The following is a 72,089-nucleotide window of genomic DNA, read 5'->3' as shown; positions in this document are numbered from 1 at the left end:
CCTAGATGTCTTTCGAGGTTACAATATCTATTAGTTTACCTGATGTTCACTTTCTTTCCATTAATTTCACCAACACTAACTTTCAATCATTCAGGTTTTCATGTATTTATATATTATGTATATATCTATATATCTTATGAGGAGTGGCTGAGGGAACTGGAGTTGTTTAGCCTGGAGAAAAGGAGGCTGAGGGGAGACCTTATTGCTCTCTACAGCTACCTGAAAGGAGGTTGTAGCCAGGTGGGCGTTGGTCTCTTCTCCCAAGTAACAAGCAATAGGACGAGAGGAAATGGCCTCAAGTTGTGCCAGGGGAGGGTTAGATTGGATATTAGGAAAAATTCCTTCACCGAAAGGGTTATCAAGCACTGGAACAAGCTGCCCAGGGAAGTGGTTGAGTCATCCCTGGAGGTATTTAAAAAACATGTAGATGTGGCATTCAGGGACATGGTTTAGTGGTGGACTTGGCAGTGCTAGGTTAACAGTTGGACTTGATGATCTTAAAGGTCTTTTCCAACCTAAATGATTCTATGATTCAATATACACAGTCTTCTGTGTAATTATGTCTTAAATATGGGTAAATATGATTTTTAAAAAATAGATAAAAAATAAAAAGCCAGGCAATGACTGAAACAGAACATTTGGAAAACTTGAGTTTATAGGTGCATTGACTTGTAAACTTCGATAGTCACTGCCTAAGTAACTTTAAAGGTTATATTTTAAAATTTTTATGTTCAAAACCATATTATAAGAAAGATAAAAATGTGAATATTGTTCTACACAGTAATAATTCAAGGGCAGGATAGGGCAGAGTTTAGGCTACTAAGGTTACCTAGCCATTTTCATTTCATTCTTTGCTGTGCAACTGTATAATTTTCTCACAGAATTACAGAACAGCTGAGATGGGAAGTTATCTCTGGAGATCATCTCAGCCAAATCCCCTATTTAGAACATGATCAACTGAAGAGAGTTACTCCAGGTTGTGTCCATTCAGGTTTTGAGTATCTCCAAGGATGGACACTCCACAGCCTCTCTGGGCAACTTGTGCCAGTGCTTGGTCACTCTCGCAGTAAAAAAGGTGTTTCCCAAAGTTCAGATGGCACCTCCTGTGTTTCAGCTTGTGCCCATGGCCTCTGGTGCTGTCACTGGGCACTACTGAAAAGAGCCTGGCTCTGTCTTTGCACTCTCTCTTCATGTATTTAAATGCATTGATGAGATCCTTCCCAGAGTCTTCTCTTCTCCAGGCTGAACAGTCACAGCTCCCTCAGTCTCTTCTCATAGGACAAACACTCACATAAGCATCTTCATGAACCTTTCCTGGTTGGACTCACTGGATGTGCATGTCTTTCCAGGGAGCCCAGATCTGGAAAGAGTACTCCAGGTGTGGCCTCACTAGAGCTGAGTAGAGCTGGTTTACTTTTTTAAAGGAGTTTTGACTTGAATTTGAAACTTACATGTTTGTTGGATACTTACTTTACCTTCAGCAACACAATCTTCACAGAGCAGTGGACTGTGTAAATCCTATGAACCACAGACAATGGATAGTGGATATATGGGAGCCTGTGTAAAAAATGAAACCATAAGAAAACACCTCAGTGAAAAAGCAATTTTATCTGGACTGCATGACAGATGACTTGTAAAATATTTTTTTCCCCTCAATTTTACAATGCTCTGGGAAAGAACATAAAAGAAACCATAAAAATTACCACAGGAGTTATATATTTTTCAAAATAAAGTACTATTGAAGAATGACAAACACTTAAATGATCTTATTATTTTTTCTATTTTATAAAACATAATGATTTTTAAAACAGCTGTTTTATACCTATATTGTATCTTCTGTCATTTTAATATATTTACACACATTAATATAGATTTAGTGAAATATTTAGGCAGCTAAAAATCTATCTTTTAAGTGCCATCCTTCTGGGACTTTATTCGTTTGCCCAGACAAAGGAATGCAATGCTATCTGAGATCCTTAAGGCATTCAGGACATCCACATGAACCTCACAAATGGGACAATGGACCAATAAGACCTGATGTATTTCATTCTATATAATGTTGGATGCTGACTTCTGTGCAGTTCTAGGACCTGGGAAATATTAACTTTATATACACATTCAAAGTTCATGCAACTCTGGGGTAAACAACAGACAAACAGGAGTTGTATCACTTCATGACTTTGGATTCAGATGCCTTGTTTCAACCAAAAGCTCACTTTGCACTCTATTATTTATTTGTTTGTTTGCTTGCTTGCTTGCTTGCTTGCTTATGGGTTCCAGTCACATTCTTCCACTAGTTTAGGAACTGAAGGTTTAGATGCAGTTGAGCTTTGTCAATTAAAAATAAAAACCCAACAAAACCAACAACCAAACCCACACATCGTGTTGTTTTCTAAGACTTTTGATATGTTTGTGTGTCTTCATGAATGGTCAGGTTTTGCCCAGGAAGTAGTTGTGGTCTGTGACTTAACATGTTACTTCATAACATTTCTGTGGTTGTTAATATTAGTGGTATTAATGAGAAACCTTAAACAATTAGACTGTATATATGATTTTTTTTGGTAAGACTACATAGTGAATTGCCGCGGTTTAAACTGGCAGGCAGCTAAAACCACACAGCCATTCGCTCACTCCCCCTGGCCCCCAGTAGGATGGGTGAGAGAATCGAAAAAGGTAAAACTCGTGGCTTGAGATAAAGATTGTTTAATAGGACAGAGAAGGAAGATAATGATGATGATAATAATAGAATATACAAAACAATTGATGCACAGCACAATTGCTCACCACTCAGAGTCAATGCTCAGCTAGTTCCTGAGCTGCATTGCCTCCTGGCCAACTCCCTCAGTTATATACTGAGCATGACATCACTGTGTATGGACTATCCCTTTGGCCAGTTTGGATCAGCTGTCCTGGCTGTGCCACTGTGGTGGGTTGACCCTGGCTGGAGGCCAGGTGCCCACCAGAGCCGCTCTCTCACTCCCCTCATTCACTAAACAGGGGAGAAAAGGCATAACGAAATGCTTGTAGGTTGAGATAAGGACAGGGAGAGATCACTCACTAATTATCGTCACGAGCAAAACAGACCAAACTTAGAGAGGGAATTCATCTAATTTATTACTAGGCAAAACAGAGTAGAGGAATGAGAAAATAAAATCAACTCTTAAAACACTTCCCCCCACCCCTCCCATCTTCCCAGGCTCAACTTCACTCTCGGCTTCAACCTTCCCCCCCTCAGCGGCACAGGGGGACGGGGAATGGGGGTTACAGTCAGTTCATCTCACGGTGTTTCTGCCGCTTCTTCATCCTCAGGGGGAGGACTCCTCTCATCGTTCCCCTGCTCCAGCATGGAGTCCCTCTCACGGGGTGCAGACCTTCAGGAGCAAACTGCTCCAGCGTGGGGTCCCCCACGGGGTCACAAGTCCTGCCAGCAAACCTGCCCTGGCGTGGGCTCCCCTCTTCACGGGTCCACCGGTCCGGCCTGGAACTTGCTCCAGCGTGGGCTTCCCACGGGCCGCAGCTTCCTTCAGGTGTCTCCACCTGCTCCGGTGTGGGGTCCTCCACGGGCTGCAGGTGGAATCTCTACACCCCCTCATCCTTCCTCCATGGGCTGCAGGGGGACAGCCTGCTTCACCATGGCCTTCACCACGGGCTGCAGGGGGATCTCTGCTCTGGACCCTGGAGCACCTCCTCCCCCTCCATCTGCACTGACCTTGGTGTCTGCAGAGTTTCTTACATCTTCTCACTCCTCTCTCTGGCTGCAAAAGCTCTCCCTCTCTAAGTGTTTTTCTACTTCTTAAATATGTTATCACAGAGGCGCTGATTGGCTTGGCCTTGGCCAGCGGCGGGCCCGTCTTGGAGCCGGCTGGCATTGGCTCTATCAGACACAGGGGGAGCTTCTAGCAGCTTCTCACAGAAGCCACCCCTGTAGCCCCCCCGCTACCAAAACCCTGCCACGCAAACCCAACACAGCCTCCTCCCAGCTTCTTCCCCACCCCCACCTTCTCATTTGCAAGGTAGTATGAGAAGCTGAAAAGTCCTTGACTGCTTGGTAACAACTACAATATTAGTGTGCTATCAATGTTATTCTCATCCTAAATCCAAAACACAGCACTATACACCATGTGGCTAGGAAGAAAATTTACTCTATTCCAGCTGAAACCAAGACACATATGCCTGTATTGTTTATGTGGTAAGGTTTTGGAACTAGGGAGGTAGGTTGCACAGGAGGCTTCTTTGAGGACCTATTCCCATATCAGACAGAGCCAGTTTCAGCTGTCTCCTAGATGAACATGCCTCTGGTCAAAGCTGAGCCAACCAGTAATGCTGTTGGTGTCTCTGTGATAACACATTTAAGAAAGGGTAAAAACTTCTGAGCAGCAGCCGAGAGAAAGAGGAACAACTCTGCAGACACCAAGGTCAGTGCAGATGGAGGGGGAGGAGGTGCTCCAGGGTCCAGAGCAGAGATCCCCCTGCAGCCCGTGGTGAAGGCCATGGTGAAGCAGGCTGTCCCCCTGCAGCCCATGGAGGAAGGATGAGGGGGTGTAGAGATTCCACCTGCAGCCCGTGGAGGACCCCACGCCAGAGCAGGTGGAGGCACCTGAAGGAGGCTGTGGCCCGTGGGAAGCCCACGCTGGAGCAAGTTCCAGGCCGGACCTGTGGACCCGTGAAGAGGGGAGCCCACGCCAGGGCAGGTTTGCTGGCAGGACTTGTGACCCCGTGGGGGACCCCACGCTGGAGCAGTTTGCTCCTGAAGGTCTGCACCCTGTGAGAGGGACTCCATGCTGGAGCAGGGGAACAATGAGAGGAGTCCTCCCCCTGAGGATGAAGAAGCGGCAGAAACACCGTGAGATGAACTGACCATAACCCCCATTCCCCGTCCCCCTGTGCCGCTGAGGGGGGGAAGGTTGAAGCCGGGAGTGAAGTTGAGCCCGGGAAGATGGGAGGGGTGGGGGGAAGTGTTTTGAGAGTTGATTTTATTTTCTCATTCATCTACTCTGTTTTGCCTAGTAATAAATCAGATGAATTCCCTCTCTAAGTTCAGTCTGTTTTGCTCGTGACGATAATTAGTGAGTGATCTCTCCCTGTCCTTATCTCGACCTACAAGCATTTCGTTATGCCTTTTCTCCCCTGTTTAGTGAATGAGGGGAGTGTGAGAGCGGCTCTGGTGGGCACCTGGCCCCCAGCCAGGCTCAACCCACCACATCTGCACATGCCTTCATAACCACAAAGTGTTTCTCAATGGTTCTTCCTTTTATGCAATACCTGTCTTTGTCAGAACCTTTCAGTAAGGCTGACCTGACTGTATGCAGACACCTGTGGTGCAATGGAGTTAGTTCCCTGTCCTCCTCTTGTAATCACCAGAATTGCTAGGTCATAGTTTGTCTCATTCTGAAGTATACATAGGCCAGAAAAAAAACCCTATTTTTCTGATATGACAGTTACAGTCATATTGGGGGAGTGGAGCTGGTTGGTTTTTTGTTTGTTTTTAACTGCATTATGTGGAAAATCTGAATAAAAAAAAATAAGAAAATGCAAATAAAAATTGTGATTCTGGGGCTGAGTGACTCCATTTTATTTTTATATTTTAATTTTAAAAATGGCCATTTGATTTCTTGGTCTATTGCACTCCCTAAACATCATAAGAATACATTTTTTAGCATCTAATATTATTTCTGTATTTCTATAGCTATAAATCAGGTCAGAAAACAGCAACATCAAAACCTTAAATCCTGTGCTGCACTTTATCAGAAAACCTTTTTTTCCAAGTAACCTTTAGATTGTACACGCATTTGTAACCATGTCAGGAGGAAAGAAACAGACATGACTTCTAACCTATTTTAGGAATGACAAATTGCAACATTACTTGATATCTTCATATCAAAGTCCAATATAGAGTCACTTAATGTATATTTTAACTCCAAGAAGTACATTGAAACACCCCATCTCAATACCATATAATGCACTGAATCTACCAAATTATGAATTTTAGATGTAGATTTCTTTGGACAGTGAAATTTTTCACTGAAGACATGATTCAAAACACACTGAAGGAAATGGGAAGTCTGGTCATTTGTTAAAATAGGGTTTGGATCATTCCCTCAGTCTGAAGAATAAAATAATCAATCCCAAAACAAAGTAATATTTCTGAAACAGGATGATATTTATTTTATAATATTGACTGCTGCCATCTACTCAGGGATTATAAACTGTTGTGCTTATCCAGTGAAACTAACTCTCCAACTTCTCTTTTAAGACTGTGATAGAAAGGAGGAAATTTATTCAGATAGATCTTTCTCAGCTATTATTCAAAAATTCATTTGAGGATATTACTTCTTCTACCCTTTGCAAAGTTATTCTTGGAATTCTACAGTAATTTAGGGACAAATGTTGATGCTGAGTTTTATAGTAATAGAGACATCTATAGTGTATCTATAGTGTGGGGAACATGATCATTAGTAGCAAGTTCTTGGAAAGAATGCAAAAATTTCTGCACAGATTTTGTGACTGCTGAATAGATGTCATAGTTCAAGGCAATGAATGAACTATGATTGAGAGTAGGAAGATCATTAGCCAGAGTTCAAGTTTCTGCTTCTCCTGCCATTGACTTGCTCCCTTAAGGATGATTCTTAAAGCAGGACTACCCTAAATTCTGGGAGACCTGAAACACTGAATGTGAACTTGCAAAGATTATAGACTATATAAAATCAGAGTGGAATCTGTTTTTAATTAATTGTCTGTACAGTTACTGCGTGTATAAACTACTGGAAAGTAACTATGTAGGCAATCCACAGTATTAAGCCTCTTAGGTCCTCCTTAACCAACACAGTGTCCTTCTGTTAAAAAGATCTCTGTCTTCCTGCCATCAAAAATAAAAAGGAAGAAATATGGCCCTGTGCTTCCTTGTATGCCAATAGCTCATTAAATGGGCATAAACCTTTGAACTGAACGGCCTATTTAAAGACATTAAGTCTTACATCTTTCACAAAACAAACTGAAAAGGCTCGACAAGTAGATAAAACCTTCCCAGTGAGATTCTGTGGACTGGCCAGCTACAGCACCATCAGGGAAGGAAACCACAGTGAGACCTACTGTCCTAAATTGCTTACAATTTTTCAAAGGCTTTACTGAGAGGCTGTGTTTTAAAGAGGAAGTATAGATCTGGTTCACATTTAGAATCTGTGTATCATCTCATACCTCGCCTTTTAGAGTACCATCAAGATTTCTAATCCACCAAACTTTAGGATGTCAATGGCATGTCAGTGAGACATGTTTATGTAGATAAATTCAATGAAGTAGTATCAGTTCTGTCTATACAGTGTGATAGCAGGAAACGATAAGAGGGGTTTCACTGTTCTTCTACTCGTCTCTCTCTTGTTTGCGTTCCTGAATTCTGTTTTTTTCTATTTTTTAGAGAAAGTGGTATCAACTAATAAACTAGTTATCATGGTACCTTGAAGAACAGTGAATAATCAATCATACATATATATGACTGCTATGTATAGACATGCATGTGAATAAAGGTAAAAAAAGAAAAAAATAGATATAGGGTATCAATATTCAAAGGAGAGGAAATACTGGTCTTAAAATTCCTGAGAAACTTTTGAGCTGATAGTGTATATGCATTTTGATGCAAAATTTAAATATATATGCAGATTATTTTCACAAAAAGTATTTCCCTATCTGCTGACACTTTTGTCATCTTCAACCACTATCTCCACAAATACTTTTTTTCTCCATCCATGCACTTAATCATAGACCTCTTAAAACTTCCAGTCTCTGTCAGACTTTATTAATTGGACTTGCCCTTCTTCTATTTTTTTTGTCCAAATCCTCCCTCAGTCTCTTGGTTTACACAGTTGATATATCTATATTAATGTATTTTCTTTCAGAATAGATGACAGAACTTTTTTTTTTAAGATTTCTTTTAATTTCTCACTGAATTTTACCAGTCTCTAGACAGATAAACATATACTTCAAATTCCATTTCATCTCAGTGTGCAGTTTCTCCAGTTTTGCATTCGCATCTTTGATTCTGCATGGTTAGGATTATTCTTTTGTTCCAACTCATGATCTCTACACAAATCTTATCTGCCCATCCAAATAATTTTTACTTTTTTCACTTTGAAAATCTTGAAAAACAAACATACCCATTTTCATATACGGCTGAAATGAAATCCTTGTAACAATTCTCATAGCTATGATTATATTTTTTTTTTCTCTTCTGACTAAATATCTGGTGCATAGGTATCCCATCCATTCTCCACCTTATATGAAAAATCCCGGACATAAAGAGAGATGCTTGGAGACTGAAAAGACATACAGAGCACATCATTCAGAAAGGAATGAAGGAGGACTCAGGATGCTATAAGCTGTGCAAACTCTCCTTAGACCGTGGAAAGAATATGGAGCATGTCCTCTTGGAATATTCTTTTAAATATGGAAAGAAGGTAGTGGTCATCAGGAGCAATCAGCAGGAATTTACCAAAGCAAAATCACACCTGACCAAGAGCAATGCCTTTGACGATGAACTGATTGCCTCTTTGGATGAGCTGAGAGCAGCAGGTGCAATAGTTAAATCCAGTTACCAGTAACAAGTGGTCTTCCCCAGGACTCAGTACTGAGGCCAGTTCTCTTGAATATCTTGATTAACTGTCTGGTTGTGGGGATTGAGTGCACCCTCAGTAAGTTTGCAGATGGCACCAAGTTGTGCAGGAGTGTTGATCTGCTGGAGGGTAGGAAGGCTCTGCAGAGGGAACTGGACAGGCTGGATCGATGGGCCAAGGCCAACTGTATAAGGTTCAACAAGGCTCAGTGCCGGGTCCTGCACTTGGGTCACAACAACCCCAGGCAACACTGCTACAGGCTTGGGGAAGAGTGGCTGGAAAGCTGGCCAGTGGAAAAGGACCTGGGGGTGTTGGTCAACAGCTGTCTGAACATGAGCCAGCAGTGTGCCCAGGTGGCCAAGAAGGCCAACAGCGTCCTGGCTTGTATCAGCAATAACGTGGCCAGCAGGACTAGGGAACTGATGGTGCCCCTGTACTTGGCACTGGTGAGGCTGCACCATGAGTACTGTGTAAGTTTTGGGCCCCTCACTGCAAGAAGGACATTGAGGTGCTGGAGTGTGTCCAAAGAAGGGCAACAAAGCTGGTGAAGGGTCTAGAGCACAAGTCTTATGAGGAGCGGCTGAGGGAACTGGGGTTGTTTAATTTGGAGAAAGGGAGGCTGAGGGGAGACCTTATTGCTCTCTATACCTACCTGAAAGGAGGTTGTAGCCAGGTGGGTGTTGGTTTCTTCTCCCAAGTAACAAGCAATAGGACAAGAAGAAATGGCCTCAAGTTGTGCCAGGGGAGGCTTAGGTTGGATATTAGGGAAAATTTCTTCACCAAAAGAGTTATCAAGCACTGGAACAGGCTGTCCAGGAAAGTGGTTGAGTCACCACCCCTGGAGGTACTTTAAAGATGCATAGATGTGGTGCTTAGGGACATGGTTTAGTGGTTGGACTTGGCAGTGCTAGGTTAATGGTTGAACTTGATGATCTTAAATGTCTTTTCCAATCTAAATGGTTCTATGATTCTATATTTCTATATACCATGACTTTTCCAAAGCTTTTTAGATGGACTCTCAGTGTAGTGCCATGAAGCTGAGGAACATGGCCTGGGAGAGCAAACTCTGAAGGCAGCTGAATTGGCTTATGTAAAGAGCAGCAATTACTAGCAAATCACCTGGGCTGAAGTTTGCTTTGTCAAAAAAAAAAAAAAAAAAGAGTTTTGGCTAAATTATTTTTCATGTTTTAGTGCAGTTATACAACCAGCAGATAAAGTCCTTCAGACAGCAAATGCTATATCTCTACTGATGGGTTCATACTTATAATGTTAGATGTTCTTTAGTGTAAACAAGGTCTAAATAATGTTAGCAACCAGTCCTGTTATACTCATATTTCAGGAGCAGAAAGTAACCTTTCTAAACAGGTACAACCTTTGAATATTTTGGTTTTGCTTTACAAATAACTGCTCCAGAAATCCATCAGGGTGGTAAAGCTAATGATGATTTGCCACTTGAGATTTTTGAACTTTAGTAGAGAATTGTTGAATAAGGACACCACTTGAAATGGCCATATGTTGGGTTGTGTATGCTAAAAACTTCCTCAGGCCTTTTCAACCTCTGGATAGAAGATAATCAGGCAAGATGATTAATCTCTTCAACAACAATACCTAATGCATACCACCATTTGTGACAGAAATTCTATTAACTGAGCTCACTCCTTTGGAAATCAAAATTCTTTTAAATAACCAGGAGTTGTTTCCAAAATTTCCCAGTATGGCAAGGTACAGAAAAAGCTCAAAAGAGAACTTTTTTCTTTTTTTTTTTTTTCCTTCATGCTGTACTAATGCCTAAATCAGGGCATTACATTTATATGGGAAATGGATGGATAAAATTTACCTCTGTCATTTGCATCATCTAGTTTCCTAGTTAGTTTCTTAATGGTGATGGGGAAGATGAATTCCATGCTAGAAAAAGAATACTTTTGCAAATGATGATAGAAGCTGGTGACCCGGCTTTAATCTTAACAGAATCACACTGTAAATAACTCTGTCAGAATTCATTCCAGGTCATAGAGAAAAACTAGTCAATAAAAGCTTGGGTTTGCATTTTTTTTTTCTCCCAATGCAAGCTATTTCAAATACATAAGATTTTATACAGTAAAAATAGAGTAAATCCTGCCAGTCAACTGTTGGAGCTTTTTCATGATTGAAGACATAATAAAGCAAGAAACTGTCAAGCTATTTTATGAATAGGTTATTTAATGAAGTAAGCCATTTTTATTGTAATAGATTATTTGTGAACCAGTACAGGTTTCTACAAATGTATAATTTAGCTGTGAATGGTTCCCATGAAAAAATTAAATGAAATGCAGTCTGTAAGTGTTCTTAGACTTCTGTGGTTATTCTCTATTGCCATTTTTCATTCCAGTGTAGGACTGCTCACCTCAGTGACACATAATCTTTTTTAGTATTGCATAACTGAAACTCTTAAAATGACAAAATAAGCAAATGAGTGATGAATAACAAATGAACACAGAATGCAGCTGTACACAAGAAAAATGAATATTTTTAATGAGAATATTAATTCCCTGAATATTGGTAAGAACAGCCTGTTTGTATATAATTATTCAGAAAATGAACAATTAAATGTACAAAAATGTCTAAGTGGAAGTTGAATGCATCTGTCTAAAGGTGACTTCTGTATTATTCAGACAGTTCCAATCCTTAATGTTTATACTTCATTGAACATGTTATTTTTTTTGCATTTGACTTTGAGCAGTAGGTAGGAGAGTTCCCCTCTTTATGAACTAGAATACAGCGAGAATACTCATTTCACAGTGACAAATAAGGCAGTTAGTTGTGACATAAATAGCTGCTAGCTGCTAGCACTGTTTTGTTAGATAGCTATGAAGGAACCACTACAAACTGTTATGCTTTTACAAAGTTGCCAGCTACACTTTTTATGAGCCCGGATTGCTCTTTATGAGTATAATAAAAGCAGACTAGCATTCATGTGTGTCTTTGATCGTGTTCGGTGCAGGCAGTGTAATACTGGAAACATAATGAGGTCTGCAAGAGTTCCCTTTGTACAGCTGAGTGGCTGTACTCTTTTTAATTGTTACTTTTTCTCATTATAACTTTAAATAAACAAAAAATACATAGAAATACTAAGTATGTGAATTTTTGATATTTTATTAATTTTAAGCAAGGTAACGCCAATGACCTCAGAAATTATTGATTAACTGGGGGCTTTTGTTGATGTTTTAACCTCACCACTTGAAATGTATTGCATACTGCTATCATACAAAATATTTCTCAGGAAAAGTTGTCAGTGAACCCATTTTATTTTATGAGGTCTTTTTTTCTCCCCCATTATCTCAGTCAAGAAAAGGAAAACCAAGCTTGTACATCTTGAATTGTTTTACCTGTAGATGTTTGTACTTCATATTTGGTCCTAGAGCAAGCTGCTTCAGAGCTTTAAATTAAAGCACTAGTATATGAGGCCTCACAAGATGATTGCCAAGTAAGTTCAGTTGGGTTCACTTTTTGTGTCTTCAAACCACAAATTCTCCCTTAGGCATCCTACAAGAGGGAAGACATACTGCAATATTAATATCAGGCTAAATAAATTCATATTGCTTCTAATTACAGCAGTGATTTACAATATAAAATAATATTCACAACAAGACCATAACTATGAATGCCTGATTTCCATTTATACTATTTTTCTAATAATGTGTGAGGTGAATCTAATTATTGACTGCAAATGTCCCTTTAAGGAAAATGGGTCCACCTGAGAGTAAACACCTTGCAGAGATAGCCCACGACTGCATTCTGGATCTCCATTGACTGCAGAAGGCATATAAAGCAGTCAGCCTCCTAGCTTTAGTGACTCTGGTAGGTGACCTAAATTAAATGTAATGAATGCCCCACTACTGGTTCACAAGCTACCAAGTCTTCATGATTCTGAATTACTTTGTATTATAAGTAAAAAATAAATTTAATTTGAAGCAGATTTATACTACTGATGCAGATTAAAAATTATACCCGTGTAATTTTGTTTTTACTTATTTCCTATAAAGTGCTCTTACCTCCCACTAAGTCTGATAAATACTCAGTTATATGAAGCACTTCAGAGATCTTGCAAAGATTGACCTCTCTTCAAACCTCTTTGCAGAATATCCAAACTTCTTAATACTTAGTGGTATGTGGTCAGAATTACAGTTTTTATTACACTAATTACATGTTGCAGAAGAATATGTTATGAGCGACTTACTGAAAAGGAGATGTGGATGTGACAGTCGGTTCAATATATCACTTCAATTATTACAACAGTCAAAGCAAATGTATAGTAAACACAACTATGTGGTCATTTTGGCACAAGCAAAAGCCACTGAAAAAGGTGTTAATTCAATTTCATGAGATTAGTATAGCTGGATCAATAGAGTCTGACAGTGCTGTCTCTAGACTTGGAGAGTAACTAAAATTTTCACTTTTATGTATACCACCTCATCAATTTTTCTTACTGATGAATTAAAAAAGGCAAACAGATAATCCTTCATACTTCATATTTTGTAAAATTTTTATTCCTCTCTCCTAGATAGTCCTTAATCTGCTTTGTGCTTAAACTTGGACATAGTATCTTCTGAAAGGCACATAATAGCTAACTGTGTGAGGAGATCATGTATTTTTATGCATGCATGACAATCATTATGATTGTAAAGAAGAATATACTGATACAATTTATGAAGAAAGTATCTTAAAAATAATAATTGTAATTCAAAATGTAATGTGATTATTTGAATAATTGGTAACATGTTAGTGGAAGAGTTTTATAGAACATGTGATGGGTTGAGCCTGGCTGGGGGCCAGGTGCCCACCAGAGCCGCTCTATCACTCCCCTCATTCACTAGACAGGGGAGAAAAGGCATAACGAAATGCTTGTAGGTCGAGATAAGGACAGGGAGAGATCACTCACTAATTATCGTCACGAGCAAAACAGACCAAACTTAGAGAGGGAATTCATCTAATTTATTACTAGGCAAAACAGAGTAGAGGAATGAGAAAATAAAATCAACTCTTAAAACACTTCCCCCCACCCCTCCCATCTTCCCGGGCTCAACTTCACTCCCGGCTTCAACCTTCCCCCCCTCAGCGGCACAGGGGGACGGGGAATGGGGGTTATGGTCAGTTCATCTCACGGTGTTTCTGCCGCTTCTTCATCCTCAGGGGGAGGACTCCTCTCATCGTTCCCCTGCTCCAGCATGGAGTCCCTCTCACGGGGTGCAGACCTTCAGGAGCAAACTGCTCCAGCGTGGGGTCCCCCACGGGGTCACAAGTCCTGCCAGCAAACCTGCCCTGGCGTGGGCTCCCCTCTTCACGGGTCCACAGGTCCGGCCTGGAACTTGCTCCAGCGTGGGCTTCCCACGGGCCACAGCCTCCTTCAGGTGCCTCCACCTGCTCTGGTGTGGGGTCCTCCACGGGCTGCAGGTGGAATCTCTACACCCCCTCATCCTTCCTCCATGGGCTGCAGGGGGACAGCCTGCTTCACCATGGCCTTCACCACGGGCTGCAGGGGGATCTCTGCTCCGGCGCCTGGAGCTCCTCCTCCCCCTCCATCTGCACTGACCTTGGTGTCTGCAGAGTTTCTTACATCTTCTCACTCCTCTCTCTGGCTGCAAAAGCTCTCTCTCTCTAAGTGTTTTTCTTCTTCTTAAATATGTTATCACAGAGGCGCTGATTGGCTTGGCCTTGGCCAGCGGCGGGCCCGTCTTAGAGCCGGCTGGCATTGGCTCTGTCAGACACAGGGGGAGCTTCTAGCAGCTTCTCACAGAAGCCACCCCTGTAGCCCCCCCGCTACCAAAACCTTGCCACGCAAACCCAACACAAACATCATCACCTATATTTTGGAAGTGAAAATTTTGAATAAGAAAATTTGAGCATATTCAACTCTTTTCAAAAGGTATTTAAACTGTTTCATGCTATGTGAACCATTAATTACTAGGCATTGTTGATAGTGACTATTAGTGTGCACTAGTGAATAAATATATTGGTAATTAGAATACTACATAGAACAAAGTGGTGAAACATATTTGTTTTGGAGATAATAGCATCTTAGCCTGAAAGTCCTGTAAAATAAAGAGCATTTCAATACATATGTGAAAAAAGTGTATTTTCTTATATACAAAATTTATACTGATTTATTTGAATATACGGTGATCTGTTATATTTCTGGAAAATAAAGTCTTCATGAAAATGGTGTCTTTGAAAGCATTATTTTTCTTCCCAACTTGTTAATTTATTAGAATAATACTCTTCTGCCAATTAAGTTTATTTTTTTAAATGATTGTGCACTTAATATTGGTATTTGAATGTCCATGTTGTTATTGAGAGAGAAAAGAAAATAACCTGCATAAGGCCATAGAGTTCCCAAAGGATGCTCTCATTAGGTGAGACACAAGTGTCTGGACCATGTTCAAAAAAGCCAAACCAAACTAACTAAAAAGCCAAACCAACCAACCAAAGAAACAAACAAAACAAACAACAACAACAAACCCCGCCTCCCAAAACACTGATAAAAAACTTAAAAGTTGTTGTATTAAAACAGAAAAAAAATTACATAGAAAATAATTTCAAAATTGGCTGTTAAAATGTAATAGTTACAAAATGTGTATTTCTTAAGGCTGCTGTTTCATTATTCACTTCTCAGAGACATGATTTGCAAACTTAACTCTCCATTAAAGTCACTATGTAGCCCTCTCCCACTCTCCCATTCACCCATGGCCACAGTAACACACACACCTACTTCACTATTGAGAGAAATCTTTAATAAAAAAACCCTCCCTTTTTTCACACATACTTCTGCATATTTTTCCTCAGTTTCCACATTAGAGGCATATACCACAGACTGCTTCAACAGTGATTTTTAATATACTATATTTATACTAGTTCATTTTATGTGATATCTTTATTGCTTATTGAATGCATATTCTTTCCAAGATACAACTCTAAGATAAAATTTTTACCAATATATTTTCAATTGTTTCTAATTTTGAATGTTCGTAAGTATATTTGAAATATTTCCACTAACTTTTAAAGTCATAATTTTAGTTGGTTTAATAATGTTCTTCACTGTAAGGGGCTGCATCATATATCATTGCCATGAAAGTCTCTACATTCAAATTACTAAACACGCCTTGTAAGCCTGCTGGTGGCAAAGATACCTGATGACATGAAAAGCATTTATTAGAGCCTTTCATATTGTATCTGTACTAATATTAAATTGGTTTAGAGTGATTTGTAGCAGAAGCGGCCTGTTGTTTTGCCAGCAGAGAGGAACAACAGGCAGATATTGAGTCTGCAGTTGTCAAACACACAGGCTATCTTTTTGATCTATATGTAGAACTAATACTAATCAAAAGAATTTCTTTTTTTTTCATTTCTAGAATATTCATAAATCACAGTCTTATCTCTTTGGTTATATGACGTGTTTTGAAAAAATATCTTAATGCTATGAATTCAACTACTTTAATTTGGTTTTGTTTCTTAGGGTTTTTTTAAAATACTTATAACTGCTATTAGTGAAATTTGCACCTTATAAAGTTATTTATTTCTCTTATGTTCTACATATTTGACAATTTCCCAGTCATGCCATGAAGCAAAACACCTAAACTAGTTTAGTAATCTTTCAATTGAAAAAGGAACTTCCCCATTTGCAAATTTTCCTCCAAAGAGATATCATCCTTGTGCCTTTGAAGCAATGTTAGGGCAGCTGCTTCCCTCCTACTTTGTTATAGTTGTACAGTTATCTCATTTTTCAAAATTTAAGATAAGTAGCTTTAAGGCCATCAAGAAAACAGAAAGGTAGCTGTTGGCTTTTCCATGTATACTGACAACGTCCATTAGAAAATCTAGTTTTCCTAAAGCATTCACTGATACAGTTAAAATCAGAACAAATACCAATGTTAATTATTGCACTGATTTTTAACTGCTTCATACAGAACAGCAAAACTAGAGTCCAATTTAGAGACAGAAAGAGCCTGTAAGATTATGTTCATTTGAAGGAACTTAGAAATTCAACACACTTAAGTAGAGACTTAGGAGCTCAGTTCAGTTGCTTAAACATGGCCATCTGGCACCATTTGAGATGCACAAAATATTAAAAAAAACTGCAGGGCACAGGTAAGTAAGAAAGAATATATGGGAAACCTGCCCTTTTGGAGAGGCAGCTGGAGGCCAGGCAGGATGATCTAAGGAGTCCCAAATGATACTAAAACCCACCTACAACTTGAAAAATATACTGTGTCCCCTATTGTCTACTAAGGAAGCTTGGATATCTTCCTCATTTGCAGACTCCTACAATAGAAGCCTAATCTGAGCTGACTTAATCTTGAGGCGAATACCTCATAAAGCTCATAGTATTATTTAACTCCTGTTAACTGCTATTTAACTCCTCAGCTTTGTCATGTCTGCCAACATTTCTTCTCTCCTGTAATGATAGTTACATGTCATCTTGTTAGCCATATTCTTAAATCTTGGAGGAAGATCAAAATATGCTGCAATACTCCTGAGGAATAAAAAAGAATTATTCTAGACAGTATCTAGTACAGCTGTCATGCCTAACGATAAGAAATTACTTAAAATTGGCTGTATCCTGCAGAGCACCTATATCTTACATTAAAAAAGTTAGAACAGATATTTTTGTGTTGTCCTTTCCAGGACCCTGTGTGCAAAATATTTAATCTGCAGATGAGGGGACAGGGTTAGGGGGAAACATAGCGAATTAAATAGTACATTCAGTCTTCATGCAGGATTCTTGTTCCAGGGCCAGATTCAGTTCACTAAATGTAGATATATGTATCAGACCCAAACACCCTGTTTAGTTAACAGAGGAAGCAGGCAGGCTTAGAGAGACAATAATCACACTCCAAAAAAAGATATGATATGATATGATATGATATGATATGATATGATATGATATATCTGAACAACCTCTCTAAAGTGTTATTTTCTCTCTGTTGTCAATTAAGGAGACAAGTAATTATCTCAGATGTGGAAATCATAGAATCACAGAATTGTTTAGGTTAGGAAGGACCCATAAGATCATAGAGTTCAATCACTAACTTAACACTGCCAAGTCCAACCACTAAACCACATCCTTAAAAGTGCCACATCTACACATCTTTTAAATACCTCCAGGGATGGTGACACAACCACTCCCCTGGGCAGCCTGTTCCAATGATTAACAACCCTTTCAGTGAAGAAATTTTCCTTAATATCCAACCTAAACCTCCCCTGGTGCAACTTGAGGCCATTTCCTCTTGTCCTATCACTTGTTACTTGGGAGAAGGAACCAACACCCACCTGGCTACAACCTCCTTTCAAGTAGTTGTAGAGAGCGATAAGGTCTCCCCTTAGCCTCCCTTTCTCCAGACTAAACAACCCCAGTTCCCTCAGCCGCTCCTCATAAGACTTGTGCTCTAGACCCTTCACCAGCTTTGTTGCCCTTCTTTGGACACACTCCAGCACCTCAATGGCTTTCTTATAGTGAGGGGCCCAAAACTAAACACAGGGCTCAAGGTGTGGCCTCACCAGTGCCAAGTACAGGGGGTACAATCGCTTCCCTAGTCCTGCTGGCCACACTATTTCTGATACAAGCCAGGATGCTGTTGGCCTTGTTGGCCACCTGGGCACACTGCTGGCTTATGTTCAGACAGCTGTTGACCAACACCCCCAGGTCCTTTTCTGCCAGGCAGCTTTCCAGCCACTCTTCCCCAAGCCTGTAGCAGTGTTGCCTGGGGTTGTTGTGACCCAAGTACAGGACCCGACACTGAGCCTTGTTGAACCTTATACAGTTGGCCTTGGCCCATCGATCCAGCCTGTCCAGATCCCTCTGCAGAGCCTTCCTACCCTCCAGCAGATCAACGTTCCTGCACAACTTGGTGTCATCTTACTGAGGGTGCACTCGATCCCCACAACCAGACAGTTAATCAAGATATTCAAGAGAACTGGCCTCAGTACTGAGCCCTGGGAAACACCTCTTGTGACTGGCCACCAACTGGATTTAACTCCATTCACCACAACTCTTTGGGTTCAATCATCCAGCCCATTTTTTACTCAGGAAATATTATGCCCATCCAAGACATGAGCAGCCAGGTTCTCCAGGAGAATGCTGTAGGAAATGGTGTCAAAAGATTTACTAAAGTCCAGGCAGACACATCCACAGCCTTCCCTCCTCCACTAAGTGGGTCACCTTGTCATAGAAGGAGATCAGATTAGTTAAGGAGGTCCTGTCTTTCATAAACCCATGCTGACTGGGCCTGATCACCTGGTTGTCCTGTATATGCTGCGTGATGGCACTCAAGAAGATCTGCTCCATAACCTTCCTCATCACTGAGGTCAGACTGAGAGGCCTGTAGTTCCCTGCATCCACCTTCCATCCCTTCTTGTAGATGGCCATCACATTTTCTAACAAATTCTAGTCAACTGGGACCTCCCTGGTTAACCAGGACTGCTGATAAATGATGGAAAGTGGCTTTGTGAGCACTTCAGCCAGCTCTCTCAGTACCCTTGGGTGGCTCTTATCCAGCCCCATAGACTTGTGTGTGTCTAAGTGGTGTAGCAGGTCAGTAACCATTTCCCCTTGGGTTCTGGGGGCTTCATCCTGCTCTGAGGATACAGAAAAATAAAACAATTGTTATTGTGGCTACATATACATTTCTGTATCAAGATAGAAGTGGAAATATGGTTACATTTATTTTTGTATGTATGTGTGTATTCTTGTACATAGGCACCCGCACACATTTACACATGTGTAGAAGCAGACTTCGCATACATGAGAAGTAGTAGTCTGAGACAATAACTCGGGCTGGGGACAGACTTGCTAAATCACGTGTATCAACATGGACAACTGAAGCTAAGACCTTTGTGTCTCATTCTTCCAAATGATGTGGAAATGCATCAACAGTGAGGCATAAGGGGGGAGGAGGGGCAGAGGAAAGGGGCTAATAGAGAAAATTCAGATATTTAGAAGTGCCTTTGGGCACACTAAGTGAGTAGTATATTAATGGTTCTCATTAATTTGTGATTTAATTACCTTTGGCAAATATATGGTGAAACCAGTAGGTAGACCAAATAATGGACTTAGTTTATGAGGATGTTAGCTTTATTGGAAATAGCAAATAATAGTTCTGGAGTTCAATGAGAAAATACTGAAATTTTTTCCCTGTTACATCTTAATGTAAATAATTCAAACCATCCAAACCAAAATGGGTAATTTCCAAATGAAATTTCCAAAAATGTAAATAAAGCCTTATCAGTTGAACGGACAGAAGGATACTGTTGATGACTTTTTTAAAGAATTTGGCAAGTGTTTGTTGCTTCTCTGAGGCAATGGTTCTTGCTTGCAGCATAGGGACATTATGATGTTAATCCTTCAACCCTGACTGCACTGTACTTAGGAAGAGCAATGGGACACACAGTGGCCCTCTACAACTAATCATGCTTCCTGCTTAAATAAAGCCATTTGGCCATCCCCGTGATGTCTCATAATCCATCATGTAATCTATTTCATAATCCCATATGTAGATACTGTAATTGCACATGTTGCTCTGTATTGTATCTTTCCTTACTATTTTTATCACACTAATCTGGAAACAATATTTAATAACATCATTAGGAATAAATTGTTCTTGTCACATTGCCTTAAGTGAATACATATTTTGCTCTTGATCCTGCATTGATTTAATTTCAATGGCTGCAGCTCTTCGTTCATGATTTGATATTTATTTTGGACTCTATTGCTTTAGTTAACTAGTAGTGGTTAGGATTTAAATACAAAAGTATTGACACAAAAAGAGAAATTGTAATGGTGGGAAACATATTTTAAAGAAGAATAGGGATAGGAAAAAGAATGGATAGAAGAGACAAAACAAAATGAAAATATCTTAAATCACAAGAAAAAGAAGTTACAGACAGAAAGCATGCACATCAGATAAGGCATTTTAATGAGTAAACTGAGATTATAATGAAGAAAACAGCCAACTTTAAAACAAACAAAAAAAACCCATAAAAAGTCAATCTAAATATCTCATAAAACCAGGTATAATCACTTTATATACGCCTTAATTTCAACCCTGAAATATATACCCTAAAGCACTTACATTTCATATTGGATATATTAAATTCTGTGTTCAAGAATTATTAGAAAGCTTCTTAGGCAATGCTTCCACTGAATTCTACATCAAAAAAAATGTATAGAACTAGGTATTTCATCTATCCTACTTTATAGTATCAGGGTTTGGGTTTTTCTTGCATTATTATAATATGCTTACATAAATGAATTTAAATATAGCACATTTTAAAGAAAATATCTTCCTTTCCTACGGTGGTGGGTTGACTCTGGCCAGAAGCTAAGCCTCCACCCAGTTGTTCACTTGCTCCCCCATCAGCGGGATGGGGTAGAGAATTGGAAGAGTAAAAGATGAAAACACAAGTCAGGGGGAAAAAAACCCAAAAGTTTAATAAGTGAAACAAAGTTGCACACACAAGCAAATTAAAGAAGGAATTAATTCACTACTTCCTATCAGCAGGCAGATGTCCAGCCACTTCCTGGGAAGCAGGACTTCAGCATGCATAATAGTTAATGTGAGAACACAAATGCCATAATCACAAACACGCCCCCTTCCTCCTGAGCTTTTACTGCTGAGCACATCATATGCTACAGGTCATTTGCAGTCATCTGTCCTGGCTGTGTTCCCACCCAGCCTCTCATGCACCCCTAGACTACTCGCTGGTGGTGCAGAGTGAGAAAGTCCCTGATGCTGTGTAAGCACTCTTCAGAAATAGCTAAAACATTGGTGTACTGTCAACACTATTTCGGTTACAAATCCAAAACACAACAGCACACTGCCTGCTGTGAAGAAAGTTGACTCCATCCCAGGCCAACCCAGTACACCTACTGTGAATTTAAGGAGAAAGTTTTAATCAAGCAATAATTAGTGCTTTGTTTTGTGCTCATTAATATCTTTCTGGCCAGTGTCCAAAATATATGTCAATTACAAGACATTATTTCTCTTATTTGAGCATGTAAGAGTTAAAAGCAGATGAATCTATTTTTCCAAAGAGTTTACTGTAGTTTTCACTATGTACTGAAGTTCAAATTTCCAAAGAACCATCTGTTCCCTGGTTCTGTTTTTCAAATGAATTGGCCTACTTTTCAGCAGTTTCTAAAAAGATATTTCAAAGTGCTGTGAAGAAAATAAATCTTAAATTCCAAGGAGACATTACTGCGTGGAACCTATGAGAAATGTTAACACCTATCTGCTCTACAACTACTCTCACATCTTGTAGCTTCATGGCTTTAAATAGATAGATGAGAAGGGAACTATAAGAGGAGGATTTTCATTTTACAGGAATGCCTGGGGAAAATAAACAGCATTTATTGCATTGTTTCTTGTTGTCAAGGATATAAGAAGCAGTAGATACTCTTTCCATAACACACAATTTGACAAAAATCAAAAAGGCCAATGAAACAGCATAAACATTGTGGCAATGATGAAAGATAATGATAATAAGGAACATAAAATAAGACTGAATCTTAAAATCACTGATCTTGTCTGCAGACACACATGATCCAGAGCCTTATCTTCTGATTACCTCATGGGCTTCTGGTCAGCAAGAGTTTGTAGGTCATACTTACTTTCAGTTCTTCAGTCCTGCTTCAGTACTTCTGGCAGATCTTCTTCACTCTGCTTTGATGTCTATATAAACACCCTTCCTGATGACTGTATAAATGTGTTGGGTTTGTGTGGCAAGGTTTTGGTAGCGTGGCAGGGGAGGGGGGGATACAGGGGTGGCTTCTGTGAGAAGCTGCTAGAAGCTTCCCCTGTATCTGACAGAGCCAATGCCAGCCGGCTCCAAGACGGACCCACCGCTGGCCAAGGCCAAGCCCATCAGCGCCTCTGTGATAACATATTTAAGAAGAAAAAAAAAAACAGTTAGGGAGAGCTTTTGCAGCCAGAGAGAGGAGTGAGAAGATGTAAGAAACTCTGCAGACACCAAGGTCAGTGCAGAAGGAGGGGCAGGAGGTGCTCCAGGCACCGGAGCAGAGATCCCCCTGCAGCCCGTGGTGAAGGCCATGGTGAAGCAGGCTGTCCCCCTGCAGCCCATGGAGGAAGGATGAGGGGGTGTAGAGATTCCACCTGCAGCCCGTGGAGGACCCCACGCCGGAGCAGGTGGAGGCACCTGAAGGAGGCTGTGGCCCTGTGGGAAGCCCACGCTGGAGCAAGTTCCTGGCAGGACCTGTGGACCCATGGAGAGAGGAGCCCACTCCAGAGCAGGTTTGCTGGCAGGACTTGTGACCCTGTGGGGGACCCCACGTTGGAGCAGTCTGGTCCTGAAGGTCTGCACCCTGTGGGAGAGACCACGCTGGAGCAGTTCGTGAAGGACTGTAGCCCGTGGGAGAGACTCCATGCTGGAGCAGGGGAACGATGAGAGGAGTCCTCCCCCTGAGGATGAAGAAGCGGCAGAAACAACGTGTGATGAACTGACCGTAACCCCCATTCCCTGTCCCCCTGTGCAGCTGAGGGGGGGCGGAGGTTGAAGCCGGGAGTGAAGTTGAGCCCGGGAAGATGGGAGGGGTGGGGGGAGGTGTTTTAAGATTTGATTTTATTTCTCATTCCTCCACTCTGTTTTGCCTAGTAATAAATCAGATGAATTCCCTCTCTCAGTTCAGTCTGTTTTGCTCGTGACGATAATTAGTGAGTGATCTCTCCCTGTCCTTATCTCGACCCATAAGCGTTTCGTTATACCTTTTCTCCCCTGTCTAGTGAATGAGGGGAGTGAGAGAGCGGCTCTGGTGGGCACCTGGCCCCAGCCAGGGTCAACCCACCACAATAAAGAAAGAGCAGGTATTGGCTGTAGGCTAGAGAGGTTTATTACCCATTGTGCTAAAAATATCAAGAAATTTATGTTGGGTTAGGAATTTCCAATTTCTCTATACAGTGAGCTTGGCCCTGAATCCACTCACCCTAACATTAGGAATTTTAGGTTAAGATCTTGAGTTTGGAGCATCAAATACTAATAATCAATAGCTTAGCTGCCCATAGGCAGGCTGCAGATAGCAGACTACCTCATTTTCATCAACATGAGGAGACAGAATGCACCCTCAGCAAATGTGAGAACAATAACAAATGTGAGGGAAGCAAAAGGCCTGATATTCCATATAGCAGACTCACATCCCAGAGAGACTGTGATAAATTCAAACATTGGGCCAATAGAAACCTCATGAAGTTCAATAAGCAGAAATGCAAAGATCTGCACCTGAGAGGGAATACCAACACATACCAACAGAGGAATCTGGGAAGCACCTGGATGAACAGCAGTCCTACTGGAAAGGTGTCGTGGTTTAGCCCCAGCCAGCATGCAACTGCTTGCTCACTCCCCCCATGGTGGGGTGGGGGAGAGAATCAGAAGGGTAAAAGTGAGAAAACTGATGGGTTGAGATAAAGACACTTTAAAATTTAAAGCAAAAGCCGCACACACAAGCAAAGCAAGACAAGGAATTCATTCACCACTTCCCATGGGCAGGCAGGTGTTCAGCCATCTCCAGGAAAGCAGGGCTCCATCACACATAACCATTACTTGGCAATACAAACGCCATCACTCCGAACATGTCTCCCATTCCCCTCCCCCTTCCTTCTTCTTCCCCCAGCCCCTTATATTCTAAGCACGACATCATAGGGTATGGAATATCCCTTTAGTCAGTTTGGGTCAGCTGTGTCCCCTCCCCAGCTTCTTGTGCACCCCCAGCCTACTCACTAGTGGAGTGGTGCGAGAAGCAGAAAAGACCTTGGCTCTGTGTAAACACTGCTCAACAACAACAAAAACATCTCTATATAACAAAAACATCTCTATGTTATCAACACTGTTTTCAGCACAAATCCAAAACATAGCCCCGTACTAGCTACTATGAAGAAAATTAACTCTATCCAAGCTGAAACCAGGACAAAAGGACAAAGGAGACACAGTGGACACTAGGCTGAATATGAGCTAACAGTGTGCTTCTATCTCAAATAAAGCAAATTTTGCTCTGCTATGCTACATCAGGGGAAATATCAGCAGAATGAACAAAGTTGTTATTCCTCTCTACTCAGCCGTGGTGAGGCTGCACTTGGAATACTGTGTCCAGTTTTGGGTTCCCCTGCTCACAAGGAATGTGGAGAAACTGGAGAAGGCTATCAAGTTGGCCTGGAGCCTACAGGACATAAATACAAACAGAGATTGAGAGAGCTGGTCTTCTTGAATCTTGCATAGTGGAGGCTAAGACATGATCTAACAACAGCCCACAACTACCTGAAGGGCAGTTACCAAGACAGACGTTTGGTTTTAATTATATTAGAATATAAATTACTGAATGATAATTAATGTGCTAACTAGCATAGTAACATTATTTTAATGCATGATAATTGTAGTATACAGTAAGACTCTTTCAATGTTTCAATCTGTTTGCATTACAGTCAAGGACAATTACATTAGTTACAAAAATTTCAAGAACTGTTAAGAGCAATTAGTGTTTCAGAAAGCAGATTCATGCCTTGCTCATACTTATTAATATTTTTCAAACCTTGAAAACAGAATTATATGACAAAAAATGGTAAAAATAAGTACTCCGGAAGATGCCCTAAAAAAATTCCTATGTTTTCTTCCATCTGATATAACTTATTTTGGTTTATTTGTAAGAAAGATGATTTATAGGTAAGGTTAACAGTTTCCTTGGATATTGTCTCTCATTCTTACCCTTTTGGGGATATTAACAACCATTATTTTGGGGGTTTATGATAAAAATCACAATCTCTATTATGATAAAAATAATTTTACTTATTTTACAGTGATTGTGAATGATAGAGCTTTCAGGTATTTATGGCTTTAATAACCATTTAGTAGAAATTCTTTCATTTAACATTGCATTTTTAATATAATTTCAATTTAAATAGGTATTGAGGCTTTCACCTTAGGTGATTGCTTGTCCTACAAATAATTGCTTGGCCAGGTACTTATTCTTTATATTCAGCTTAAATGTTATTTTTATAACTGTCAGGATATTATTTTGCATTATATTATCTTATTCCATCCTGGATAATATATTTTTGCATGCAGTATTTTTTTCCAGATATTTCTTCAAATAGCTATAGAATACCAGTAGCATTAAAAAGATCTGAATTCTATATTCAGAACTGATTTAGGCTCCAAAGAAAATATATCTATTAAATTGCCTGCCTTTTATTATAATTTCACCTATCATTAGGATCTTAAAAGTTTAGGATGGTATTCTAGGTTGTATTTCAGGATGGAAAGATAACTACCTTGGGAACCCTGCAGGTTTGTGCTCTCCCTCTTTCTTTCTCTCCCTCTATAACTACAGAGAGAACTTCGATTAACTCAGCTTTGGGATCATACTGACAAAAACATTTCATTGACTGCAGATAAGATAAACACCAGCTGGGATTTACTAAAACTGTTCAGTAAATGAAAACTAGATTTTGCACAAGTTAGCAATATTTCTCAGTCTGATTCTGTCCCAAATTATAACGTAAATTAAAATGTGAAATATAAATGACCCCTCCCTACAGTTAGACAATCTTCCAATATTCTGAATTAACCCAAGGTAGAGAACATACCTTTGGCACTCTCATACATTATATGCATTCTAAATAAAGTAACATAGATTCATCTTTAATTACATGGAAGGAAGGAAGAAAGGGAAGAAGGGTGGGAGGAAAGGATTGAGTAAAAGAGGGAGAGAGGGACACAAGCATGCAGGCCAGCATGTTTGCTTATTCTATGGTAATGGCGATATAGTAAAAAATTATTAACTCAAAAAACCCAATCTGCAACAAGTACTCCTAATTGGTTAATGTGTTGTTTTCGAGTTTACTTTCCTCTAAACACATGAAAGGGATGTACGACCTTAAAATGCCAAAGTGAAACTTCCCAAATTACATGCTGGTTAGTGGCAGACTTATGATGTAGTTAAAACCTGTGAAAAACATAAAAGAGTGGGTAATAAAAAAATACTAAACATCTGAAAAGGTACTTATGGAATATACTTAAACAAGGGTGATAGTGATAGACTAAAAGTTTTGTAGATGCTGATGACAGAAAATTAATATTTCCTTTGCCTTTACTCCCTGACATCTATCCCTTAGTAGAAAAAAAAATACTTAAGTGAAACATGGAGACTTTCTTTACTGTTAGAAAATAAACTTCCTTCTACAAAATGCATAAGTGAGCCTAATCATCACAGTGAAATGTATTACTCAAAACTAATATGTTGATAAGAATATGCCAGCTTACCAGTTACCATCACAGGCAGAAAAGACTCAACTTGGGGGAAATTAAATTATTACCGATTAAAATAAACTCGGGTAGTGAGAAACAGAAATACAAGCATTAAAACACCTTTCCTCCACTCTTTCCCACACTCAATTTTGCTCCTTCATTCCAGAGTTCTCTAACTCCAGAGTTCTCTACCTCCCTCCCAAATAGTACAAGGAGGCTGGTGGGTGAGTGGGTATGGTCAGTGCATGTAAGTTCCTCTCTGCTGCTCCTTTCTTCTAAGATCTTTCCTCTGTTCCAGTGTGTGCTTTCCACAGGCTGTGTTTCCTTCAGGAATACCCAGCTGCTCCAGCATGTGGTCCTCTATGAATTGAAGTGTAGGTACCTACCACAACCTGGTCTCTTCCATGGTCTGCATGAGGAGTACCTGCTGTGGCATCATGGACCACCCCTTCCCCCTCTGAACTTGGCGTTCCCTCTGCTGTTTTCACTCTTCCCCGACCTCCTCGCCTGTCTGTTGCTTTCTGGCCTTTCCTAAATACACTTCCCCAGAGGTGACACCATCTTGGCTGAGGGGCTCAGCCGTGCCCTGCAGTGGGTTCATTTTGGAACCATCTGGAAGTGGCTTTGTCTGGCACAGGGCAGCCCTTGCCCTCCTCTCACAAAGGCCACCCCTGCAACCCCACACTACCAAAACTTTGACACCTACAGCCAATACAATGGTGTAAACGTTGGAAAAAAGGAGGCAAAAAAAAGAAAAAAAAGAAAAAAAAGCAACTCAAACTTTTACAATGGGTAAATAGAAGATAAGATTATATAAAACAAAAGTTTAATATAGCCAATTCTTATCTATAATCAACATTTATCTTAATAACTAAAGCAAGAAAAAACACCACTCTGGGGAAATCTATGTGATACATGCAGCATATGAAACATATTTTCTTTATATAACTGAATAGCTGGAGACTACGTATAAAAGATTTATCTCTTTATCCAAACTGAGTAGTATTTCATTCCATGGATAGTTGGAAGATTTATTGAAACACTTGTGGCTTTTAGAACTATGCTGCAATTAAAAAGAATATTTGAATATGGACCAAAATGTATGATAAATGATTCACAGTGATTGGTTGTTACTGAAGGCACCCAGTTGAAGAAAAAAGGACACCTGTAAGTTCCTTAACTTTCTTCTTTATAAAAATTCTATGATTAATGGAAAATATTTCAAGCCCTGGGCTTTGGGAAGAATGCCGTTATATACCAGTTTGACTACCTATCTGTAGCAAGGCTAGGTTGTCCTGATGTAGAAGGTGAAACACAGACACTGAAGAAAAGAGATTACATTATTGGCTAGCTCATTATTGCAGCTGCAGAAATAAAGTCCTCCTGTTTAACCCAAAGCAGAAATATAAAGTGAGATTAGCAGATATTTTTATTGCAGCAAAAACCAGAAGTTGGTGAATGACCAAAACACAGGTAACTTCTGTGTCACTAAAGTCTTTTAGTAATTTCCCCAAGCATATTGCACTGGGTTTATTACAATGATCAAAATCATAAAGCCATCATCTACATATGCATTCATAGCCATAAACACTTAATGAAATTATTGATTTAATTTACTAACATTAGTAAAACTTTGATGAATCTGAATGCTCAGAATTTTCCAATAATGAGTTAAAAAATTACAGTATGCTTTGTGGTATGCTAACCTATATAATACTGTATCAGGTTCACACATAAAACTAGATTCTTCCAACAAAGCAATAACAGTGAGGAAGGTTTCCTGCACCAGATTATGGAATCTGCTGTATGACTTCAGCTGCACGAAAGCAGCAGAAAAGCCAACAGAAGTTGTCTACAGAAATTTCTGCTCAGAAATTCTGAGTTCATGAACAGTCAAAACAAATTTTTCGAAAGTAATCTTGGAACATTCCTACAGGACAATTCAATTGCTCTTAGGTATCTATCCCGAATTGTCTGTGCCTGACAACCTCCAAAAACACAGCAGTTTTTTTCAACTGAAAGCTCATTTATTATCTCAAACTGTATTTTTTGGTCCAATAAAATATTTTATGTCTATAAACAGACAGTGCATAATTTAGACAAGATATCATGTTTTTAAGCAGTTAGGCTGATAAATCCCAATAGAATTCAATGTATATACACATTTATGTAGACTTTTAATCTCTAGTTCTCCAAACAGCCCCTTGGCATCAGGAATCACTGGTATAAGTTGGTCCTACCAGTATTTTATAAAATTTATAGCTATTCTTTAGCTGATGCAAAAAGCTCTTACCCTTTCATTAGCTCTTCATTTGTTCTCAAAACTACCAAGAAAATATATAATTTAGCACTAAAATATCCAAACTATTTTAAATAATTCTTCATTTGAAAATGCAGTGAATGAATACAGGCACTGAAATACCATCATTTTTTACTTCCACTAAAATTAAACTTTAATGTAATAGAACATTTTACGGCTTTATAGGAAAAAGTGTGCATTTCAATCTATTCTCTACAGTCAGGAATTTTAACAGAGCTTTTTAATGTTCCTGCAGATATAAGAAATGAGCAACATTACATGACCTCAGTCAAGACATGTTTTAACTGCTGTAAGTTGATGTAGTACAATCTGAGCTTAGATTCACAGAATTTTGACTTAGTAGACACATCTTCCCCTCATGTAGTTTTTGAGCAGTTAAAACATGTCTTAACTTTCTTAATGGTTTATATTTGTTTGGGGCTATAAAACCAGATATAAATCTTTGAAATGCCTAAGCAGGGACACCTACAGAATTAGCCATTTAGATTATCATACAGAATACTGCATTCTCAGAAATAAAATCCTCTAGCAAAAAAAACCCAAAAACCCAAAACCAAAATAAACACAAACAAAAAAACCCAACCCAAAAACCACAGCAAGCCAAAAAAACCCTGAAAACAAAACAACAAAACCACCCAAACTTAATGAAGTCATTACATTTTAAAAAATTCTTTATGATAGTGATAATTAATTCTTTATGTTATTACTACTGTTCCTAAGCCTTTACCTTCAACTTAACCTCTGTATTGCGTTTACATGGCAAGGTTTTGGTAGCAGGGGGCCTACAGGGGTGGTTTCTGTGAGAAGGCACCAGGAGCTGCCCCCATGTTGGACAGAGCCAGTTCCAGTGGCTCCAAGATGGAGCTGGCCTAATCTGAGCCCATCGATGATGTTGGTAGCACCTCTGTGATAACATATTTAAGAAAGAGTAAAAAAACACTGCACGGGAACTGTGAGAGAGGAGTGAGAAAATGTGAGAGAACATATATGCAGACATCCAGGTCAGTGAAGAAGGAGGAGGGGGTGCTCCAGGCACTGAAGCAGAGATTCCTCTGCAGCTTGTGGTAAAGACCATGGTGAAACAGGTTTTCCCCTTGAAGCGCATGGAGGACCACGCTGGTAAAGATATCCACACTACAGCCTGTGGAGGACCCCATACTGGAGCAGGTGGATGTGCCCTGAAGGAAGCTGTAGCCCTGGAAAAGCCCACGCTGAAGCAGGCTCCTGGCAGGAGTCATGGCCTATGGAGATAAGCCCACACTGGATCAGGTTTTCTGGCAAAAACTGTGACCCGTGGGGGACCCCAGCTGGCAACAGTCCCTTACTGAAGGACTGCACCCCGTGGAAAGCAACCACGCTGGAGCAGTTCTCGAAGAACTGCAGCCTGTGGAAAAGGCCCACATTGGAGCATATTGTGAAGGACTGTATCTCATGGGAGCGACTCCATGCTGGAGCAGGGGAACAGCATGAGGAGGCAGGAGCAGCAGAGACAAAGCCTTCTGGAGTGACCACAACCCCCATTCCCCATCACCCAGTGCTGCTCATGCAGAAGGAGGTAGGAGAGTCAGAAGTTGAGCTGGGGAAGAAGGGAGGGGTTGGGGAAAGATGATTTTAGTTTTGTTTTTATTTCTCCCTAGCCTACTCTGTTATTAACTGAGAATATATTTCCCCAAGTCAAGTCTGTTTGACATGTGACGGGATGGTAATTGGTGAGTGATCTCCCTGTCCTTATCTTGGTCCATGAGCTTTTTAATCATATTTTCTCCCCCTGTCCTGTTGAGGAGGGGAGTGACAGAGCAGCTTGGTGAGCACCTGGCGGCCAGTCAAGGCCAACCCATCATACCCTCGTATTTCATTTCCTTCGCCTGCTACTATCCAGCAAGACTTATCATCACTGTCCAGAGGGCTACTCTCTTTATGTCTTATTTAAATGAATTGATAACCCAGAGATAACTGCAACGTGCAGTAAAATGTGTAAGTTCCTTGATTGTATGAGAAGGAATTACTTTTCCATTTAATATCTTATCAGGAGTACAATGGAAAAATCCTTTGGCTTACAGCACTAAATGGGATAGCTTTTATGGAGGCGAATGTAGAAAACTGCAGCAAATTTTGACTACAAGAAACACAAAAAAGACATATTTGGTTTGTGTTAAGAAGCTAATGACACCATGTTTCAAATGACATAAAACTTAGTAGGGTATTTGTGGTGCATAACATAAGGTACCTAAATCAGAAACTCATGTTAAGAACTTAATTAAATTTTAGGCATCTTTTTTGTCACTTCATATAATCTAGAGAGAGGGAAGGAAAGGCTGATGCAAAGGGTGATGAAAAGCAGAATACCTTACAATATTAATTTATACAGTTCATGGACTTTAACATCTGATATAATTAAAACAGTATAGTTCCTATTTTAGATTCATCAGTCTGCCAGATAAATGAATGAGAAACTTCCTATAGCCAGTTAAAAGAAACTCAACATTTTTTTCCTCATTTGAGTAACAGTAATTCCCAATTCATTATGTTAGTCTTGCACTATACTATTCACACTCTTCAATAGCACCAATTAGTTCTATAAGTCTCTGATACTCATATTCTCAAAATCCTGTAAAAATTATATTTACTTTACGTGTACATGTAAAAATTGTATGAATGGGAAAATCTGAAGTATGAACACTGGGATAAAAGTTCTTTGTATGCACATCAAGCCTAAGTATCATGGCTGCAAAACAGCAGTATCAACCTTATTCCCAAGAAATAAAGCTATTCACACACACAGAGATATATACATATGTGACAGATCAAAAAAACCCTACAGTGAAAGAAGGCTCAGAGGACACGAGCACAGACAATGCACAGGGTAGAATATGGGGAATGATCACAGCTGCTGTAAAGAAAGATGAACTTGTCTCAATACAAAGGGGACCAAAGGATGGCCATAAGACCATTGCTTTAGAGAAATGGATCAGCTGTCTCTTTATCAGTTGGGTGGATCAGCTGATTGTGTAAACCTCCTTCCCTGAGTTAATCCCTTCCCCTCCACTGAGGAAAGCTCTTGAGTGCTCCTCCTGAGAGAGTCTCAGAGCACTTTTCTGCATTTTAAAGCTCCAACTGCTAGGACTATCACTAGTCTGAGGCTTTCTCATCCTGAAGGGGTTCACAAGTATGAATTAAATCCTGAATGTTTTGCATGAGAACCTAATGGAGAACAGAAATTCAATTAATAAGTTCCTGTGACTGGGTCTGTATTCTTAAATAAAATAGAGTGATCCTTTGGCACCGTAGACAGCTGATATGTCGCAATTCTTGTCTGTAAAATTAAATTCTCCTTCCCTGCCCTTCCCTAATATGGTTACCTTGGCTGTGTTGTCTACTAGATGGGGTTTCTGGTCTGTGGTATACTTTGAATCATGCTCTGCTATTGTCAGTGAGACTGTTAGTTTGCATTGGTCAAATATACTTTACAGATCTTTTTAAGAGCATTCCAGTCCTACTGTTTGGTTGTTGTCCTGTTTAATTTGCCAGTGTACAAGTAATCTTCTGTTTATAAAGTCCATATGATTTTCATTCTATCAGTATGCAGAAAGTTATTTCCTAGCAGTTTGTACTTTTTTTTTTTTCCCAAAAAAAATTCTTTCCTTCATATAGATTCCATTGCTTTAAAACTTTGTACTTCCCTAGATTTTCTTACATCATGACAGGCTAGATTTTATTTGGGGTTTTTTTGATTGGTTGGTTGATTTTGATTTGTTTGCCATTCAAAAAGGCTTTTTATGTATTCATTTTGCTTGATATGGTTTGTCTGCTGAGTGAATCATCAGTTTTAATGTCCAAAGTAAATGTGGAATATTTTTTACCACATTGAGGAAAGTACAATTAGATGAAGAGTGAGATATACATCACAGGAAGGTGAGTATCACAGTTGCCATCAACTATGAAATCTTAAACTGAGTAAAGCTAACAGAAAACATGTGTTTCCTGCTAAGGGAATGAGTTAAACAAGTTATAGATATCAAAAATGTTCTGAAAAATTAAAGTTGCCTGTAAATTCTCTTATATATTTATGGTATGATGTACATGAAGATGAAGACAGTATTGGATATAGAACAATATGTTTTATCACATAAAGCATGTATGTCATTTTACCATATTTGGATCTTTAGATTCCAGTGGTGCTCGCAGTGTCATGGCACACCTCTCAGAACATCCCTTTCTTGTGCTCAGTCTCCTTCAAACTGTCCTGGCAGTATTCATACTAATTTTACCTCCTGAATTAAGATTTAATCTCATCTAAGAAATTAATCTTAAAAAAAAAAAAGTCTACTTCAAGCTTCACATACCACACTCTGCTGCCTCCGCAGTAGCCAGCGGAAATAAATAAGTACTTTTAATAATAATTCATTTTGCTGATAAAAACTAATCCAGATGGCAAAAACTGGATGGATGAACTCTGAATTTAGGATTTTTATTGGGAAAATCTTGGGTTTTTACAATTTTTGATCCAGGCTTAAATGAAGATTGGTTCTTTTTTTTCTCTTTTCTCTTTTTTTTCCTTTTTCTCTTGTTTTCCTCTTTTCTCTCCTCTCTCTCTCTCACTTTCCCTCCCTTCTCCCCCTTATCACCCTTTTCCATATTATTCTTGTTATACATTGGTAATCTAATTCAGGGAACTTCCTTGTAAAGAAATTCTCTTTATCTTGGAAGTTTTTGTTATTAGACCCTTCCATTGTAATCAGTGATAACACATTGTATTTATTCAGTAGAAGCAGGCATCTACCATTATTTTTCCTTTTGATTTTTTTTTTATTTTACAGATATTTTATTTTGTGCATTGGAGTATATATTGATATAACCCTGAGAACTGATTACTAGCGAGTGAATTTTGAAGCTATCATCTATGCTATTAACTGATGGTCATGGACCCTATACAGTCTGAAATACAAGCTATTAATCTACTGATTTCTATGTACAAATCATGATATATGATTACTGTAGTCTACCGAAGTTACAAGAAAACAATTAGCAGTAACAGCCTGCCAGGAAAAGACCTGCAAATTAAAGAATAAAGTGGTCATGTAAATTGAAAATCATTAACAAGGACAAAGAGGAAGCACCTCATTCTCCTGCCTCAGCGTAAATGTCCTTCTGGCCCAATTCTGGAAAGCAAGAAAGCATGCACTTGTGATGAATCAATAAACAGAAATAGATCAAACCAAACAAGTTGAGAAACAAACTGGTTGCAAGCCTAGGGAGAAACAAAACTAAAAAAAAAACTTTACCCAGGAGAAGCTGCCCTAGGTGTACCCGCTTGTTCTATGAGAAAACAAAAACAGGAGGGTTACAAGTTCAGGGACTAGCCCAGTGGTGAGATCGATGTCAATTACAGAGGGAGATGGCTTGGCTAAGAGGCTCACATCCCGTGCTAAGACACCAAGACAGCAAAAAAAGAATCTGTTAAATACAAATCAATAACTGCATTTTCATTTCTTACTTTTCTTAGTGGCTTTTTACAGTTGAAAATGCCCATGGGCCCAGGACCCCGTTTCAGTCCAGCCCAGGCCTGCCAGTTCCCATACCAGAGACACTGCAGCAATGCTGATCTCCAGCTCCACTGCAGCCCTGGAGGGCTCTCACCAGATCAGGGTCTGACCCACAGGCTGACATCCCAGCTCGTTCCCATCTCCATGGCCCTGTTGTCCTGGAGCTGTGTCTGACCCTGTTTCCCCTCCTCCAGTCTGAACCTGACCCCAGCCATGGGCTGACATCCTGGCCTGGCCTTGGCTTGGCCCCATCCCCTCTTCAGCAGGCAACAAGAGAGATTTAGAAACTAATGGTCTTCTCATAGTGTTAAAATTACAAACAAAACAAAGCAAAGAAATAGAAATTAGTAAAATACAAGAAATAATTTATAACACCACATGACCCCCTCTACCACTTTATAATATTACACTGAACTAACAGTATAGTGTTTCAATTTGCACAGTGAAAAACAGCAAAGCTAGGAGATCAATTTCAAATGGATATTTTGGAAGCTTCTTACTGTACTGATATGCAAAGATTAAATTTTAGACTTTGTAATAAATCTTAAACTCAAAGCAAAACACTTCCTTGTATTAATAATGCTCTAATAACAATAATTAAAACTTACGGTTATTTTCCTCTTCAGTAGATTAGTAAAACATACAAGAGAGGACATTAATATATTCTATTAGTGCAATAAATGCTTGCATAATTCAAATTAAGTATTTAATAATTACAGTCTAAATTTATATGAAAAACATGTTATGGTTGCAAATTCAAAAGGTAGAAAATGCCCAGAGTTGGTCTACTCAATAGTATTACTTCAGCTCCTTTGTACAAATGCTGTTACAATACAGCCTTTAGTTATTTTTAACATAGCATCTTTATCCCACACCAGTAATTCAATGAGTAAATGTGTGTAACCAGGTTTTTAGAAAAGATCAACTATGTTTTAAATCAGTTACTGTTGGTAGAATAGTTGTAGATATCAGAAGCTGAATAAAAGGAACAGGAGTAAAACGATTTGGTCTTGTGACTGTGGAAGCTGATCATTGCTGTAGAGGACAGAAGTCTGCTCTCTCCTTTGCCACTGAACTTTTATAGAGAAATATGGAGCAATTCAGTCTTGCGTGTTGGCTTTCTATGTTTGTTTATTTTCCTTCTTTTGCTTCTTTCTTATGCCTAGGAATAATATGCAAGAAATAACTACTGCATATCTTAGACCGTTAACTTTTCAGCTTTGTTGAAAGTATTGTGCTTTTGCATTAAAGATCTTTGGGGCTTCTTTGGTTAAAACAGTGGATAATTATCATTGCTACCCTTCATTTAAGGTAGCTGGGAAAAAATCAGTTTGAAATAAAGACAAATTTGATGAGAAATTAAACAGATAAACGATTTCACATTTATCCCACCTAATTCCAGGCACTAAACTAAGTTGGCTAAGTTTTGAATTTTGTTGACCAAATTTTCCTCTATGGTCAATCAAGAGAGATGGGCATCCTCAGCATGGAATCCTTATATGACCATTGACAGGTACTTTGCTGTCACCATTGGTGACCATTTTGGTGAGTATTGTTTTCAGCTACAGTACATGTGGGATGGAATCATTTTAAATGGAGGAGCCTGAAGAATCCTGAGATCATGAGAGAACAATTTAGTCTGAACCAGTAGTGAAAGCTGGTGGAAAAAAGTTTAATACTCTATTTGTCACATCCTGCCTCTGCTCGGGTAGGATTTTGTAAATGGAACAGCCTACTACTCTCCAACGTGGATTAGAATTTGAATGAGAATGGGAACCATGTGTTAGAAGAAAATTGTTGACCTTTCTGAGGATTTTGATTGTCAGGAATGTCTCCTTTGGAGTTTTTGATGTTATGCTAATTAATTTTGTCACAATGAATCCAAAGGAATATAAAATTAATAACTACTTTATTAAATCATAGAATCATAGAATGGTTTGGGTTGGAAGGGACCTTAAAAATCATCTAGTTCCACCTCCCCTGCCACAGGCAGGGATACCCTCCACTAGACCAGGTTGCCCAAAGCCCCATCCAGCCTGGCCTTGAACACTTCCAGGGATGGGGCATCCACAACCTCTCTGGGCAACCTGTTCCAGTGCCTCACTACCCTCACAGTGAAGAGTTTCTTCCTAATATCTAATCTAAATCTACCTTCCTTCAGCTTAAACCCATTACTCCTTGTCCTGATAAACAGTCCCTCCCCAGCCTTCCTGTAGGCCTCCTTCAGGTACTGGAAGGCTGCAATAAGGTCTCCCTGGAGCCTTCTCTTCTCCAGGCTGAATAATCCCAACTGTCTCAGCCTGTCTTCATAGGTGTTGTGGTTTAGCCCCAGCTGGCAGCTGAGCACCACGCGGCTGCTCACTCACCCCTCCCCCGATGGGATGGAGAGGAGAATGGGAAGACAAAGGCAAACCCCATGGGTTGGGATAAGGACAGTTTACTGGGACAGAAAGGGAGAGGAAATTACAACAGCATTTATAACAATATATACAACAACTGATGGGATGCTCAGCCAACACTCAGACTGTCCCGGAGCTGCGCCAAGCTGCCCCTCCCTGACTAGCCCCTTTTTATGGTGAGCATGACATCACATGCTATGGAATAGCTCTTTGGCCAGCTTGGCTCACCTCACCTGGCTCCTTGTGAAAATTAACTCTATCCTAGCCGAAACCAGGACAATAGGAGAGGTGTTCCAGACCTCTGATCATCTTCATAGCCCTCCTCTGGACTCGCTCGAACAGCTCCATGTCTTTCTTGTACTGGGGATCCCAGAGCTGGACACAGTACTCCAGGTGGGGTCTCACAAGAGCAGAGTGGAGAGGCAGAATCACCCTGCATGACCTAGTGTAATTGCAACATTAGGATTACATATTGGTAATAAATTAATTTGAGAATTAGTAGTAGGAATTTTATTTTGAAACTGTTAATCTCTAGCGTATGTAACATTTTGAACCTTTTTTTTTTCCTGAGGAGTAAATGGTTTCTATATACCATTTATACTTATTCTGACTTGAGACCATGTCCTGCTCCTTTTTTGTCCATAGATATTTGTTTGTATTTGCAATAGTTTGACTCAGCTTTAGGGCTTTAACAGCCTTTTAAAAGTATATCCACAAAAAAACCCCCAAAAAACCCAGAAAAACCAAATCACCCTCCCTGTCTTTTTCTTTGTGTTAAATGCTCTGCTGCCATTTGCTCAAAAATCTCTTTTGATTATGATGATGAACAACATGACTGTTAATTGTGTTCTCAGCTTTTTCAGTCATGACCTCAAAGATGAGAAATATTTCTCCCAGATAAAAACAAACACACAGACAAAGCCAACCATACTTAGAACATAGTATTTCTGATGTGAAGAAAAATAGATCTAACTTCTTTATCTTCCTAGAACCAATAACTAAATATATTTCACAGAAATGTATTCTTCATGTTCACTGTTGCAAGAATAATGATTTAATGACTTTCTACTTTGAGGTGAAGGAATTCCAGGGACGATAGTAAAAGACCACGGCCAGGAAGAGGAGGAAAGGAGACAAACATAGAATCATAGAACCATTTAGATTGGAAAAGACATTTAAGATCATCAAGTTCAACCAGTTTAACCTAGCACTGCCAAGTCCAACCACTAAACCACATCCCTAAGTGCCACATCTACACATCTTTTAAATACCTCCAGGAATGATGACACAACCATTTCCCTGGGCAGCCTGTGCCAATGATTGACAACCCTTTCAGTGAAGAAATTTTCCTTAATATCCAATCTAAACCTCCCCTGGCACAAAGTGAGGCCATTTCTTCTTGTCCTGTTGCTTGTTACTTGGGAGAAGAGACCAACACCCACCTGGCTACAACCTCCTTTCAGGTAGGTGTAGAGAGCGATAAGGTCTCCCCTTAGCCTCCCTTTCTCCAGGCTAAACAACCCCAGTTCCCTCAGCTGCTCCTCATAAGACTTGTGCTCTACACCCTTCACCAGCTTTGTTGCCCTTCTTTGGACACACTCCAGCACCTCAATGGCTTTCTTGCAGTGAGGGGCCCAAAACTAAACACAGTACTCATGGTGCAGCCTCACCAGTGCCAAGTACAGGGGCACAATCACTTCCCTAGTCCTCCTGGCCACACTATTGCTGATACAAACCAGGATGCTGTTGGCCTTCTTGGCCACCCAGGCATACTGCTGCCTCATGTTCAGACAGCTGTTGACCAACACCCCCAGGTCCTTTTCTGCCAGGCAGCTTTCCAGCCACTCTTCCCCAAGCCTGTAGCAGTGTTGCCTGGGGTTGTTGTGACCCAAGTGCAGGACCCGGCACTGAGCCTTGTTGAACCTTGTACAGTTGGCCTCAGCCCATCGATCCAGCCTGTCCAGATCGCTCTGTAGAGCCTTCCTACCCGCCAGCAGATCAACACTCCTCCCCAACTTGGTGTCATCTGCAAACGTACTGAGAGTGCACTTGATCCCCTCTTCCAGATCATTGATAAAGATATTCAAGAGAACTGGCCTCAGTACTGAGCCCTGGAGAACACCACTTGCGACCGGCCACAAACTGGATTTACCTCCATTCACCACAACTCTTTGGACCCGGCCATCCAGCCAGTTTTTTAACCAGAGAAGAGTACACCTGTCCAAGCCATGAGCAGCCAGTTTCTCCAAGAGAATGCTGTAGGAAATGGTGTCAAAAGCTTTACTGAAGACTAGGTAGACAACATCCACAGCCTTTCCCTCCTCCACTAAGTGGGTCACCTTGTCATAGAAGGAGATCAGATTAGTTAAAGAGGACCTGTCTTTCATGAACCCATGCTGACTGGGCCCAATCACCTGGTTATCCTGTACATGACATGTGATGGCACTCAGGAAGATCTGCTCCATAACCTTCCTCATCACCAAGGTCAGACTGACAGGCCTGTAGTTCCCTGCATCCTCCTTCCAGCCCTTCTTGTAGATGGGCGTCGCATGAAGTTCAACAAGGCCAAGTGCAAGGTCCTGCACGTGGGTCGGCACAATCCCCAGCTATAGGCTGGGTGAGGAATGGATCGAAAGCAGCCCCGAGGAGAAGGACTTGGGGGTATTGATTGATGAGAAGCTCAACATGAGCCAGCAGTGTGCGCTTGCAGCCCACAAAGCCAACTGTGTCCTGGGCTGCATCAAAAGAGGTGTGACCAGCAGGTCGAGGGAGGTGATCCTGCCCCTCTACTCCGCTCTTGTGAGACCCCACCTGGAGTACTGCATCCAGCTCTGGGGGCCCCAGTACTGGAGAGACATGGAGCTGTTGGAGCGAGTCCAGAGGAGGGCCATGAAGCTGATGGAGCACCTCTCCTATGAGGACAGGCTGAGAGAGTTGGGGTTGTTCAGCCTGGAGAAGAGAAGGCTCTGGGGAGACCTTATAGCAGCCTTCCAGTGCCTGAAGGAGCGTACAGGAAAGATGGTGAGGGACTGTTTATGAGGGAGTGTAGTGACAGGACGAGGGGTAATGGGTTTAAGCTGAAGGAGGGTCGATTTAGATTAGATGTTAGAAAGAAATTCTTTACTGTGAGGGTGGTGAGGTACTGGAAGCGGTTGCCCAGAGAGGTTGTGGATGCCCCATCCCTGGAAGTGTTTAAGACCAGGTTGGATGAGGCTTTGGGCAACATGGTCTAGTGATGGGTGTCCCTGCCCATAGCAGGGGGGTTGGAACTAGATGATCTTTAAGGTCCCTTCCAAACCAAACCATTCTATGATTCTATGATTTTCCAACTTCCAGTCAACTGGGACCTCCCCAGTTAGCCAGGACTGCTGATAAATGATGGAAGGTGGCTTTGTGAGCACTTCAGCCAGCTCCCTCAGTACCCTTGGGTGGATGCCATCTGGCCCCATAGACTTGTGTGTGTCTAAGTGGTGTAGCAGGTCAGTAACCATTTCCCCTTGGGTTCTGAGGGCTTCATTCTGCTCCCCATCCCTATCTTCTAGCTCAGGGGGCTGGGTACCCACAGAACAACTGGTCTTACTGCTAAAGACTGAGGCAAAGAAGGCATTAAGTACCTCAGCCTTTTTCTCATCCTTTGTCATTCTGTTTGCCCCTACATCCAATAAAGGGTGGAGATTCCCCTTTGTTCTTCTTTTATTAATGTATTTATAGAAACATTTTTGTTGTCTTTAGCAGCAGTAGCCAGATTAAGTTCTATCTGGGCTTTGGCCCTTCTAATTTTCTCCCTGCATAGCCTAACAACATCCTTGTAGTCCTCCTGAGTTGCCTTCCCCTTATTCCAAAGGCCATAAACTCTCCTTTTTCTCCTGAGTTCCAGCCAAAGCTCTCTGTTCAGCCAGGCCAGTCTTCTTCCCTGCCAGCCTGTCTTTCAGCACATGGGGACAGCCTGCTCCTTCACATTTAAGATTTCCTTCTTGAAGTCTGTCCAGCCTTCCTGGACTCCTTTGCCCTTCAGGACTGCCTCCCAAGGGATTCTGCTGACTAGACTCCTAAACAGCCAAAGTCTGCCCTCCAGAAGTCCAAGATAGCAATTTTGCTGACCCCCCTCTCCATACTTCTCCAAGAATTGAAAACTCTATCATTTCGTGATCACTATGGCCAAGACGGCCTTCAACTATCACATCACACACAAGTCCTCCTCTGTTCACAAACAACAGGTCCAGCATGGTGCCTTCCCTAGTTAGCTCACTCACCAGCTGTGTCAGGAAGTTATCGTCCACACACTCCAGGAACTAGACTGTTTTCCTTCTGCTGGATTGTATTTCCAGAAGACATCTGGTAAGTCGAAGATCCCCACGAGAACAAGGGCTAGCGATTGTGAATCTTCTCCCCGCTGCTGAGAAGGAGGGGAGGAAAGGTGGGTGCATTTACCTGAGATCAGAAAAAATGCTGTTTTCTCTGAGTCTTTGCAAAAAACACCGATGAGCAAATAGAGAATATTCTTCTCGCTTTTGGGAGTGAAACATACGATAGAAAACATGAAGACAGCTGCTTTTAGATATTAAGGAATAAATGGTTTACTTGCTATGCTAATTCATTTGACTATTTTGAAAACAAAATTAAACCAATTAAGAACAACATTAAAAACAGAACTCCACAGTGATCTTTTTTATTCCAAAATTTTAATAATTCCTCACTTATAATGCCTCACTTATTCCTGCAAAATTAAAAATGAGTTAGTTCCATTGGACAAATTATATTCATAATTATTTTCTTTTAACATTAAATAATATCCTGGGCACAGACTATTGTGTTTCATCTTCTATGAAAACAAGCTGTGTAGTTCCAGAAAACACAACAGTAAGATAATGTGGTTATATCAAGTAAATAATTCCATTACTGAATATTTGCATAGTCTTGTTAAGTTTTATTCAGCATTTGGCCCCAACCAGACATAGAACTCTTGGTACAGCAATATTTATAGCTAACATCTTGAAAGAAGAAAAAAAGAAATGCCATGACTATCCTTCTTGTAAAAATTCTATATATTTATATCTATATTATACACAACATAGGACAGCTCTTGTGTAGCGACGTATAATTGAATTTTCCCAGATTGCTTCAAAACTTCTTCAAAAAAGAGAACAATCTCTTTTGATTTGCCAGCTCTTTGAACATTTACATTTCATCATCTGCCTCATGTTGATTCTTTTCTAGTAAGTTTCATTTGACAGTATTCAGCTCAAACAGTTTTAAGAATTGTTTTCCATTTCCTACAGCAAAACATTTTTGCAACCATTTTGTGGAGCAATACTTAGATTATAGATTTGAAATACTGGTAAAAGGGACATCTTTCCAGGTAAGTGAAGGAATTGAGAGTAAAAGGGTGAGATTAGCTCTTCTCAGTGGTCTCATCACTCGCATGAAACAGGAAGAGGAAAGCAGATTGATTTGCCTATGGTTAAGAGCACTAAGGAACAAGGAAAAGCAGCTAGGCATAGACATGAAGACATGGAAGGGTGTTTCTCAACAACCAAGTTTTACTAAATTGCAGAATCACCAAAACAGAAGAAATTAAGGCAAAATCTGGGGATGGAGATGGTAGAATAGAATAGAATAAGAATAGAATAAGAACAGAACAGAACAGAATAGATTAGTTGGAAGGGACGAATAATGATCATAACTCCAACTGCAAGTTGGAAGCTAGAAGCTGATGAATAATGTTGGAGATGCTTGGAATGGCTAGATTGGGAACAAATCATGTACAATTATTCAGAAACATTGTCTTCCAGAACCTGGAGCTGGATTTAGCAATTTATACTGTATGTTACTCACTTCTCTGCATCTGTTCTACACAAAAGCTGCAGTCTATGGCTTTTATCACTTAGACGATTAGCTTAAACAGTGGTACAAACCTGTATTGTATTAAAATGTCTAAAATTCTCAGATGATACAACTTGGAAGGCAGGATAATAAAATCTTTGTCTGCTTTTCATTTTGCACTTAACATAACAAAATGGTGGTGAAAAGACCACAATAAAAAGTCTACAGTTTTAGATCATAACCTCAAAGACCACAACATTTCAGAATTAAATTTTGTCTGTCGAAAGTAACTGCTTTATGCCTTGTGTTTAGACATCTCTTGAAAGCAGTATTAACTACAGAATCAGAATGGTTGAGGTTGGAAGGGACTTCTGGAGGTCATTTAGTCCAATCCCTCCTCCTTAAGGGCAGCACCCCTCTCCCTTTTAAGGCCCCAAAGAGCATGGTGCTCAGGACTATGACACTTGAATTTCATCTCCAATAATGACTTTACAACCTCTCTGGGCTACCTGTGCCAGTGCTTGGTCACCCTCACAGAAAAAAGTGTTTTCTTACATTCAGATGGAACCTCCTGTGTTCAATTTGTACCCATTGCCTGTGGTCCTGTCACTGGAAGAACCTGGTTCCATCTCCTGTGCACCCTCCCTTCAGGTATATATATACATTGGTGAGATCTCCTTGAGTCTTCACTCCTCTAGACCAAACAGTCCCAGATCTCTCAGCCTTTCCTCATAGGACAGATGCTCCAGACCCTTAGTCATCTAAGTGGCCCTCTTTTGGACTCTCTGTAGTATGTCCATGTCTCCCTTGTACTGAGGCACCCAGAACTGGACACAGTATTCCAGGTGTAGCCCTCACCAGTGCTGAGTTGAGGGGGAGGATCACCTCTCTCAACTTGCTGACAACACTCCTGCTAATGCGGCCCAGGACACCGTTAGCCTTCTTTGCAGCAAGGACACATTGTTGGCTCATGTTCAGCTTGTTGTTCACCAGGACCTCCAGGTCCTTTTCTGAAAAGCTGCTTTGCAACTAGTTTGGAAAAATTATGGCCCCCAGAATGTACTGATGCATGGGTTGTTCCTCCCAGGTGCTGGACTTGGCCCTTCCTTTTGTTCAACTTCATGATGTTCCTGTAAGCCCATTTCTCCAGTAATTACATGATCACATATTGTTTTCCGCATAAACTCCAGATTTTTTTCACAGTGGAAAGGTCCAAGACTTAACATGTTTTAGATCTATGTAAGAAATCAGGCTTCAAATTGCAGAATACTTATTCTAGAAACTGAAAAGTTTGTACTTAATGTGGCATGAAGGAAGAGACAGGATTCTCTTACAGTCAATACAGATAGAAATTTTCTGTTGCAATACTACTGAACACTTACAAGAGCATCTGAACCTTATTTTAGATGTTTTTTGAATAGAAATATGATCAAAGAATGCTAAAGGCCTGTGGTGGGTTGACTTTGGCCAGCTGCCAGACCTCACCTGGCTGGTCTTTCATTCTCTCTCCTCAACAGGACACAGGAGAAAATAAGTTGAAAAAAACCTTGTGGCTTGAGATAAAGATGGGAAGATCACTTAAGAGTTACCATCACAAGCAAAATAAACTTGACTTGGGGAAAATTAATTTAGTTTATTGCTAATTAAAAATAGAGAAGAATGGGGATAAATAAAGAGAAAAAACTAAAACACCTTTCCCCCACCTCCTTTTTCCGATGTTCAACTTCACTCCTTCATTCCCATCTCCAATCTACTCCTTGCCCACCCACCTCAAGTGGCATGGGGGAGTAGAAAGTGGGGGTTACTGTCAGTCCATAACATTTCCTCTCTGCCACTCCTTCCTTGTTACACTTTTCTCCTTGATATCCTGCCCCTTGGCCAGTGTTGCCATGTAGGCAGGATGCCTCCCACATAATCTGCGATGATGTGTAGGGTACACTAATGCCATGTAAGACATGATTCTCTCATGTCACATTACCATTGATGAAGTGAAGGGGTGGCACAACTCTTACCTGCATTCAGAAGGCATTTCCACATTTGGCTGTTTCGGTCAGATGACCCAGACATCAAGTGTCCCTGATAGTCTGCTGGAGCCATAGCATTGCTTGCAATTTTGTGTTTGCTATTGGTGATTGGGTGAGTCACTGTGTGGGTGCATTGTTGCTCATCTTTCTTACTGTCTCAATAAAATTTGGTTTATAATCTGATGTGAGACTCCATTATTGTTGAGACCACATCCCTGCTCTGATGAGGGGTCTTCCCATGGGCTGCAGTCCTTCAGGAAAAACCCACTCCAGCACGGGCTCTCCACAGGCTGCAGTGTGGATATCTGCTCAGATGTGTCCTCTCCATGGGCTGCAGGGAAATACCTGCTCCATTCTGGTCTCTTCCAAAACTTCCACAGGCTGCAGGGGAATGTCTGCTTGAGCACTGTCTTCCGCCTCCCTCTTCTCTGACCTGCATGTTCACAAAACTGTTTCTCACACTTAGAGGTTTTTTCCTCTCTCCTCACACACAGCTGTGTGGCATTTTACCCATTATTAAATATGTTTACATAGAAGCACCATAAGCTTTGCTGATGGGCTCAGCTGTGTCCTGTGGTGGGTCCATTGCAGAGCTGCTGTGTCTGGCACAGGGCAACCCTTGTCCTCTTCTCGCAGAGGCCACCACTGCAGCTTCCCAGCTACCAAAACCTTGACACCTACACCCAATACAAGGCCCTAAGAATTACAGTCTATGTGTCTTTAAAAAATGCATTGATCCTAGAGGGAGCTACTACAAACCAAGAGAAGTCCCAGAAAAAAAATAAGGAAAAAAGAAAATCAAAGATTAGTCAACCCAGACTGAAAGGCTTGTAACAAAACGTTGTACGTTAGATGATTCCATGCTGCCTTCATGTACTACCAAGCATAACTGATTAGGTACTTGGTGAAGCAATATGTTCTCTATAGTGTACTTGGATTTCCAAAAGCCTTTTAACAATGTCACTTATCAAAGACTTTAGAGGAAACTAAGCAGCTTTGGTATGAGGAAAAAAGTTCTTGCACAGAGAATGAAAAGATAAGTAGTAGATTATAGAAATAAATAAAAATTTCTTATTGTGTGGGGAAGTGACCAGTGAAGTTCCATGAGGATCTGTGATAAGACCTGTGGTTTTGAACATATTCATAAACAACTTGGAAAAGCGAGAGATGATTTTTTCAGGACAGCAAAAATAAACCCCTGTGGGGAACTGAAGAAAGATCTTGTGAGATTGATCAAGTAACAACAAATAAAATGGAATTCACTACAAGCAAATGTAAAATTATGTAAATAGGGAAAAAATCCACCTTTTACACATCAAGTTATGGGATCTAAACTTATCATTTTCATTCTGAAAAAGTTTGTGATAGTTATGACAGGCAGTTCTAAGGAAATATCAGCTCAGTGTTCAGTAGAGGTTTAAAAGAAAAAAAACTTTAGGCATTTTTATTAAAAGAAATATGAAGTGTCTGCTTGTGAGGTATTACTAAGTAAGCTGTAACTCTGAAATCTAGAAAATATAAATAAGATTGAGGTCAGAAAAATAATTAGTGGTTTGAAAGGATGAATAGGAATTGATGAATACTGGTCCTTCTAATACAAGAATTGGGGTGGTGTCAAATAAATCTGATAAATTAGGTTTTCATATTGAAGAAACAAGCACCACATTTATGAAAAAGGATGAATACCTCTGATGTGAAATAGCTACATCTACCTACCATTGAATAAAAAGGGTCTGATGTGCTATGTGTCTGAAGATGCACCCCATTGAAATCTGGTTTTGTCAGAAATTGTCCCCACAGTGCCCAGGATCCACTCCATCAAGCTTTTTCCTCCTGGTGATGCAGATAGCAAACTTCCTTTGGTTTCAAAGAAGCTGACAAGTTTGTGTGGTTTTGGAGGAAGTGTGAATACAAAGACAGCAGAGAACTGGGTCTTGCAAAGCAGCAGTGGATTGGAGGAAGGGGGAGATTAGACTCCCTGGTATCACTGAGTGTGAAAGAATGACACTAAGGTTAACAGTAGGAGGTCACCTAACTATGGCCCCACCACCCATGCCAGTGTCAGTGTCTAGGTTGTGGAGGGTGATGAAGGGGCAGTGAGGAGGCAGTGATTGCCATGCATCCTGCTCTGCAGCTAATCTCCTTGTGGGGCAGGTGATGAGGTGTCATGGAGAGCCTAGACCCCACAGGAGCCACCTCTTTTGCAATCTACAGCGGCATTGGGTGTAGTCCTTGGCCTCTATGGTATGAGAAAGTGAAGAGTTACAGTCCAGAGAGCTCAGCTGATAGTTTTGGCAAAAATGTCAGCAGTGATGATGCAGGTTTCAGCAGACAAGGGAAGCTGACACAGACCAGCATTGCTGTTCCTGCCCCTTTCAGAGGCACTCACCAGGAGAAAATAGAGGTAGAGCTGCAAGGAACGAGAGACCCTGCTTGTGTGACAGTGAGTGGTTTCTGCTGGCAAAGCCAGAGGAAGTGGGTGGGAATGGTCACCCTCTCACTGCTGCCCATATTGGAGTCAGGTGCAGCAGAGACAGATCCTTCATATGAACCTGTATGGCCACTCTTTATTATTTTTACACTACTTCATAATGAAATTAAGAGCCAAGCAAAGGATATATGCTCCCACATAATACCTGCTAGAATAACTACTGTGCATAGTGACTTTATGAGGTCATTAGACAAGTGTATCTAGAATATTTTCAGCTACAATACCAGCATAATTATATATTTTTGGCATACACAATGGCGGTAAGGGTTTATGTAAGTCATTTTTTGAGACATTTAGGAGTTTCCCAGAGAAAATGGGAAATAAAATACAAATAATATTCTTGTAAAAAAGAAATCATAAATGGCTTCAGAATGGTTGAGGAATGAAAATCTGAACTATTAGACGATTAATTGCTCTTGGCTAAAGACAATAAGGAGCTTTTATATTTTTATATTTTGAGACAATGAAGAAAATTTCTTATTGAATCTTAAGGCCTGGAAATTTTTTCTTCAATACAATACTGGCTTATTTATGAAAGAAAGGGGGAAAAAATCCCCAGCCAAACAACATAAAAGCAAAATATCAACAACTCCTGATTAAAACTAATTTTACCTTTTATATCTGGTGAATATGTCTAATTAAGATTCAGAGGAGTTAAGAAACAGATTTTAAACACATAGTTTTATTTTATTCATTAAGGAAAAAATTGCTTACACATCACAAGTGCACATCTCAAGTGAAATATTATTTGCATTTAAAAAAAGATGTTTACAATAGATGTTACAATTTCCAGACCACCCTGATATTTCTCCTTGTTTGCTAGATTTCTTCACTCCAAACTTTACTTATTTCAATAGCAGTCAGACTATTAATTTTTTATTGTTGAAATGGAGATTATATCCCCTTGGAAAATTCTGTCAGGAAATACTATATTAAAAAACAAACAAACAAAACCAAACAAAACCCAACCAACAAACAAAAAACCACAGAGAAAAAAAAAAAAGCTTGTTGAGTATCTGTAAGGACTAACCTCTTCACCTTCATTTTCTGTCTGTGCAGAGAAGATGTTAGTTAAGTGGGCACAAAATCCTGACCATAGAGATTCCCATGGAAATGACACAGCTCAGGTTTGTGATTATGAACCCAAGAGTGAAAAGGACGTCTTCAATTTCAGTCTGAAAATGGAACTAAACTGCTGTTGCACTGCTCCTAATTTCTTCATTTTTTTTCCTAATGAGGTAATCTTATAACCTACATACCACCTTGTCAACACACTGTAGAAGCAGTGTGTGAGTAGGGCATGGCATACATTCAGGTAAGCAGAGTTTATATTAATCCTAGCACAGAATCACAGGGTAATCCAGTTTGGAAGAGACCTCTTTAGGTCCCTAGGCCAACCTCCTGCTCAAAGCAACACCAGCCACTGAGATTGCTCAGGGCCCTGAAAAGTTGAGTTTTTAATATCTACAGAGATGGATCCTCCACAGCCTCTCTGGGAACCCTGCACCAGTGTTTGACTACCCACATGTGGAAAAACTGTTTCCTTAGAAAGTCAAAATCTCCCATGTTCAAACTTGTGTCATTTGCCTATTGTCCTTTCACTGTGCATCTCTGGAAGAGACTGTCTCCTTTTCTCTATACCTCCCTGTCGCGAATGAGATTTTGTTACAGGGCTTTGGTTTAGCAGCAATTTAGGATTTATTAATATTTTTGAGATAAATCACAATATTATTAACAGCACTTAGTCATCAGCCAATTTAACAGAGCAATTCAATGGAATTTGTTACAATCAAAATAGCGACTTAAAGATTCGAGAATGGCAAGGGTCACCCAAAACTTACAGCAGGGTTGCACACACAGATGGGGATTAAATCAAACCACATGCAGACAAACAGTCCTGGATCAAATTACACACACACACAGAGGCAAATAGTTCTGCACCAATTGCACACATGCACACAGGTTAACCTATGATTAAAATTTCCTTTTTTGTGAGTTTCATGAATTACTCACTTTTATGTGTCAGCATTCATCAATGGACAGTCGGACCTCCAGAAGTCAGGTCTTTGAGTCCTCACGAAATCATTGCCAGATGATCTTGAATCCTTGTGAAACCTACCCTGAGAGGTGTCCCAGCTCAGGGGAGATCCTGGGTCACACAGCCCACTGCGGTCCTGGAAAGCTCAAAGGGTCTCACTTTTGGATTGCTGTTTATAGGATCTAGAGATGATTGGCTTTGGTCAAGATTCTTCATTCTGGCCACAGTTTGTGCTGAGTCATTCTGGTAGACAATTCAGGCAGCAGATGGCCCAGGTGTGGCCAGAGTGCCTGACGCCCAAGTCATAGAATCATAGAATCATAGTCACTGCACTTGTATCCAAGATAACAGCACAATGGGGCTTATCCTGAGATCCCAGAGTGGCTGGGGGGGTGGGGCAGTTGCACCACCACACTCCCCCAAACACTAGTTAGTTGAGGACAGCAAAAAGGTCTGCCTGGACACTTCTTTGCTACAGGCTGAACAAACTCGGTTCTCTCAGCCTTTCCTTGTATTTCATGCACCACAGCTCTTGGACCATCTCAGTGACCCTCCACTGGACTCACTCCAATATGTCTTTGTCTTCTTGTATGGAGAAGACCAAAACTGGACACAGCACTCTAGATGCATTTGCTCAAGATGCTGGGAATGTGGGAATGATCACCGTTGACCTGCTACCATCTTCGTCTTACAACCCAGAATGCCATTGGCCGCCTTTGCTATAAGGGCACATTGCTTGCTCATGTACAACCTTCTGTCAACCAAGACCCTGGGTCCTTTTCCTCAAAGCTAATTTCTAGCTACTTAGCTCCCATCCAGCACTGTTGCAGGGGTTATTCTGACCTTGGTTTAGTTGTTTGCGTTTGTCCTTGTAGAACTTCACAAGGTTCCTGTGAGGCCATTTCTATAACCTGTCCAGCTCCCTCTGAATACCAGTCCTACTCCTCCAGCATACTGAATGCTCTCGCCAGCTCAGTATCAGCTGAAAACTGGCTGAGGGTCCATTCTGTCCCACCATCCAGGTCTGTAATAAAGCCACTAAACAGCCCTAGTATTGATCCCTGAGGGATATTACTAGCAATCAGCCCAGGACACAGCAGTTCAAGGGAAGCTGTGCAAATGCATGACTGAATATATCCCTACCAGCTGAAAAAATTCTGCATATGATGAAGTCTGGGTGTATGGAACATATTATAATTCTCTGACTCAGTACCACATTGGATTTTGTTTGTATTTATCTATGTAATGCATGGTCTTGGTTGCTCTGTTCTTTAACATTTGAAAACACTTTATGGATGGCATTCATAAAAGTATTAAAAACACCTGAACAAACACAAAACCAAAAACCCCTCAAAAACCAAAACAGGGTCAGAGTAACTAAATGACAGCAGTAGATAAATGTCTTATCATTTCAAGAAATGTCTGATCATTTCTTGATCAGGGATCAAGAGCAATATAAAAATATGAAACAGATCAGGATACTAAATTAGTCAAAAGTTTGAGGAGGGTCATTATCATTTTATGTGTGGCACAAATTAGGTACTGTGGCAATGAACAAACTGATATATCTTTAATGGTGTAAAAGTCATCCCTAATCCTCTGATGTGCATTTTCCACATAGCATCCATATGGGGAAATAGTAGATAATTATCATTATTATTGCTAGTCTCATGAATGACATTCTTAGAAAAATAACAAGAAGCTGAGAGTCCAGTTGGCTTAGAAATCTTCCCCCTAATTGTCTGACTGTATCTTTCAAAGATAATGCCATAAAAGTATGATGTAACTTATTTCATTATTATCCTACCATTTCACTGACACAGATTGCCAAATCTCAGGATTTAAGCTACATACAACCATGCTAAGTGGCCTAGAAGAATGTAGGTTATTTTAAATGCTAATGACAACTTTTTTTGATAGTCTATTGTTTAAATATGCAAATAATTTGCAATGAAAGCATTGAATAAAAGTACTTAAGGTGGAATTAAAACATGGAAGTAAAAAATAAACTGATTTATCCACTTGTCCAGTGTATAGATTACACATGAATAAATTTGTATGATTCAAATCCTTAGCCTAGATTCCATATCACTTTAGCCACTTCTTAAGAGAGCCAACCAAGTCAAGAGTTTATTAGTCAAAGCTCCATTTCAATCGAAATAAAATGACTGGCATCTCCAGAGGGTGATTAAAAAAATGGATGAGGTAACCTACCCCTTAAAGATGAAAGATTTTGCAAACATCAAACTGGCTTAGTGGGAGACAGTACATGTTTTTTCCACTGTTTTTAAAGATATTTGATATGAATTACATCTACAAACAAGGGTGGTACGGGGTGTTCATTTCTGGGTTAGAAAAAGAAATAAGAATGGATTGTTAGGGACATATCTGGGGCTGCAATGTAGGGATACTTTTGTCTCTTGATATGAGACCTTACTATTTTTTTCCCCATGTGTGGTGGCGCAGCCTGCCTGGGCCACTTTGCGATCCCAACATTGTGGTTTTATTTTGGTTACAAGTGCGGTGAGTTGGGATGACAAGGCACTTTCTCATCTTGGTTACAGTTGCAGTGAGTTGGGACAATCAGGTGCTCCCTAATCATACCTGAAACTCCTGCTGCCTGGATCATAGCCCGATCTTGTAGCCCAATCTGGAAGGTACCAGAACTACCTGACAAGAATTATGGCCTGAATGAGAAAAACCAACAAAAACCAAACAACTGACCAAAGTCAATCATCTCGCAATCCTATAAATAGTGATCCTATGTTAGACCCTTTGAACTCTCCAGGATCACAGTGGGCTGTGATCCAGTATCTCCCCCTGAGCTGGGATACCTCTAAGGGTAGATTTTGCAAGGATTCAAAGATTGTCCGCTGATAGACACCAACGAAGGAAATGGATTCAAAGATTGTTCACTGACATATGCCATGAAAGGAAAAAGTAATTCAGCACAATTTGAGAAGAGAGAAAAATCATCATAGGTTAACCTCTATATCAGTATTTGTCTGTATTTGTGTGTGTATGTGTATGTGATTTGATTTAGAAAACTCTGTCGTAAGTCTCATGTGAACCTTGCTGGTTTTTAATTTTTAAGTTGCAAAATTTTGAATATAACAAATTGTGTCAAATAATTTTTTTAAAATGGCTGATAATTGACTGTCATTAAATATCATACAATCTAATCTTGTGATTTACCATAATAGTGTTAATAAATCTTAAATTGCTGCTACCTCAAAACTGTGCAAAATCAATTTGCGACACCATGTAATTGAAAGTGTAATATTGCAGGTGAATACAGTGAAAATACTGCATTAAGATAGTAACTGTGATATGCCTAAAAGTCACTGCATCAGATACAAATATAGATGCCATAATTTAAGTACCAATTTGCATTACACAAAGACCATGTCATGCTGTAAATCACTTATTGTACTGTCATTTGTCTAATCACACTGTAAAAAGAACACCATAGACTGCAATATGGGCAATCACAATATAACAATTGTGTACGGGGAAAAGTGTATTTTTTTATCAGTCCCAGAATTTCAGCAGCCACATACTTTTGTCCCAAATCTTATTCTTCTGTATGTCGTCTCCACTTTGATTGCCTTTTTTGGTTACTTTCTCTTCCAGCAAACAATGATTTTTCTGGTGTCAGTCAGAAGTGTTGCAGAGCTCACAGAACTCAAAGTGGAAAACAACTTTTGAGCCTGCAAATGTATTTGAGTTGCATATAATTTGCTGTAATGTACATATTGCTCTATACGAAGTGTGTCCAAAAGGAGTGTATCACATCCATCTGAAGTGATTCTCTTGGGAGAGAATAGGGAGAATAAGGGAACAAGTGGAAGGTACACATATACCCTCTACTGTAGTTCCATATTCTGGGATGAAGGGTGGAAAGCTAGGAAGCTAAAACCAAAGCAGTTTTGCTTTTTTTTTTTTTTTTTTAGTCAGTGTTAAACTGGGCAGACATTATTTCTGAGAACTCATTTCTAGATCCTCACCATGCTCCAAAAACTGCAAGGAAACCTGATAAAAAATAAATGACTCGAAGTGCTTTGGTGAATTCTGAGTTAAGGATTTGAAGACAATAAGGCTGTAAAGCTCCATTCAGAGGCTTTAAATGCAAAGCGTGCTATCACACATTTTATTGATGCAGTTTGCAAGCGGCAACAGCAAGTTGCTCTTTTTATCAGAGGGCATTTAAAAATGCATATCCTTTTCAGACTGGATAATTATTTTTACTATCCTGTCACAAGGAAAAACTACTCGACTCATGTGGTTTAAATGAAATCAGGATTGAATCAGTTTACTGATTTATTAATGACATGTAACTAACTGGCAATCCACGAACTATATATTCAGAATCAACATCCTTAATACAACAGATAAATCACAATCATAGATAAATTAGGAGATGCTAATGAACACCTACAAATTTATAAACACCCTTGTAAAGTTAATCCTGTGAAGGTCCAGCCCAGGCACACACACACATAGACACATACACCCCCGGATGTAGGAGCTACCATCGCCCCTTCCCCACTTTCACATGTCCCTCTGCCACTCCTGATGTACCTGATGGTGAGGAGGCATCCTGGGAGGTATCCTTGTACCCAAGGGGGTGTCCCTGCATGCTGCTACCACACTGCCAGGCAACTGCTAGGTGCAGGCTGCTCCCATCACCCAACAGAGGCACTGCACTGCCCAGCTGGGCAGGGGTCAGTGTGCCCTGGGGATACTGTCAGCAAGAACAGACCCCCTCTGATGGCTGCTGCTCTGATAGCCCCCTTCAGGTACTGGAAGGCTGCTATAAGGTCTCCCTGGAGTCTTGCCTTCTCCAAACTGAACGAGCCCAACTCTCTCAGCCTGTCCTCATAGGAGAGGTGCTCCAGCCCTCTGATCATCTTTGTGGTCCTCCTCTGGACTCACTCCAACAGCTCAATGTCCTTCTTATGTTGGGGGCCCCAGAGCTGGGCACAGTACTCCGGGTAGGGTCTCACGAGAGCAGAGAGGGAGAATCAGCTTCTTCAACCTGATGGTCATGCTGCTTTTGATGCAGCCCAGGATACAGTTGGCTTTCTGGGCTGCAAGCTCGCATTGCCAGCTCATGTTGAGCTTCTCATCAACCAACACCCCCCAAGTCCTTCTACTCAGGGCTGCTCTTAATCTCTTCTCCACCCCGCCTGTAGTTGTGCTTGGGATTGTGCTGACTTATGTGCAAGACCTTGCACTTGGCCTTGTTGAATTTTATGTGGTTTGCATGGGCCCACCTCTCAAACCTGTCAAGGTCCCTCTGGATGGCATCCCTTCCCTCCAGCATGTCAACTGCACCACACAGCTTGGTGTCATCCGCAAACTTGCTGAAGGTGCACTTGATCCCACTGATCACTGACAAAGATGTTAAATAGTGCCAGTCCAAATACCAACCCCTGAGGAATGCCATTTGTCACTCATCTCCACTTGGACATCAAGCCATTGACCACAAATCTTTGAGTGCAACCATCCAGCCAATTCCTTATCCACCAAGTGGTCCATCCATCGAATCCATGTCTCTCCAATTTAGAGACAAGGATGGCATGTGGGACAGTGTCAAATGCTTTGCACAAGTACAGATAGATGACATCAGTTGCTCTTCTCTTATTCACCAACACTGTAACCCCATCGTAGAAGACAATCAAATTTGTAAGGCATGATTTTCCCTTAGTGAAGCTGTGTTGACCGTCACCAATCACCTCCTTATTTTCTATGTGCCTGAGCATAGTTTCCAGGAGGATCTGCTGCATGATCTTGCCGGGCACAGAGGTGAGACTGACCGGCCTGCGTCTTCCTTTTTGCCTTTTTTCCCCTTTTCTAGTCAGTGGGAACTTCACTGGACTGCCACGATTTCTCAAATATGATGGAGAATGGCATAGCCACTTCATCCGCCAGTTCCCTCAGGACCTGTGGATGCATCTCATTAGGTCCCAAGGACATGCACCTTCAGGTTCCTTAGATATTCATGAACCTGATCTTCTTCTACACTGGGTGATTCTACATTCTCCCAGTACTTGCCTTTGCCTTCTGTGACTTGGGCAGTGTAGCTAGACTAGTTGCCAGTAAAGACTGAGGCAAAAACATTGTTGAGTTACTCAGCCTTCTCCATATCCTGGGTAACCAGGTCACCGTTTCCTTCCAGAAAGGGCCCACATTTTCCTTAGTCTTGCTTTTGTCAGACTCGATTGGCCCTTTCAAACCCCTTCCCTTTGACCAGCAGGACTGATAAAAAAGCTACATGTGCTCCAGAGTATTACTGCCACTACCAGGGCTCTGTAATCCTTCTTGGTACCCCTCAGACTGCTCCTGCCTGTATCACTGGTGCTCACATGAAACAACAGCAGCAGATAACAGTCAGTGGATGGTACAAGGCTTCATAGTCTCTTGATGACATCCCTGATCTGAGCCCCCAGTAATCAGCACACCTCTCTAGAGATTGAGTCAGGTCGGCACATGGGTGCCTCTGTACTTCTCAGAAAAGAGTTGCCTACTACTATCTCCCATCGCCTTTTCTTAGTTGCAGTGGTTGTTGTATGGGGAGCAGTTCGGGCTGCCTTACTCAGCTCCAGCATCTCTCCTGATGTGGTGGGTCTTTCCGCTTCAGTTCTGCAAGGGCACCTCAGGCTTTGGGGGAAGCCTCTTCCTCCTGCTGGTCCTTACCATCGCAAGCTTCCATTCTTCTGCATGATTGCCACCCCCCTCCCAGCTTCTGTTGTTTTCAGTGGGGGAGTTTTTGGCTGTTTGGCTGTGGTCTGTGGGTCCACTGCAAACTGCATTTGGAACCACCTGTCTAACTCCTTCTCAGCCTCCCTGATGTTACACAGCCTTCTCACCACCTCCTGCAGATCAGCCACCTGCTTCAGGAGGTCCTACACCTGGGCACACCTTTTGCAGGCAGGTCTGTCTCCCATCCCTGCCCCAGGAGAAAGGTCTGGTCACTCCCTGCAGCCCAAGGTCTGCACTGCAGCCTCTCCCTTCAGCAGCTCCGTCTGGGCAGAGGCCACCACCGGGTAGATGATGCAGATGCCACAGCTGGAGTTGCAGCTTTTGCCCTTGGATGAGTGCCCACCATTCTGCCTCGAGGGTCAGGTAGGATGGGTGCCCTTGGCCCGTCACAGAACAATGCAGGTTGCTGGTTACGTGTCCTTCAAGTCTCTCCACTTGGCCAGTGCAATGCCCTTCTTTTGAAGTAACTGCCTTCCTGTGCACTCTCATGCACCAACTGCCGCGTGAACTGCCGTGCCACGTCCTGTTTGCCCAGGCGCTCCTGGTGGCTCATGCTCCCTGGGTTGCCTTGAGTAGGCGTGGGGGTGGCTGACGTTGCTCTGGCAATGCCCAGGCCTCGTCAGCAGCTCCCACCAGCTCCTGGTGGGTCTCTCTGCTCCCCTGGTATTTCCCTGACTAAGGTAAATCCCTGTGCACTGAGATCTGCAGCTCCGCTGTGGGCCAGGCCTGCTCCAGAGCAGCTCCCCTCTGCTACTGACTGCTGGTTTTCCTGTTTAACCCTGCTGATGGTCATCTTCCTCTCTAGCATTATCATTTCAGGCACAAAGCCTCTCCGAGAGTTTTGAGTGTCCCATGTGTGCACATCCCCCTGGTTACACTCGCATACTTGACAGGTGCTGCTACATGGACCATTCGACAATGGTGTGGCACGTGGGTGCCTCCACAACAGCCCTTTTCCTCCTCACAGCCGGGGGGGGACGTTTGATGGGGGACAGCATGACTTAGGAGCTTGAAAATGCTTGTGCACAAAGTAAAAGTAAAACAGTATTTTACAAGAGAAGGAACTAACAAGAATTATCCATCTCCTAAACAGACAGCAAGTAGGTTTTCTTTCATGTATATTCATGTACTGTTTTTCCCTCATCCCTGTTCCCTTGTTTGCTCATCTGTGTAAGTGAAAATTGCCCTGAAGGGCCTATTCTCTAGTTTCCTTTGGTTGTTGCCATGACATCTGTGCAATATATTTTTTCTTTGTAATTATGTCTTTGTTTTCCATTATGTTCAGTCACTGGATAGTATAAGGAGAGATACAAAAGCTACTACGGCAGTCATGTATTCTTGTCAATGGACTTTATTGATTACAAGGAAGTAACAAAATGACTGACAAGAGATTTTAGGTGTGTTTATACTGTCAGTCTGGTCACTATCTGTTTCACCCTAGAGCTCTGGTCTAGCCCCTTTGCACTGGGTTTGTGCTAGTTTGCTCCTGTACATTCATTTTTAGTAAAGCAAAAAGCTTCCTTCAGGAGAAAATCAAAAAGCAATTATGAAAATTGTTTGCTCCCTACAAACAATATGGACAGTGAAAGAGCTAGTTTCACACTTCCCACCCAATCTTACAAACTATTTTACTTCCAATGGTATCAGGCATCACAGGACACTTCCCTTCTTTCATACAACACCCCCATGAACACATCTCACACGTTGTATCTGTGAATGTGTCTATAAGCATTCTGTAGAAATGCTATTCCTGAATGTTGCAGAGCATCCTACTTATTATTCAGCTAGCTGGTTAGTTTGTTGGCCTGTTGTTAATATCTTTAAAAATGTGATAATGACTGAAAGGCCCAGAGACATGACTAGGACTCTGAGAAAAAAGGAAGGAACAAATCCTCCTGGGGGCTATCACAAGTCAGCTGAAGCAGGTGATTGGGAAAAGCCAGCACGGATTCACTAAGGGCAAATCGTGCTTGACAAACCTGATCACCTTCTATGACAAAGTAACCTGCTCAGTTGATGCAGGGTGAGCAGTTGACATTGTCTAGCTGGATTTCTCCAAGGCTTTTGACACAGCTCCCCACAGACTCCTCATAGAGAAACTGATGTGTTATGGTCTAGACAAGTGGTCCATGCAGTGGGTGGGGAACTGGCTGACAGGCTGCACCCAGAGGGTGGTGGTAAATAGCTCTTTTTTGAACTGGCAACCTGTCACAAGTGGGGTACCCCAGGGATCGATATTGGACCAAACACTGTTTAATATCTTCATAAGTGATCTGGATGATGGGATCAAGTTCACCCTGATGAAGTTTGCCAATGATGCCAAACTGAGTGGGGAAGCAGACACTTTGGAAGGGAGAGCCACCCTGCAGAAAGACCTGAATAGGCTGCAAAAGTGGGCTAACAAGAACCTTATGAAGTTCAACAAGGACAAGCATAAGGGCTTGCACCTGGGAAAACATAATCTAGGAGTGCAGCACAGGCTGGGATCCACCTGGCTGGGGAGAAACTCTGTGGAAAGGGACCTAGAGGTCCTGGTGGACAACAAGCTCAATATGAGTGAACAGTGTGCTGCAGTGGCAAAGCAAGCCAACAGGATGCTGGGTTGCATCAACAAGGGCATCACCAGCAGAGATAAAGAATTCATTATCCCACTCTACTCAGAGCTTGTCAGGCCACACCTGGAATACTGTGTTCAGTTTTGGTCCCCACTACACGAGAAAGACATGGACAGGCTGAGGAGGGTCCAGAGAAGGGCCACAGAGATGCTCAAAGGACTGGGAAGCCTGCCACATGAGGAAAGGCTGAGAGAACTGGGTTTGTTCAGCCTTGAGAAAAGAAGACTTAGAGGACACCTCATCACCATGTTCCAGTACTTAAAGGGTGGCTACAAAGAAGATGGAGACTCCCTTTTTACCAGGAGTCACATGGAAAAGACATGGGGTAATGGGTGCAAGTTACTCCTGGAGAGATTCTGATTGGACACAAGAGGAAAATTTTTCACAACAAGAACAATCAGCCATTGGAATAATCTCCCCAGGGAAGTGGTGGACTCCCCAACACTGGACACTTAAGATTCGGCTGGACAGGGTGCTGGGCCATCTTGTCTAGATGGTGATTTTGTCTAGACAGAGCTTTTGCTGAGAAAGGTTGGACCAGATGATCCTCGAGGTCCCTTCCAACCTGGTATTCTGTGATATGATTCTGTGAAAAGAAAGTGGTTCACTTCTGGCATAACAGCCAGAAGCCAGTGGCAAAAAAATGCTTAATTCACTGTAAAAAAACCCCTAAGTGGGGCATATGAAGGCTCACAATGAAATGTGTTGTTCTGATGCATCTTAGCATACATTCACATACTTACCTGAGCTGTACTGGCTTCTAGAAATTTGGGCACCTGACTCAACATGTAGACCCTTACTTTGACAGATATCTTAAACTTGCCTAAATTTGGCTGTTAGAATCTATGGATAAATCCCACTCAGTTTGTCTCAGTGTGTTTTTATCCTTTAGACTAAGTCTTTTAGGGAGGGGAAAGCAATACTGGCCTTTATTTTTGAGTGTGTTTTGTATAAAGAAATACTTATATTTATATTTTAAGTAGTATACTTCCTTTTCTCTGTAGGTATTCATGGGACCCTGTGCCCACTTTTTCATCCCCTGAGAAGTACAGGTCATCTTCTCAAGATAGATGGCTGAAGACTGAAAGCTGCCTGAAGGACTCAAATCTGAAGAAGCAGAAATCTGGAGAAGGTGTAGGAAGACAGTAGATGCAAGAAAACTATAATTTACTTCAAGGAAAGGTGATTCTTAGGCTTAAGAATAGCCTTCCACTGTACATACCTGACTCTGTGGTAAACCAGTTAGAGTCATAAGATTACTGAGGTCAGAAAGGACATCTGGATATCATCTAGTCCAACTGCCGTGGTCAGAGAAGGGTTATATAGGACAGGTTGCTCAGGTTGCTGCACACCCTCCATGTCATGAGAGGTTTTGACTGTCTCCAGGGATGGAGATTTCACCACCTCTCTGAGCAATCTGTTCCAGGGTTTGACTAACCCTGTTGTGATTTTTTTTTTCTTTTGCATTTAAACAATTTCCTGTAGACCAATTTGTGCCTATTACCTCTTGTCCGGTCACTGGATACCTCTGAGAAGACTCTGACTTTGTCTTCTTTACTCCACCCTATCAGGCATTTATACACATTGATTCGATCCCCTCTGATTCTTCTCTTCTCCAGAATGTACAGTCCCAGTTCTCTCAGCCTCTTCACATATGACAGATGCTCCAATCTTTTTATCATCTTTCTTGTCCTTTGCTAGACTTGCTCCAGCATGTCCGTGTCTGTCATGTACTGGGGAGGGTAGAATTGGACACAGTACTCCAAATGTGTCTCATCAGGGCTGAGTAGAGAGGAAGAATCACCTTCCTCGGCCTGCTGGCACTCCTTCTAGTGCAGCCAAGGAAGATAGACTGCTGCTCTTCCTTGCTGCAAAGGCCCATTGCTGGCTTTTGTTCAATTTGCTGTCCACTATACCCCTAGGTCCTTTTCTCAAAGCTGCTTTCCAGCCAGTCAGACCTCAACTTGTACTGGTGCATTGGGTTTATTCCTTCCCAGGGGCAGAATTTCACCTTTGCAATTGTTGAATTTCCTGAGTTTCCTCTTGGCCCATTTCTCAAGCCTTTTGAGGTCCTTCTGAAGGACAGCACAATCATTTGGTGCATCACACACTCCTCCTAGTTTTGTATCATCTGCAGACATGCTGAGGGTTTACTCTGTCCCTTCATCCATGAAGATTTTGAACAGATGCTTGCTTTCCTGCTCATTGGGATGGACTGGTTTTGAGCTTGGAGAAGGTTATCAACCAGCTTTCCTGGACCCCTCTGCTCTCCAGGACCCTCTCCCCTGGGATTCTTCCAAGCAAGTCCCTAAACAGACCAAAGTCTACTCTCTTGAAGTCCAGGGTTGTGATTCTGCTATTTGCCTTGTTTCCTCCTCTCAGGATCCTGAACTCCACCATTCCATGGTCACTTCAGCCAAAGCTGCCTCCAATCTTCACTTTCCTGACCAATTCTTTGTTTATAAGAATCAGTTCCAGCAGTGTCTCCCTTTGCCAGATCCTTAATCCCTCGTGTCAAGATGTTATCAACAATGTGCTCCATGAACACCCTGCTTTGGTTACAGCCTGCTGTGTTGGCCTTCCAGCAGATACTGGGATTGTCATCCATGAGCACCAGGACCTGCGAACATGAGGCTTCTGCCAGTTGTACGAAGAAGGCCACATATATCTTTTCTTCTTTGTTCTGGATCTGGCTGGGATGGAGTTAATTTTCTTTATAGCAGCCTGTTATGTTATGTTATGTTATGTTATGTTATGTTATGTTATGTTATGTTATATGTCATCAAAACAGTGTTGATAACATACCCATGTTTTAGCTATTACTGAGCAGTCCTTACACAGAGTCAAGGCCTTCTCTCCTTCTCATGCTGCCCCACCAGTGAGTAGGCTGGGGGCGGGCAAGAAGTGGGGAGAGGATATAACCAGGACAGCTGACCCAAAATGACCGAAGGGATATTCTATGCCATATAGGGCAATCTTCAGCTATAAGAAACAGAAAGGGGTGGGGAGGGGGGTTGGTAGGTAGCCATTGCTCAGGGACTGGCTGGGCATTGGTCTACTGTGGGAAGTGGTTGAGTGATTGCCTTTGCATCACGTGGGGGTTTTTTTTGTTTTCTCCTTTCTTTCCTCTTCCTCTTTCCTCCACTTATTAAACTATTTTTATCTTGACCCACAAGTTTTGGGATCTTTTGCTCTTCCTATTCTCTCCTCCCATCCTGCTGGGAGCAGGGGGAGTTAGTGAGTGGCTGTGTAGGGCTTAGCTGCCAGCCAGGGTCAAACCACTACATTCCTGAATTAATTGGTGAAGGAAAATACACTCACAAAGGTTAATGGAACTGCAGAAGCAAAGCCAAATGTCTAATTTATATGTATGTGGAGAAAGGATTGAGTGTACTTGCTTTATTGTGTATGAGTATGGGAGGGATTCATTTCTGTTAGCAGAATTTAGAAAGGGCTTTGTTAGTGTTTCTGCTTCATTTATCCGGGGGAAAAGTGTAAAAAGGGAGTTTAGCAACATCTAGATATGGTTCTTGTCATTCAGAGACCTCATTCTCTGACCATGAGGACCCAGATGTTGTGTGTCATGCTCTGTTATTGCTCGCCTTGAACTGAATGACTGCTAACACTTAAGCACTTAGCTCCCTCTCTGGAGCTGTTAATCACAATGGTGGCAGGCTAGGACCTGATGTTTAGGACCTGAATAATACTGCCTTGCTGAAATTGTTTTACATAGTATAGCCTCATCAAGCAAACTGTTCATGTTAACAGTGAAACGTGGTGACTGTTACCATCATCTTAATTTCAGAATTCATCCTGTTCAACAGGCTGACTGAAATTAGCACTCAACTTTAACCTTGCAAAGTTTAGGGTTTATTTGAAAAAAAGAAGTGTAGATACTCATCCACTTAAATGTCTATGTAAGAGAAACATAGAATAGTTCAGGGTACATACAGACACTCCCATCCTGGAGATTCAGGATGCTGATGTCTTGAAGATTCTGACAGGAGAATCTCCCATTTTGTTCCCAGTGTCAGTCTACTCCCAGAACTGAGGAATTACCCTCCAGATCCAGTATGACTCTAGAGGACTTCCCCACACCAAATGATTTTCTACTGCCTAGTAGGAGTCTAAAATTGCCACAAGACTGCCACAGATACTCTTGCTAAAAGAATGGATTCCTAAGAGAAGGTAACCTTACTGAGCTTCCAACAGAGGGCTTCAAATATGATCCATCATAAGCTAAAATTTCTGAAGGAACATATGGGACAAAAGAGTTTTAGGAGTTTTAGGATTCCTTGGCCTGGAATCTCTTTTCAGTGAAAGGCATGCAAGCCAGGGCCCTGAACTAGGTGGGTAGGACACTAAGTATGTATTTATAAAACAAAATTTGCTTTCCATGAGTAGTTGCAAGAGCCAGAGTCACTATGACCTATTAACGTTGGTTAAATGCTACAGCAAACATCTGACACCATGAACACAAATCAGTTGCTTAAACACAGGTGCCTAGGCTACTTTAAACACTCTGAGGCATCCTAGATATCCACATGTCTCTGCCAGATGTGACACCTCTATTTTTCTTGAGTAGGAGACAGAGGCCAGATATGCATCTAAATTTACACATCTTCAAATGACACCAGATAGATATATTTTGGCAACTACAGTGAGCTCCATTATTTCATTCTCCAAAACCAGCACACTTAAGCACAGCTCTAGCAGATAAAACTACTGTTTATCAATATTTAACTATAACTATTAACTAAACCATAGTAGTAGACTATTACAATAATGAGAAGACTGTGAGATAAGTATGATAATGACAGTGGATAATTCTAGCAAATATAACATCATGTTGTCATAGAAATACTAGCAGTCTAGTGCTATGGCTATGATAGGCAATCGCCAAATCCCTGAGCTCTCACAACCCTCTAAGTCCTGCAAGACTCCTCTGTCGGTGCTGATAGTCCACATTCATGGCACAGAGCATCCAGGGCATCCCACCAGGTGTGTCAAGGTGCCCTGAAAAGGATGCTTGCAGCAGTTGACTCTTACCCACAGTGCTTGATTCTTAGCCACTGGGGTATTCAGTGCTCTACCATGACTGAAGTGTCAGATCAAAATTTGACAGTTCAGACATAGGTGCAGCAGGCACAGCTTTTTTTGTAAAGTAACAAGATGTAGCAATTAGCTAGTATTTCAGCATGGCCTTCCTGTAGTAGCTTCAACACTGATATGCTCAGTTTCTAAATAAATGCGGTAAATATGTCTGTAAGAACATGATCTATAAGTATTAGGCCTTTTTCACTTTCCTATAGTTTTGTAAAAAATTTCCAGATAGCATTTTCAGAGGGACTTCTTTTCCCAGATGTCATACATTATCCAAACAGTCTAGTTTTGTCTTTTCAACTTAGTTGCATTCTAGAGACTCTTGGTAATGCATCCTGAATTTATCCAGGAAGTAACAGTCTCAGGTAGTCCAGTACACCCAAATTAAGTTTTACATTCCCTTTTCAGGTGTAAATGTTCAGTGGGATGACTTGGACGTGGTTAACATGATTTGACAGTGAACAAATCCATTCATGCAATTAAATCCTTCATTTTAAAAGTTGTTTGGTTTCACTTAAGTACTTCTGACCTGTTACACAAGTTTAACTCTGTAAGTACATAACCACCTGTAATACATTATGTGAGAAGCACATATTGTACAAAAAGAAAAACAATATATTAATACTGCTGTTAGAGTTCAGTTATAACAGAGGCCATTGTAGATAACTAAGAATGCTAAAGTGTGCAAGTTAGGTACCACATTAATTCTACTTGCTGGATTTCAGAACTTTATTCAAAATGCCCAAAGCACACATCTTTCATCTTCTCAGAACAGATTCAGCTATCCATTTCAGTTTTATTTTGATTTGTAAGGAGGTGGTTTTTGTTTGTTTTATTGGTTGTTTTGGTTTTAGTTCTTACTATGTTTTAAAATAGCTGATTTTACTAATTGAGTAGAAAAAATATGGTTTAATTCAGTGATTTACTGTGAAGAAAATTTTAATGCTTCAGTACCCAAAGCTAGCTTAAGTGTCCAGTAATTGCAACAGTAAAGAAAATGTCTCAGCATTTGTTTCATGCTAATTGTGTAATTCGGTGAGAGACAACAGGTGTTCACAATAATATCAGATCCTGAGTTTAAATATTTAAAAATAAGAATTAAAGTTGGGATTTTTTTTGTCAATAAATTAAAGTTTGAAATATTCTACTATGTAGGATGTTTTTCTATGTCTGTTTCCAAAATGAAATTTACATGTATTCAATTCAGTGCTCAAATATGTTGTTATTCTCTGAAGTGACTTTTAAGACATTATGTAGCATATTTTCCTATTTTACACATATTTATATTTATTAATATCTGTCAAAGTATGGCAATTTTCATCCACTTCTTACAAAGAACTATGATTTTGTAGAAGATAGATTTCAGATGTTTCTTGGTGTTAGTAAAGTACGAGATTTTTTTCTTTTAGCATTGGATTAATTTTTTTTTTATTAAAAATTTATCTAGCCTCCAAATGTCATGTTTTCTAGTTTATTTTAAGTCAAGTATGTTGGAAAGCATATATAAACCTTTACAAGGCCATACACTTTTATAAACTACTCTAAATATGACACCGTCCAAAGCACAATCACTATGAAATGGAACTTGTTGATCTCATGCTGAACACCACCAAGCTTGCTCCAACAAACCAGATGGAATTTTGACCTTGTACATTGTGTTCTTTCTGATTCACCATGTACTTTCACAACTGGAAACAATTGTTCTGTTCTTTTTCTAATAAGGAACAATTCCCATTATCAAAAAAAGACATAATAGTGCAAGTTTTAAAGGTCACTGCCTCTTAAAAATGCTTTGAAGGTACACAAGAACTGTGGGCAGAGTTTCAGTACTTTATATTATCCATCTACTTGGTGAATAAGAGAAGGTATTGCCACACACAAGCTACACACTGTTGGAAAAACACATATTTTCTAGAGCAGCAGGAGAAAATCTTGAATACCATCTGCCTTCTAAGAGGTGTGAAGGGAATTTCACATGACAAAACACAAGTGACTTCCTCTGCAAAGCGAGGAAACAGATTGCCATCATTTTTTTCACTCAATAAATTATTGTTTAGTCATGGGGCTCACACCCCCCATGGTAACTTCTATGACATATTAGTTTCATTTATTTACTTACTTATTTTGGCAAAGGAAATGTTCTATCCTTGTTGTCCAGAATGTTTTGTTGTTTGTTTTTTTTTTTTTTAAAAAAGTGAACAAGATCAAAATACTGAAACACTGAAAAATACTTTAAACTTGAGTGAAATAAAAAACTTGCTGCCATACTGACTTCCTGCTGACTTTCAGAAGAACTGTAAATGGCTATAGGAAATAATATGAATCCTGCACTTGCAGTCATCAGAATGAATAAATTCAATGCAGGAGAATTTTTTGTGTAACTCATTAAGTAGTACCAAAAATAATGAATGTTATTTCACAAATTTTCCCATCAACTTGTAAAATGTACAGCTAAGAGTTCTGTGCACATTTTCATTAAAATCTTGGAATGTTAAAAAGCTAGAGAGAAAAGGAGCGGGGGAAAAAAAAAAAGACAAAATATTTTTTTCATTAGTTTTGGCAGTTACTTTGAGCATAAGTATTCCAATTAGGGAATGATGGCAAAAAATAGCTTTATCATTTGATCTTTTCTTTTTTGGTGTGTTTTGCTGTTGTAATTGCTGGTAATAATACAAGTTTGAAACATTCTTCATAAAAGCAAAAGAGCTTAATTCCAACTTGTATAATGATTCACATAGAGCTCCATTTATGGATACTTTAACACTGTGAATCATTAATCACTTTGACAAATTACACCACAACTCTATTAGATTTCCTGTTATGGACTTTAGCAGATGTCTAATTAGAAACTGAAAGTGAATTCAGATTAGACCAGTACTTGGCATAGGTATAGTACCAAATAATTATTTATTGAGATAAACACTTTCTTGGGGGCAAGACAAAATATTACCATTTTTCTCCATTTACAAGTAAAGAAAGAACATTTAAATATTGCCACACAGACTTAGTTACTATGGAATATTTTAGAGATGCAAATGAAATAATATATAGCATTCCTGTCAAAAATCTGCTGCTTGGACAATTAAAATCCTTCTATTTCATAATCTTCAGAGATTTAAATGTATTTATTAACATTAAAAATAAGAAAATTGATGAAACAAAACCTCACATCTTTCATTATGTAGGTATTGGTCAATTTTATATTAATGTATAATGTTCTACACCTTTGTATGTCATTGAACATGCAAACATAATTTGTCCAACATTTGATTTAATATCTTTTTTTTCAACAATTAGTATATTTAATTTGTAAATTAAGATATTCTTCTTGCAATTTTATACTACTAAAATTCAACAAAGTTTCTAAACATTGTAATTAATTTAATAATAATTTCTGGACCTAGAAAATTTAAAACAGCAGAAGTTAGTACCCAGATACTCTTTTTTCATTATTAGACATAGCAAATTTTTGAGATTGATCTTGTTACATGAAAGCCAAGAGCAGGTTTATCAGTGGATGCAGAAACCATGCCTTGAATTTGGCACCTGTACTACTTGAACATTTAATTGCTTAAATAGACTAATAAAATAAATTTTACAAAAAGCAGTTCTTAGGGACAGACTCACAAAGTAATCATGAATTCAAGACCCGTAGCATCATTGGTTCATAACAGCTTTGAACTGAAGTTCAGAAAATAATTTCTCAGAAACTCTTGCCTTTGTTGCATAAATTTATAGTCCAAGCTAAGTTGCCTTAGGACACATCTACATTAAACTATAGTTCGGAAAAAAAAATGTTTTTGAAGAAATTCTCCTGATCATCCCATGCCACTCATTGGTTGAGTTTTTGAAGCAGTTTTAATGAGGTTTGATGAAGGTAAACTATTATTTTTATCTTTTTTTTTTTCCCCCAGAAAAATAAAACACCTTCCTATAGAAAAAACTTAATTGGAAATTCTGGTCCAGGTGCTGATCAAATACCTAATGCAGAAATGCTTGATCTTCCATATACCTTTGAACAATATGCATATTAGTGATGTTCAGTCCAAGAGATCAACCAAATCTATTCCAAAGCAAAAACAAGCAAACAACCAACCAACGCATGTAGATGCAGAGGCCTCATAAAAATGATTTTGATTTACTGATCAACTCCTACTGAAGAATAGGAATTTCTCTGAAAAATCTCCTGCTATTGTAGATATAACCTTAATCTTGACAGCAAAAAGACATTTTCAGGATATTTCTAATCTCAGCGTTTCCTTATGTTCAATTTGAGCAATTCAGTATGCTGATCCTCATACAACCCACTTTTAAATATATTACTCATCCACTACATCACTCAGGTAGAGCTACTATTTAGATGCATAGACGTATTTCTCTTAAATATTTCAACATTCAGTACCAAAGTAACTATTTTTTAAGTACCCGACTCTCATTGCAGAATCCAAAAGCCTTGCAATCACATTCTGTATATAATGTGTGGCAATGTGCGCTTGCAGCCCCAAAAACCAATCATATCCTGGGCTGCATCAAAAGAAGTGTCCCCTTCTGAGGAGTATGAAGGGTCCGATGTGCCGGACAGACCCTCCTCTTAGGGAAGTCTGCTGCCTCCCTGGGGCCTGTGTTAAGGACATCACTAGGAAACTTCCTAGCCTGGTACGGCCCTCAGACTACTACCCACTACTGATCTTTCATGTGGGTGGTGATGATGCTGCAAAAGTGATCAAAAGAGACTTCAGGGTCTTGGGACAGTTCCTGAGGGAATCTGGTGCACAGGTTATTTTTCCCTCTCTCCTTCCAGTTGTGAGCAGTGACACTGTGAGGAACAGACAGACCCAGTCCATTAATACATGGCTCTGGGGCTGGTGTCATCACCATGGTTTTGGGTTTTTGAATAATGGGATGGCCTGCATGGCACCAGGCTTGCTGACATATGATGGGTTTCACCTTTCAAAAGGGGAAAGAGGCTGTTTGCCAGGAGCTAGCAGGGCTCATTGACAGAGCTTTAAACTAGGCTTGAAGGGGGGAGGGAGATAATATCAGGCTTGCCTGCGACAAGGGACAGGGTGCTAGCAAGGGCCCTCAGCCTGTTACTCAGAGACGTGCTGGACACACTGCAGCATGCTTGAAGTCTAGGAGAGATGAGCCAGGAGCTCCTGAGGTAATAGGAACCAACAGGGAAACATTGCTGAAGTACCTCAAAGGAATTCCAGCCACTCCAGCCAGTCAGCTTCATCGGGGCCCCAACTTACATGCCTCCATGCAAACGCAGGTAGCATGGGGAATAAACAAGAAGAGTTAGAGATGTGCACATGCCTGCAGGGCTATGATCACATCAGCATCACAGAGATGTAGTGGGATGGGTCCTATGACTGGAGTGTTGGAATGGAAGGATACAGGCTCTTTAGGAACGACAGGCAGGGCAGACGAGGAGGAGATGTTGCCCTCTATGTCAATGACCTGGTGATGTGCATGGAGCTCTGCCTGGGATAGATGAGGAGCTGACTGAGAGCTTGTGGGTCAGGATGAAAGGGAAGGAAGGGACAGGGGGACACTATTGTGGGAGTCTGCTACAGGCCACCCAACCAGGAAGACCAATCAGATGAGGCCCTCTCTATAGACAGATAGGAGCAGCCTCATGTTCACAAGGCCTGGTCCTCATGGGGGACTTCAACTACCTCAATATCTGTTGGAGGGACAAAACAGAAGGGCGTAAGCAATCCAGGAGGTTTCTGGAATGCATTGATGACAACTTCCTTTTCCAAGTGACAGAGGAACCAACCATGAGAGGTGCCATGCTTGACCTTGTTTCCACCAACAAGGAGGGGCTGGTGGGGAATGTGAAGCTCAAGGGCAGCCTTGGCTGCAGTGACCACGAAACGGTGGAGCTCAAGATCCTCAGGGTGGCGAGGAGGGTGCACAGCAAGCTCACTACCCTGGCCTTCAGGAGAGCAGACTTTGGCCTCTTCAGGGACCTGCTTGGTAGACTACCATGGGGCAAAGTCCTGGAGGGAAGAGGGGCCCAGGATAGCTGGCTAGTATTCAAGGATCACCTCCTCCAAGCTCAGGAGTGATGCATCCCAGCAAAGAGGAAGTCAGGCAAAAATGCCAGGAGGCCTGCGTGGATGAACAAGGAGCTCCTGGGCAAACTCAAACACAAAAGGGAAGCCTACAGAGGGTGGAAGCAAGGGCGGGTAGCCTGGGAGGAATACAGATAAATTGTCTGAGCAGCCAGGGATCTGGCTAGGAAAGCTAAAGCTCTGATAGAATTAAATCTGGCCAGGGACATCAAGGGCGAATAGAAAAGCTTCTGTAGGTACGTCAGCAATAAAAGGAAGGCTAGGGAAAATGTGGGTCCTTTCCAGAAGGAAATGGGAGACCTGGTTACCCGGGATATGGAGAAGCCTGAGGTACTCAATGACTTTTTTGCCTCAATCTTCAGCAGCGACTACTCTAGCCACACTGCCCAAGTCGCTGAAGGCAAAGGCAAGTACTGGGAGAATGAAGAACCACCCACAGCAGGAGAAGATCAAGTTTGAGACCATTTAAGGAACCTGAAGGTGCACAAGTCCTTGGGACCTGATGAGATGCATCTGTGGGTCTTGAGGGAACTGGCAGATGAAGTGGCGAAGCAACTATCCATCCTATTTGAGAAATAATGCCAGTCCAGTGAAGTTCCCGCTGACTGCAAAAGGGGAAACATAACCCTCATTTTTAAGAAGGGAAAAAAGGAAGACCCAGGGAACTACAGGCCACTCAGTCTCACCTCTGTGCCCGGCAAGATCATGCAGCAGATCCTCCTGGAAACTATGCTCAGGCACATGGAAAATAAGGAAGTGATTGGTGACAGCCAACATATGTTCACGAAAGGCAAATGGTGCCTGACAAATTATCGGCATTCTACAATGGGGTTACAGTGTTGCATTCAACAGCTCAGTTTCCAAGTGGAGACCAGTGGTGAGTGGCGTTTCTCAGGAGTTGATATTGGGACTGGCACTGTTGAACATCTTTGTCGGCAACATGGACAGTGGGATTGAGTGCACCTTCTGCAAGTTTGCCGATAACACCAAGGTGTGTGCTGCGGTCAACATACAGCAGGGAAGGGATTCCATCCAGAGGTGGACCTGTGCAAACCGCATGTAGTTCAACAAGGCCAAGTGCAAGGTCCTGCACATGGCTTGGCGCAATCCCAACCACAACTACAGGTGGATAATGGATTGAGAGCAGCCCTGAGGAGAAGGATTTGGGAGTGTTGGTGGATGAGAAGCTCAATATGACCCAGCAATATGTGCTTGCAGCCCAGAAAGCCAACTCTATCCTGGGCTGCATCAAAAGAAGTATGACCAGCAGGTCAAGGGAGGTGATCCTGCCCCTCTATTCTGCTCCCATGAGACCCCACCTGGAGTACTGCATCCAGCTCTGAGGTCCCCAGTACAAGAAAGACAGGGATCTGTTAGAATGGTGCCAGAGGAGCGCCACAACAATGATCAGAGGGATGGAACACCTCTCCTATGATAAAAGGCTGAGACAGTTGAGGTTGTTCAGTCCAGAGGATGGTGCAATGGACACAAATGGGAACACAGGAAGCTCCATCTGAACATGAGAAAACTCTTCTTCACTGTGCAGGTGACCGAGCACTGGAACAGGTTGCCCAGAGAGGTTGTGGAGTCTCCTGTGGACATACTCAAAACCTGCCTGGATGCAATCCTGTGCAACCAGCTCTAGGTGATCCTGCTTTAGCAGGGGGGTTGAACCATATAACCTCCAGATGTTCCTTCCAACCCCTACCTTTCCGTGATTCTGTAAGAAGACAAGGCTCCAGGGAGACCTTTTTTTGGCCTTGCAATACTTAAAGGGGATTTATAAGAAAGAGAGAGAAGGACTTTTTAGCAGGGCCTGTAATGACAGGACATAGGATAATGGTTTAAACTAAAAGAGGGTAGATTTAGTTTAGATACAAGGAATAAATTGTTTATGATGAGGGTAGTGAGACACTGGAGCAGGTTGCACGGAGAAGTTGTGGACATTCCATCCCTGGAAGAATTCAAGGCCAGGTAGATGGGGCTTGGGCAACCTGATCTAGTAG

This window comes from Grus americana, chromosome 1 (assembly GCF_028858705.1).
Source record: "Grus americana isolate bGruAme1 chromosome 1, bGruAme1.mat, whole genome shotgun sequence".
Taxonomy (NCBI): Eukaryota; Metazoa; Chordata; class Aves; order Gruiformes; family Gruidae; genus Grus; species Grus americana.
The sequence above is the reverse complement of the archived record's forward strand: the minus strand, read 5'-3'. Positions refer to the sequence as shown.